Source organism: Nicotiana tomentosiformis, chromosome 7 (genome assembly GCF_000390325.3).
Source record: "Nicotiana tomentosiformis chromosome 7, ASM39032v3, whole genome shotgun sequence".
Taxonomy (NCBI): domain Eukaryota; kingdom Viridiplantae; phylum Streptophyta; class Magnoliopsida; order Solanales; family Solanaceae; genus Nicotiana; species Nicotiana tomentosiformis.
In genome coordinates, this window is record NC_090818.1 from 24,409,054 (window position 1) to 24,464,634 (window position 55,581).

The 55,581-nt window shown below is 38.3% G+C and overlaps 3 protein-coding genes across 10 annotated transcripts; 1 reads left to right on the forward strand and 2 right to left on the reverse strand.

The window, feature by feature from the left end:
* Positions 1 to 31,768: 31,768 nt before the first annotated feature.
* On the forward strand, positions 31,769 to 37,871 carry LOC104087451 (two pore calcium channel protein 1A-like). Of its 6 annotated transcripts, none has more exons than XR_011409590.1 (8): positions 31,769 to 32,330; positions 32,563 to 33,683; positions 33,924 to 34,014; positions 35,037 to 35,130; positions 36,398 to 36,479; positions 37,095 to 37,126; positions 37,213 to 37,315; positions 37,417 to 37,871. XR_011409590.1 is itself a non-coding variant. In XM_070181398.1 (8 exons), exons 2-5 carry the CDS (start codon positions 32,067 to 32,069, stop codon positions 36,436 to 36,438), a joined length of 357 nt encoding a protein of 118 aa, XP_070037499.1. In that variant the 5' UTR covers positions 31,769 to 31,983; positions 32,056 to 32,066; the 3' UTR covers positions 36,439 to 36,479; positions 37,095 to 37,126; positions 37,213 to 37,315; positions 37,417 to 37,871. The 6 variants fall into 6 exon arrangements, 4 of the variants coding, with proteins under 4 accessions (XP_070037499.1, XP_070037496.1, XP_070037497.1 ...); XR_011409589.1 differs by having other exon boundaries at positions 31,769 to 32,119; positions 33,106 to 33,683; XM_070181398.1 differs by lacking the exon at positions 33,924 to 34,014 and having other exon boundaries at positions 31,769 to 31,983; positions 32,056 to 32,119; positions 33,106 to 33,274.
* Positions 37,872 to 38,063: 192 nt separating this feature from the next.
* Positions 38,064 to 43,293, reverse strand: LOC104087450 (putative ubiquitin-conjugating enzyme E2 38). 3 transcript variants are annotated; one of them, XM_009591920.4, is made up of 7 exons: positions 43,068 to 43,293; positions 41,746 to 42,327; positions 41,577 to 41,640; positions 40,898 to 41,037; positions 40,444 to 40,755; positions 40,044 to 40,095; positions 38,423 to 38,588 (listed from the first exon to the last, which is right to left on the reverse strand). In XM_009591920.4, the coding sequence occupies exons 1-6, from the start codon at positions 43,125 to 43,127 to the stop codon at positions 40,075 to 40,077; spliced, it is 1,179 nt and encodes a 392-aa protein (XP_009590215.1). In that variant the 5' UTR covers positions 43,128 to 43,293; the 3' UTR covers positions 38,423 to 38,588; positions 40,044 to 40,074. The 3 variants fall into 3 exon arrangements, with proteins under 3 accessions (XP_009590213.1, XP_009590214.1, XP_009590215.1); XM_009591918.4 differs by lacking the exon at positions 40,044 to 40,095 and having other exon boundaries at positions 38,064 to 38,588; XM_009591919.4 differs by lacking the exon at positions 40,044 to 40,095 and having other exon boundaries at positions 38,064 to 38,588; positions 41,746 to 42,343.
* Positions 43,294 to 51,589: 8,296 nt separating this feature from the next.
* Positions 51,590 to 54,143, reverse strand: LOC138895362 (uncharacterized). Its single transcript, XM_070180044.1, has 6 exons — positions 54,049 to 54,143; positions 53,348 to 53,391; positions 52,532 to 53,172; positions 52,239 to 52,430; positions 51,993 to 52,172; positions 51,590 to 51,919 (listed from the first exon to the last, which is right to left on the reverse strand). The coding sequence occupies exons 1-6, from the start codon at positions 54,141 to 54,143 to the stop codon at positions 51,590 to 51,592; spliced, it is 1,482 nt and encodes a 493-aa protein (XP_070036145.1).
* Between the last annotated feature and the right edge of the window lie 1,438 nt (positions 54,144 to 55,581).

Genomic DNA, 55,581 nt, shown 5'->3' on the forward strand with positions numbered 1-55,581 from the left:
TGCCTAAGGGGTAATTCCCCCTCTCGAGGTTAGACAAGATACTTACCTCGTTTCACAACCAATTTCAAGATTCCAATAAACCTTTACCTCGCAAATTCGTGTCCAAAACCTCCAAATCTAGTCACAAACAATTCAATATACTCAACACGAATCGTAGAAATTAATTCCATATGAAAATACTAATTTTCCAACAAAATCCGAAATTTAACTCAAATATCGCCTGTGGGAATCACGTCTCGGAATTTGACGAAGCTCACAAAATCCGACAACCCATTCAATTACGAGTTCACCCATACCAATTTTATCAAATTCCGATATCGGATTGACCTTCAAATCTTCATTTTACATTTTTGGAAGATTTTACAAAAATCTGATTTTTCTTCCATAAATTCACGGATTCATGATATAAATGAGTATGGAATTATGAAATATAATTAATATAGGATAAGGAACACTTACCCCAATGTTTACCCATAAAAATCGCCCAAACCGAGCTCCCAACTCTATTTTTGTAAAAAATAGTAGAAAACCCCCGTTTATAGGGCCTCAGCTATTTCGGGCGCCACAGGTAGCATGGGGCACTACCTGTCGCACAATTTACAGTACCTTTAACATCCCAGTGCCAGGGCTAGCACCTCACGCTACCCTGGGCGCTCACGGCGACGGAAAATTGTTCCTAACACGGAAATGGGGATAACTTTCTCATACGATGTTCAAATTCGACGATTCTTTTTGCTATGGCTCAAAAATTTCAATACGGATCTAATGCTTTAATCAAAACTGAATTTGGAGCTCATTTTCTTAATGTGATACCACGTATTCTTGAAGAATCGATGTCGAAATATAGCAAATTAAGTCCGATTGACCTCAAATTTTGTACGCAAGTTATAATACATCATATAAAACTATTCAAGACTTCAAATAGTAGAAAGGAGAGTTATAACTCAAATCGACAAGTTGGATCGTTACAATAGGTGAGGTGACGAGTGTCTATACGTCATCAAATTAATTGTTTGCATAATTATTTAAAAATTATAAATTGTTCTAAGGCACGAATTAATTATTTTAATAATTATTTCTTTCTTATTCTTTGATAAATATAAATTCTTGAATTCCTGCAATAATTGTTGCATTCTATTTGATTTATGTGTATTAATTGCTACTTGACATTTAGCATATTAAATATTAAACTCCCTATTTTCTCCATGATTTTCATAATAAATTGATATTTGTCATTGTTTCATAATTAAATCATAATTATTGTATGTTTGTTGTCTTATAATTTTATATTAATTATTGCATTTATTGGGGCAATTTCTTCTATAAGAATTGGTAAATGAATATATTGGAGGAGCGGGTTGCACGCCGTAACATAATTGATTGAAATGAATATATTGGAGAATCGAGTTGCACGCCGCAACAGACTTGATTTAAAGTCCATATTTGTGGATCGGGTGCACGCCGTAACAGACTTGCTTAAAAGTCGATATATATATTGTTGGATCGGGTTACACGCCACAACAGACTTGATTAAAATAAATATATTTGAGGAGCGGGTTACACGCCGCAACAGAAATTGATTGAAATAATAATTGGATTATGACTGCTGAGTTGGCTTCAATTATTATAAATGAGTTACCTGATTTATTTCTATTATTGTTGTTGTTACTAATATTGCATACAAGTTAATATAAGTGACCCGCCTTAGCCTCGTCACTATTTCGTCGAGGTTAGGCTCAGCACTTACCAGTACATGGGGTCGGTTGTATTGATACTACACTCTGCACTTTTTGTGCAGATTTCGGAGTTGGTCCTACTGGCGTACCATAGATTTTCTCGGATTTCAGCTACCAGAAGAGACTTGTGGTATAACTGCACGGCGTCCACAGTTCTGAAGTCCCCGTCTACTTTACTTTAATTGTGTGTTTATTTTCAGACAGCTTTATTTTATTCAGACCTTTATTTGTATTATTCTAGAAGTGCGTGCACTTGTGACTCCAATTTCTGGGATGGTACTTAGACACCGTTATTTTTATGGACTATTTACTACATTTCAGACTTTACTTCCGCATTGTTTCTTTTTTATTAATTAATTTAAAAATTGTTTTCAAATGAATAATATTATTCTAACATTGGCTTGCCTAGCAAATGAAATGTTAGGCGCCATCACTGTCCGAAGGTGGGAATTTCGGGTTGTGTCAATTTGAGTCACTATTATCTATATATATCCTACCCATCCCTAAGCCTACATTACAACCTTGCAAAAGTTCTACACAATCTCAACTCAAAGACTCCTATATTAGTAGAGAACCACATGATAGTCAAGCTTATGGCAATTTTCAGTAGCTTGAGGTACTTCTTTGTTGAGAGTAAGCGAATACTTTTTTATATATGCCCTTTTTTGTTCTTATATCTATATATTATGTGATATATGGGCATTTTTCTTTATTTGGTGAAACACATTCGGGATTAGAAAATACTGTGATTTCAGTTCTCAAAAGGTGAACATGAGTACGGTTAAAAGTTGTTTGAACGCGTGGATTGGTCTTAGTTAATTCTTCTCTGTCAAAACTTCTCATGATTTCACTTAAAGTGTTTAGCTACCATGTTTATTTGAATAGTTTTTGTTTTGCTCGAGGACAAGCAAACATTGAAGTGAGAGAATTTTATAAGAGAAAAATATCATGCATAAGTTGAGATGGAATCTAATTTGTAGTACTAATATTTTTTCTTTCTTTGCAGAAAATAATTAAACTAATAAGAAAAAGGAACAATGAGAAGAAAAGGTTCAGTTTTCAAATTTGCAAAGAAGAACTATAATGCTAAAAAGTTAAAAGTAAAGTGGCGTATGCAACTTGACAAATGATGAAAGTATTTATGCACATGAAAAAATTCAAGCAAATGACCCACTTGCCTATTTAGAGGATTACATTTCAACAAACTTTATAACTACAAGAACATGCAAGTTGCCAACTTGGGAAAATATATGTGAGAAATCAGTGTATATAATATACTTTTCCATCTATAAATAGCGCTACATTAAGCTTCTCACTAGAACAGAAAATTGTGAGGAGGGCTACTTCTTTTCCTTGCTTCTTTCCGTACTTTCTTTTCTTCTTTTAGCTATTACATTATCTTCATTTCTAGTTCCGAATAAATTATAATATTGAAAATTACTCTAGCACCTATTTTTAATTAAATAGGGGAATTATTCTCTTGAATATTTCTTTCTATTTTCTTATTTAATGGGCAAGAATATTTTCGTTGTCACTACTAACTCCATTATGGAGTAACTTTTCTTGTGTTGGGAGAATGACAGATCTTAATATTTCTATATAATAGTAAATATTATCCCTCAATTTCACATGTTTGAGCTGAAGTTTTTTCCATTTAAATTTTATCTGCTTTATAGTTAGGTGTTATTTGATTTGTTAACATATATCTATTTCGTACTACATATTAACTTGTTACAAATTCTGTAATCGAAAGAGGCGGAAGAGTAATATAGTTAATTTTGGTATTGAAAGATGTTAACTTTTATTTAGTGACATCTAACTCTTATATGTTAAAATTGATTTTACACTTATTTGTAATCGAAAGAGGCGAATATTGTAGTAATTAATTATAACAAGTAGGGTAATCGAAAGGGATTTACTAAAAAGAGCAAGTTTTAGTTTAAGCATATATTTCTGGCTCTTTAATATTACTATTTTGACAATTAATTTGTATAAACAAGAGTATTGCAATTAATTGTTCTAACTTAAGTAATAATATATAAATATAATCGTGAGAGATATTTATACATTTGTGAAAAATAAAAATTGAAGGATAATTTTATCTATTATATAATAGAAATATTAAGTGAAGTTATGATCCCAACACCATTTTATTATATTTGTGAAAAACAAAATATTTTCTATTGCTCTATTCATGCATTTTCACTTAGTTAATTCACAACTCAACTCTTCCTGGTTTTCTCACATAGTGATTAAAATAAGAAACGTCTGTAGAATAGATCTCTGTGGATTCGACATCTTTCTATACTATAATTTGACAGAGTATGAGTTTAAATTTTATACCCGCAAGACACTAGTCAATTATAACCGAGATGAACCAATAGAAAAGGAAAAGAGTAGGTTAAAAATAAAAAAGAATTTCGTTGGGAATTGGTGTTGTGATTTATTGGTGGTATAAATTTATCTCATTTGTTACTTGTTGTTAAATAGAATTTGTTACTTGCTGAACGCCACTATAAACCACGTTATACATGGCTGATAAGACAGCTATGCATAGCGCGGTATATAACCGCACTATATATGTATAGTACAGTTATATACCGTGCTATACATAGATAAATAAATAGTCCCCCTCCTTCTTCCCCACAGTCGAACCAGACGACCCCCTCCCCAAATTCAAAAATTTTAACCGACCCCTCCCCCCCCCACCCAAATTTCCTTCTAAAAACATTGTAGTACCCCACCCGTCACACAAAAAGATAAAATTATAAGTCCCACATCCTAGCCAATTGTAATGACCCGACTTTTCTTTTTGAGTAATCACTCTCCACTCTACTATTTGAAGTCTCGAATAGCTTCATATGATGTATTATGACTTGTATGCACAATTTGAGGTCAATCGGACTTGATTTGCTATATTGCGACATCGATTCTTCAAGAATACGTGGTATTCCATTAAACAAACGAGTTCCAAATTCAGTTTTGATTGAAGCATTAGATCCGTATTGAAATTTTGGAGCCATATCAAAAAGAATCGTCGAATTCGGACATAGTATGAGAGAGTTATGTCCATTTTCGTATCAGAAAGAATTTTCCATCGCCACGAGCGCCCAGGGTAGCGTGGGGCACTAGCCCTGGCGCTGGAAATTTTTGGGTACTGGAAACTGCGCCACAGGAAGCGCCCCACGCTACCTGTGACGCTCGAAAACACCAGAGGCTCTATAAACGGGTTTTTTGACCATTTTTGACAAAAAGAGTTGGGGAGCTCGGTTTGGGCGATATTTGGGCGATTTTTAGGGGTAAACATTGGGGTGAGTGTTCCTTATCCTATATTGATTATATTTCATGATTCCATACTCATTTACATCATGAATCCGTGAATTTATGGAAGAAAAAATCAAATTTTTTTAAAATCTTCCAAAAATATAAAATAAAGATTTGAAGGTCAATCTGTTATCGAAATTTGATAAAATTGGTATGGGTGAACTCGTAATTGAATGGGTTGTTGGATTTTGTGAGTTTCGTCGGATTCCGAGACGTGGACCCCATGGGCGATTTTTGAGTTAAATTTCGGATTTTGTTGGAAATTTGTATTTTCATATGGAATTAATTCCTACGATTCGTGTTAAGTATATTGAATTGTTTGTGACTAGATTTGGAGCTTTTGGACACGAATTCGCGAGGCAAAGGTTTATTAGAATCTTGAATTTGGTTGTGAAACGAGGTAAGTATCTTGCCTAACCTCGATTGGGGGAATTACCCCTTAGGCATTGAGTATTATGTGGAAATTATGTAATTGATAACCATGTACGCGAGGTGACGATTACGTACTTGGTTTATATGTGCAAATTATATCTGTTGAAATTCGTAGACGCCCCTAAGTATTAAGTTGGAAAATTGTTGTAACTTATTAAACCCCTTATTGTCATGCCCCGTTCCTTGCTTGCCGAGGTTATTTTTATATGATAATTTGGTATTGAATTAAAAAGGTCGTGAATCATATTGAGGCAAAGTGCCAAATTATGAAATATTATTCGGTTGCGTTGTTCACTCCCGAATATTTTGTTAAGATGGTGTGCACATTATGATCGAGTCGTGGCTCCTTATTGTGGAAAAATAATAAATTGTAAGATTTGAGCACTTGATGTGTAATTTGTGATATGTTATAAGATTTGAGCACTTGATGTGCAATTTTTGATATGTTGTACAATTTGAGCACTTGATGTGCAATTTGTGATATGTTATAAGATTTGAGCACTTGATGTGAAATTTGTGATATGATGTGATATGTGAGCACTTGAAGTACAGTTGTTGAAATCATATTTACTTTCGGACTACGGAACGGTATTTCGGGAGATCCCCCTGGCTGCATATTTACTTTGGAACTACGGATCGGTATTCCGGGAGATCCCCCTGTCTTGCATATTTACTTTGGGACTACGGAACGGTATTCCGGGAGACCCCCCTCCCCTACATATTTACTTTGGGACTACGGAACGATATTCCGGGAGATCCCCCTATCTTGCATATTTACTTTGGAACTACGGAACGGTATTCAGGGAGATCCCCCCTGCCCTACATATTTACTTTGGGACTACGGAACGGTATTCCGGGAGATCTCCCTGTCTTGCATATTTACTTTTGGGACTACGAGGCGGTACCTCGGGAGATCCCCCTGTCTTGCATATTTTTCTATAGATTCACTTGCCTTTGGTTGTTCTATTTTTCCGTGATATGTAAATTCTTGTGTTCTTTCGTGATGTATTATTTTATTTTATTATGTGTTCTGCTATTCCTTGTTGTATTGTGTTGGCTTTGGCTCTTTGTACAAGACTTTGCAGATTTGTGTTTATAGTCTTTACTAGTTTTCGAGAGTTGAGTGGTTTCGAATAAAAGAAATTACTATTATGTTTTAACTTAATAAATTTTACATCCAAATTAGTAGTCACCGGATGCTTCATTTTAATTGAAATATCATTTTCTTCACCCAAACGAGTTCAAAAATGAACTCATTTCTTTGATGATTTCTTACTTGATTTAAAAATTTGAAACTCACTTTAGTGGAAATAAATTGATCATGTGGATCTTATATACATTAAGGATATTGGCATGTGAATTGTCTGTGCATTTGTGATATGAAATGAGGGCATGAGATACCGAAAAAATATAATGATTTAATTATGGGCACGAAGTGCCATGAAAATATAAAAATGGGCTGAGACCCGTATTTTTATGATTATGAAATGAGGTGTCACATGGTGACCTTTTAATTGAAGAATTATATTCAAAATTTTTATTTTGAAGGATTTTTATTTAGAAAGTATTATATGAAAGAATTATATTTGAAAGATATTTATTTGAGGAAAATTATATTTGAAGGAGAGTTATTTGGTAGAATTATATGTGAATGATATTTATTTGAATAATTTGATTTAATTGGATGTACTTATATTTATTATTTGTTGAGCGATATTAAATGGTATTTTGTTGTCTTGTTGTGCATATCCCTGGTTGTTTTATGATATCCTTATTGTTATCTGTTTCCTACTATCTTGTATATTATATTGCACATGCTATTAGACTAGTGAGTGTCTTGACTGTACCTCCCTACTCCACTGAGGTTAGTCTTGATACTTACTGGGTACCGACCGTGGTGTGCTCATACTACACTTCTGCACAATCTTTGTGCACAGTCAGGTAAATGTGGAGTCGGTTGATCATTAGCTAGTTGTGCGGACTGTTGTTGTGGAGACTCAAGGTAAACCTGTTGCTGCGTTCGCAGGATTCGGAGTCACCGTCTAATTTGTATTCACACTGTTTACTTTATTTCAAACAGCTATATTTAGAAAGCTGTAACAAACTCTGTAGAGCTTATGACTTGTACTACCGGTTTTGGGATTGTAAGTATTGTATAGAGATTTCTACTTTGCATTTGTCAGTCTTGAATTAATATTGTTATTATTTCAGTAAATGTTAGGCTTACCTAGTCCCTAAGACTAGGTGACATATCACGATACCCAACGGAGGGAAAATTGGGTCGTGACAAGTTGGTATCAAAGCTCTAGGTTCATAGGTTCTGCGAGTCATAAGCGAGTTTAGTAGAGTCTTACGGATCGGTACGGAGACGTCTGTACTTATCTTCGAGAGGCTACAAAACTGTTAGTAAATTTCCATTTCTTTCATTCCTATCGTGCGGAATTTGTTGAATTTGTAATTTGAGCCTTTGTATCTCTACTCTCTCACTGATGGTGAGGACACGTGCCACTAGGACAGCTGAGCAGACACCCATGCATACTGCTAGGGCCGCAAGAGGTAGAGGACGAGGTAGAGGCTGAAGAAGGGCATGTGTCGCGACTAGAGCACCTGTCAGAACAGCAGTTTAGGAGCCGCCAGTAGCTCCAATTGGGGGATAGGTACTAGAAGCAATTGTTGTTACCCCCGCACTTCAGGAGACTTTAGCACAGTTCCTGAGTATGTTTGGTACATTAACTCAGGCGGGATTGATCTTTGTTGTATCAAATATTTTGCAAATTGGGGGAGTAGCTCAGACTCCTACCACGACTCCAGAGGAGCAGATTCACATTGGTCAGGTTCCAGGTGTAGTACCGGAACAACCTGTTATTCCGGTTCAGCCTGAGGTCAAGCCAGGGGCATCAGAAGAAGAACAAAAGAGAATTGAAAGGTTTAAGAGGTATAATCCACCTACTTTTAGTGGCACAGCTACAAAGGATGCCCAAGGATTTCGAGAAAATTATCACTGTATTCTCCGCACCATGGGTATTGTGGAAATGAACGGAGTTGCCTTTACTACATTTCAACTATCAGGCGCAGCGTATCTGTGGTGGCAAATATATGAAGAAGGTAGACTAGCCGATGCAACACCACCAACTTGGGCTCAATTTTCAGAAATGTTCTTAAACGAATTTGTTCCCCAGACTCTCCGAGATGCATGGCGTACAGATTTTGAACGGTTGCGTCGGGGCACTATGGCAGTGTCAGAATATGCTCTCAGGTTCAGTGAGTTAGCCCGTCATGAACCTATCTTGGTTCCTACAGTCAGAGAAAGCGTCCGCAAATTCATTGAGGGGCTCGATTATGATATTAAAATATGCATGGCTCGGGAGTTGGAAACTGATACTCCATTTCAATAAGTAGTGGAGATTGCAAGGAAGATTAAGGGTGTTTTAGGCGAGTAAAGGGAGTCTAAGGAAACAAAAAGGTCTCGAAGATCTAGAGGGTTTAATGAATTTTACTCTTTAGCTAGGACCCATTATAGCAGAGGCTCGAACAGTCGGCTAGCTCAGTCCGCACATCAGATTACTTGGGGTGCTCCAGTAAAATCTTATAGTGCACCACCGATACGAGATTATTACAGTGGTTATTCCAGTTATACGGCACAGACTCAGTACGAGCAGTCGTGACCTCAGAGGGGCTGTTATGAGTGTGGTGACACTAGGCACATTATGAGAGATTGTCCCAGACTCAAGAAGGGTGGATTTTATCAAAACACTCGGACTATAGGACCAGTGCAACTACTACCCCACGTGCACAACTAGTTAGGGGTGGAGGAAAGACGGGTAGAGGGAGCCTAAGAGGTGGAGGCCCGACCCGTTGATATAATCACTATGATTTGGCTGAGGCCGATACACCATATGGTGTCGTTACAAGTATGATCCTGATTTGTTATAAAAGGATAATTCTCCTTAATTTGATTCGGTTCTAAATATTGAGGTGAGTCCTCCTATTATGCTCCGCTTATGGGTGAGCATCATAATTTTGTAAACCACTTATATATTGATCCCTGTTGGGAGGTTTGATGATGTTAGCCTGTGTCTATCATTTTATTTTTGGGCATCATTGAGGACTATAAGTCCAAAAGTAAATTTTATTACTCACTACAGTGGTTTTTGATGTGATTTTAGGATATTTGATTACAATTTTATGAATTTTATGCCTTATTGGAATGAGGGGTTCATTATATGTTGTCAAAATTGTTTACAAATTTATTGAAAAGAAGAAAGAAAAGAAATTGAATATTTCAGTTGGCACGTGTGCAAAATACTTGTGATTCGGAGTTGAGGACGAGATCCTTGCATTTTTATATGATGTGAAATATTTAAACCAGGCTACAAGCCGCGGTGGAAGTTATATAAGGATGAGGTCCTTGTGATGAAATATTTATGAATTTAAATTCTCCCTTTGTGAAGCTAAATTTGTACAATGGTACTAATAGGGAGTTATGCCTGATAGGCTTATGGGATAATTCTTTTATGTGTTTCTGGGCCATAATTGTGTTGTAATTATTGAGCTTTAGCCTATGAGGTGAGTGCCCAAGTGATGTTAAATGTGACTCGTTAAGTCGAGTAAATAGTTATGAGGTCTTCATGCCTCACATTCTTTTGTCAGTATTGTAAAAATTCGAAACGAGGTGTTGGTTAATATGAGATTAATTAATGCTGCTGGAATTAATTATGAACAACTTTTAAGACCAGAGATGTGGTGATGAGCATACATATGATATGCTTCATGTCCTGATATCATTATATTAATGCAATGCTTGTAATGATGAGATTAGTGTTATGGATATATACCTTGTGGTGTTTTGTTGGTTTGTGGAGGTATTGTTAGGAGTTGTTTTGGTGTTACTCTGGCAGGTGGATAGGCCCAATTACAGGGGAGACTCTGCCGAAATTTCTGAAAAATTTGGGAGTTAGTAACATTTGGGGGAGTGAGATTTGCAAAAGAAGGGATAAGTTATGTTATGTGTTTAAGGGCGAATGATCCTAAGTGGGGGAGAATGTAACACCCCGAAAAAATTTCGAAGTACCTTAAGCGCTATAAATAAAGTTGATGTGTGCATAGGCACGAGTTGCTATATCCAGTTGAGACTAATACCGTGCGTTGATGTGAAAATCGGACTTTTGAAAATGTTTGGAGTGTAAGAAATTTAGTCTTAAAGTTTACAAATATGAATAAAAGGAATAATCTCAATTGATACGGTGTTGACGGGCTTATGTCGAATAGGGTGATGTGGGACCACCCACGGGTATGTGCGCGGTAAGATGGAATAGTGATTTGATCGTTTGGAAAACAACTCTGGGCACGTTCGAGGAAAAACATATGTTTAAGTGGGGGAGAATGTAACGACCCGACTTGTCGTTTTGAGTAATTACTCTCCTCTCTACTATTTGAAGTCTCGAATAGCTTCATATGATGTATTATGACTTGTATGCAAAATTTGAGGTCAATCAGACTTGATTTGCTATATTGCGACATCGATTCTTCAAGATTACATGGTATCCCATTAAGCAAACGAGTTCCAAATTCAGTTTTAATTGAAGCATTAGATTCGTATTGAAATTTTGGAGCCATAGCAAAAAGAATCGTCGAATTCGGACATCGTATGAGAGAGTTATGCCCATTTTCATATCGAAAAAGATTTCCCATCGTCGCGAGCTCCCAGGGTAGCGTAGGGCACTATCCCTGGCGCTGGAAATTTTTGGGTACTGGAAACTGTGCCACAGGCAGCGCCCCACGCTACCTGTGATGCTCGAAAATACCAGAGGCTCTATAAACGGGTTTTTTGACCAATTTTGACAAAAATAGAGTTGGGGAGCTCGGTTTGGGCGATATTTGGGCGATTTTCATGGGTAAACATTGGGGTAAGTGTTCCTTATCCTATATTGATTATATTTCATGATTCCATACTCATTTACATCATGAATCCGTGAATTTATGGAAGAAAAAATTAGAATTTTTTAAAATCTTCCAAAAATATAAAATGAAGATTTAAAGGTCAATCCGATATTGGAATCTGATAAAATTGGTATAAGTGAACTCGTAATTGAATGAGTTGTCGGATTTTGTAAGTTTCGTTGGATTCCGAGACATGGGCCCCATGGGCGATTTTTGAGTTAAATTTCGAATTTTGTTGGAAATTTTGTATTTTCATATGGAATTAATTCCTACGATTTGTGTTGAGTATATTGAATTGTTTGTGACTAGATTTGGAGCTTTCGGACACGAATTAGCGAGGAAAAGGTTTATTAGAATCTTGAATTTGGTTGTGAAACGAGGTAAGTATCTTGCCTAACCTTGAGTGGAGGAATTACCCCTTAGGCATTGAGTATTATGTGAAAATTGTGTAATTGATAACCATGTACGTGAGGTGAAGAGTACGTACTTGATTTATATGTACAAATTATATTGGTTGAAATTCGTAGACGCCCTTAAGTATTAAGTTGGAAAATTGTTGTAACTTATTAAATCCCTTATTGTCATGCCCCGTTCTTTGCTTGCCGATGTTGTTTTTATATGATAATTTGGTATTGAATTATAAAGGTCGTGAATCATATTGAGGCAAGGTGCCAAATTATAAAATATTATTCGGTTGAGTTGTTCACTCCCGAATATTTTATTAAGATGTTGTGCACATTATGATCGAGTCGTGACTCCTTATTGTGGAAAAATAATATGTTATAAGATTTGAGCACTTGATGTGCAATTTGTGATATGTTGTAAGATTTGAGCACTTGATGTGCAATTTGTGATATGTTATAAAATTTGAGCACTTGATGTGCAATTTGTGATATGCTGTAAGATTTGAGCACTTAATGTGCAATTTGTGATATGATGTGATATGTGAGCACTTGATGTGCAGTTGTTGAAATCATATTTACTTTGGGACTACGGAACGGTATTCCGGGAGATCCCCTGGCCCTGCATATTTACTTTGGAACTACGGAACGGTATTTCGAGAGATCCCCCTGTCTTGCATATTTACTTTGACTACGGAACGGTATTCCGGGAGATCCCCCTGCCCTGCACCATGTCTTGCATATTTACTTTGGGACTACGGAACGGTATTCCGGGAGATCCCCCCTGCCTTGCATATTTACTTTGGGACTACGGAATGGTATTCCGGGAGATCCCCCTATCTTGCATATTTACTTTTGGGACTACGAGGCGGTACCTCGGGAGATCTCCCTGTCTTGCATATTTTTCTATAGATGCACTTGCCTTTGGTTATTCTGTTTTTCCGCGATATGTAAATTCTTGTGTTCTTCCGTGATGTATTATTTGATTTTATTATGTGTTCTGCTATTTCTTATTGTATTGTGTTGGCTTTGGCTCTTTGTACAAGACTTTGCAGATTTGTGTTTATGGTCTTTACTGGTTTTCGAGAGTTGAGTGGTTTCGAATAAAAGAAATTACTATTATATTTTAATATAATAAATTTTACATCCAAATTAGTAGTCATCGGATACTTCATTTTAATTGAAATGTCATTTTCTTCACCCAAACGAGTTCAAAAATGAACTCATTTCTTTGATGATTTCTTACTTGATTTAAATATTTTAAACTCACTTTAGTGGAAATAAATTGATCATGTGGATCTTATATACATTAAGGATATTGGCATGTGAATTGTCTGTGCATTTGTGATATGAAATGAGGGCACGAGGTACCGAAAAAATATGTTGATTTAATTATGGGCACGAAGTGCCATGGAAATATAAAAATGGGCTAAGACCCGTATTTTTATGATTATGAAATGAGGTGTCACATGGTGACCTGTTAATTGAAGAATTATATTCAAAAAGTTTGTTTGGAAGGATTTTTATATAGAAAGTATTATATGAAAGAATTATATTTGAAAGATATTTATTTGAGGGAAATTATATTTGAAGGATAGTTATTTGGTAGAATTATATGTGAATGATATTTATTTGAATAATTTGATTTAATTGGGTGTACTTGTATTTACGTAACGACCCGACTTGTTGTTTTAAGAATTTACGCCCCGTTCAATGACTTAAGGTTTCGGGAAGCTTCGCAATATGTATTATGACCTGCAGGTGTGGTCGAGTTTGATTTGCTAAAGATTTGGAATTTAATTAAACGAACAATCCTTAATTTGAAGCTAAAATGGAAAGAGTTGACCAGACAGTTGACTTTTGAAAAAACGACTCCGGAATAAAATTTTGATGATGTCTATAGCTCTGTATGGTGATTTTGGACTTAGGAGCGTGTCGGAAAAATTATTTGGAAGTCTGTAGTGGAATTAAGCTTGAAATGCCGAAAGTTAAATTTTTGGGAAGTTTGACCGGGGGGTTGACTTTTTGATATCGGGGTCGAAATATTATTCTGAAAATTTGAATAGCTTCGTTATTTCATTTATGACTTGTGTGCAAAATTTGAAATCATTCCGGATTGATTTGATATGTTTCGGCACAAGATATAGAATTTGAAAGTGCAAAGTTCATAGATTTTGATTTGAGGTGCGATTCGTCGTTTTGATGTTGTTTGATATGATTTGAGGCCTCGAGTAGGTCCATGTTATGTTATGGAACTTGTTGGTATGTTTGGACTGGGTCCCGAGGGCCTCGGGTGAGTTTCGGATGCTTAACGGATCGAATTTGGATTTGGAGGAGGAACTGAAGCAGCTAGGTTGCTGGTGTGATCGCACCTGTGCGAAAAAGGGCCACAGGTGCGAGCTCGCGGATGCGATAAATGAGTCGCGGAAGCGGAAAATTCATGGGCTGGCCAGGCACAACGGGTGCGAAAAATGTGTCGCGGATGCGAAGGCCGCGGGTGCGAAAAATTGGCCGCGGATGCGAAGGCCGCAGGCGCGAAAAATATACCGCAGGTGCGAAGAAATCACCGCGGATGCGAAAACCCCTGGGCAATACAAAAACAGAGGGGTTCCGAGCTTTTGCCATTGTTGGGCATTTCAAGCTCGGGTTGGGCGAGTTTTGAGCAAGGTTTTCACGGGAAAACTTGAGGTAAGTCCCTTGTGATCATTTCTACTCCATAATATTGCATTATCATTGAATATTCCGATTAGATTATATGTTTTTTAGGTGTAAATCGGGGGTTTGAACTTAGGGATTTGAAAACGAAAAATTAAGATATGGAGGTCGAGTTGTTATTGGAATTCGATAAAATTGGTATGGTTGAACTCGTATCGGAATGGGTGTTCGGATTTCATGAAAATTTTGTCGGGTTCCGAGGGGCAGGCCCCGCGTTGACTTTTGTTGACTTTTTGGAATAAAATTTTATGTCGACGCATTATTATCCGAAATTATTTCCGATGAATTTTAATGAAGTTATACAATTAATTTGGATAGATTTGAGCTGTCCGGAGGTCAATTCAAGCAAGAAGGCTATTTTGGAATATCGGCCTAACTTCAATAAGGTAAGTGTCTTGCTTAACCTTGAGTGGGGGAATTACCCCTTAGGCATTGAGTCTTATGTGCCATTTGAGAAATGTGAAAATCCATGCACGCGAGGTGACGAGTACGTACTCGGGATTATACGTGCAAAAATTCGTTGAATTAAAGTCTTAGGCATTTTTATGTAGTAAATTGTGAAATTATGAAAAATTATTAAATCATCTGTTTGTCATGCCTAAATCCTTATTGTTGAATTTATTTTTATATGATAATTTGATCTGATTGTTACTTGAAATATTTATGAAATTTTGTGAGTATTGTTGGTTTAATATTTCTTGGAATGGCAAACAGATGATTTAATAATTTTTCACAAACAGATGCCTTCGCATACGCATATGCCTTCTCTGATAATTTGATGATTTCTTCGCATACGCGGCCAATTTTTCGCACCCGCGGCAAATTTTTCGCACCCGCGGTGCCTGGCCAGCCCAGGAATTTTCCGCTTCCGCGACTCATTTATCGCATCCGCGAGCTCGCACATGCGGCCCTTTTTCGCGCAGGTGCGATCACACCAGCAACCCAGCTGCTTCAGCTCCTCCTCCAAATCCTAATTCGATCCGTTAAGCATCCGAAACTCACCCGAGGTCTTCGGGACCCCGTCCGAACATACCAACAAATTTCATAACATAACACAGACCTACTCGAGGCCTCAAATCATATCAAACAATATCAAAACGACGAATCGCACCTCAAATCAAAATCTATGAACTTTGAACTTTTAAATTCTATATCTTGTGCCGAAACATATCAAATTAATCCGGAATGACTTTAAATTTTGCACACAAGTCATAAATGACATAACGAAGCTATTCAAATTTTCAGAATAATATTTCAACCTCGATATAAAAAAGAACCCCCCGGTCAAACTTCCCAAAAATTCAACTTTCGGCATTTCAAGCTTAATTCCACTACAGACCTCCAAATAATTTTTCCGACACGCTCCTAAGTCCAAAATCACCATATGGAGCTATTGACATCATCAAAATTTTATTCCGGAGTCGTTTTCTCAAAAGTCAACTCTCCGGTCAACTCTTTCCATTTAAGCTTCAAATTAAGGATTGTTCGTTTAATTAAATTCCAAATCTTTAGTAAATCAAACTCGACCACACCCGCCGGTCATAATACATATTGTGAAGCTGCCCGAGACCTTAATTCATTGAACGGGGCGTAAATTCTTAAAATGACAAGTCGGGTCGTTACATTCTCCACCTCTTAAACAAACATTCGTCCTCGAACGTGCTAAGAATCTTTCTGAGGACTTTAAATTACTGAGTATATTCTTGCACACATACTTGTGGGTGATTCTACATTCCTGCAATTAAACACGGGTCTGACAACACCATCTTAATTGAAATTATTTCTTTTCTCCATTCTTATAAGCTTTAGAGCAAAAATCCCTAACTCTCCATTCATTTCCAAAATACCTGATTTTCACTTCGACGCACGGTATTAGTCTCAAGTGGCTATAGCAACTCATGCGTATGCACACATCAGCTTTTCTGGGGTATTTCATTCTTCCCCGCTTAGGATCATTCGCCATCAAATACACAACATAACTTATCTCTTCTTTCGCATATCTCAATCCCCCAAATTTTTCTAACTCCCAAATTTTTTTTTTATTTTTTTTATTTTTTTTTTTTTCAGAAAATTTTGGCAGAGTCTCCCCTGTAATTGGGCCTATCCACCTTGCAGAGTAACACCCAAACAACTCCTAACAACATATCCACAACCCAACAAAATACCATAGGGTATATATCAATAACATTAATCTTGGCATCACAAGCACTGCATTACCATAATGATATCAGAACATGAAGCACATCATATGTATGCTCATCACCACATCTCTGGTCTTAAAAGTTGTTCATAATTAATTCCAGCATCATCAATTAATCTCATATTAACCACCACCTCATTTTGAATTTTCACAACACTGACAACGGAATGTAAGGCATGAAGACCTCATGATTACGTACTCGGATTAATGAGCCACATTTAACGCCACATGGGCACTCACCTCATAGGCTAAAACTCAATATTTACAACACGAAAATGGCTGAATATGAACAGAAAATATACAAGCATTATCAAATAAGCCTAACTGGTATGACTCCCTATTAATATTATTGCACAAATTAAATTTCATAAGAGAGAATTTTAAACTCATAAATATTTCACCACAAGGACCTCGTCTTTATATAACTTCCATCGCGGCTTGCAGCCCGGTTTAAATATTTCACATCATGTATAAATGTGAGGATCTTATCCTCAAATCCGAATCACAATTATGTTGCACATTGTGCCAAGTGAAATTTTCAATTTTCTTTATTTCTTCCTTTCAATACATTTCATAAACAATTTTCACAACATATAATGAACCCTCATACCAGTAGGGTGTATAATTCATAAAAATTGGAATCAATTATTCTGAAACACATTAAACCCACTGTAATGAATAACAAAGATTATTTTTGGACTTATAGCCCTCAATGGTGTACAGAAATAAAATAACAGACATGGACTCACATCTTTAAATCTCCCAACAGGGATAAACATATAAGTGAGTCACAAATTTACGAAGCTCACCGTAAGTGGGGCATAAAGGAGGACTCGCCTAATTATTCAGAACTAAATCAAATTAAGGAAAATATCCTTTTATAATAAAAATCAGGATCGTACCTGCAATGACACCATCTGGTGTATTGGCCCCAGCCAAATCATAGTGATTATATAGTGGGTCGGGTCTCCCCCTCTTAGGCGCCCACTACCCGCATGTCCTCCACCTCTAGCTGATTGTGCACGTGGAGTATCAACTGGAATAAAGCTTGTAGCTGGAGTGTTCTGATAAAATCCACCCTTCTTGAGTCTGGACAATCTCTCATAATGTGCCTAGTGTCACCACACTCATAACAGCCCCTCTGAGGTCACGGCTGCTAGTACTGAGTCTGTGTCAGATAACTGGAATAACCACTGTAAGAATCTCGTGTCGGTGGTGCACTATAAATTGGAACACCCCAAGTAATTTGATGTGCGGATTGAGCTGACCGACTGCTCGAGCCTCCGCTATAATGGGTTCTAGCTAAAGAGTAAAACCCATTGAACCCTCTAGAACTTCGAGACCTTTTGGCCTCCTTAGACTTCCTTTCCTCGCCTAAAACACCCTCAATCTTCCTTGCAATCTCCACTACTAGTTGAAATGGAGTATCAGTTTGCAATTCTCGAGCCATGCATATTTTAATATCATAAATGAGCCCATCAATGAATCTGCGGACCCGCTCTCTGATTGTAGGAACCAAGATCGGTGCATGACGGGCTAACTCACTGAACCTGATAGCATATTCTGATACTATCATAGTGCCCTGACTCAACCGTTCAAACTCTGTGCGCCACGTATCTCTGAGAGTCTGGGGAACAAACTCTTTCAAGAACATTTCCGAAAATTGAGCCCAAGTTGGTGGTTTTGCATCAGATGGTCTACCTTCTTCATAGATTTGCCACCACCGATACGCTGCGCCTGACAGTTGAAATGTAGTAAAGGCAACTCCATTTACCTCCACAATACCCATGGTACGGAGAATACGGTGACAATTTTCTAGAAATTCTTGGGCATCCTCTGTAGTTGTGCCACTGAAAGTAGGTGGACTATACCTCATAAACCTTTCAATTCTCTTTTGTTCTTATTCTGATGCCTCGGGCCTGACCTCAGGCCGAACCGGAATAACAGGTTGTACCGGTATTGCACCCGGAACCTGACCAACGTGAACCTGCTGCTCTGGAATTATGGTAGGAGTCTGATCTACTCCCCCAATCTGCGAAATATTTGGTGCAACAGAGATCAATCCCGCCTGAGTTAATGTACCAAACATACTCAGGAACTGTGCTAAGGTCTCCTGAAGTCCGGGGCTAACAACAGGTGCTTCTGGTACCTGTCCCCCAACTGGAGCTACTAGTGGCTCCTCAACTGTTGTTCTGACAGGTGCTCTAGTTGCAGCACGTGCCCTTCCTCGACCTCTACCTCAGCCCCGGCCTCGTGCAGCCCTAACAGTATGTGCGGATACCTGCTCAGCTAACCCAGTAGCACGTGTCCTCACCATCTGTGAGAGAATGGAGATATAAAGGTTCAAATTCCAAATTCAACAAATTCTGCACGACAAGAATGAAAGAAATGGAAATTTCCTAACAATTATGTAGCCTCTCAAAGATAAGTACAAACTTCTCCGTACCGATCCACAAGACTATACTAGACTCGTTCGTGACTCGTAGAACCTATGAACCTAGAGCTATGAAACCAACTTGACACGACCCAAAATCCCACCACAGGAGTCGTGATGGCACCTAGTCTCTAAGACTAGGTAAGCCGATTTCCATTGCATTTTTTTAAGCCATTTTTTTTAATTAAATAAATAGTCAAAACTAACAGCGGAAATAATTACAATATACAACTTCCCAAGACTGGTAGTACTGAGTCACGAACTCTAATTGAAGACATAGAATGATCATGAGGACCGAATATACAATACTGTTTGATTACAAATTAACAGTACAATGAAATGAAAAGACTCCAAGGGACTGCGACAACCAAGCAGCTCTACCTTGAATCCTTACGATCCCTCTTTAACTCTGCTCAAGTCCGTTATCTTCAATACCTGGCTCTGCACAAAAATGTGCAGAAGTGTAGAGTGAGCACACCACAGCGGTGCCCAGTAAGTATCAAGACTAACCTCAATAGAGTAGAGACGAGGTACAGTCAAGACACTCACTAGTCTAATAACCTGTGCAATATAATATACAAAATAATAGGAAACAAATAATCATAAAGGCAGGATAAAACAACCAGTGATATGCACAACAGACAACAAGAATACCATTAATATCACTCAACAATTAATAAACACAATTACACCCAATTAAATCAAGCCCTTCAAATAAATGTCTTTCACATAGTTCTTCCAGATAACTCTCTTTCAAATATAATTTTTCTCAAATAATTATTTTTTAAATATAATTCTTTCAATAAATCTTTTCAAATACAATTTCCTCAAATAAATATCTTTCAAAATACAATTCTTTTATATAATACTTTCTAAGTAAAATCCTTCCAAATAAATATTTTGAATATAATTCTTTCAATTAAAAAGTCACCATGTGACACCTCATTTCAAAATCATCAAAATACGGGTCTCAGCCCATTTTCATATTTTTCGTAAATACGGGTCTCAGCCCATTTTCATATTTCAACGGCACCTCATGCCCATAATTAAATTATCATATCTGCCCGGCAACTCGTGTCCTCATTTCATATCACAACTGCACGGACAATTCACGTGCCAAATATCATTATCATTTCATCACACCATCTCGTGCCGACGTTTTATATCACAACCGCACGGACAATTCACGTGCTAATATCCCTATTTCATATAATAATTCACGGCACCTCGTGCCCACATTTCATTTTATAAACTGCCTAGCAATAGCCACAGACTCCCAATTTCAATATAAATCAGATTATTATCAATTTATTAACAACAAGACAAGTTGCACAAGGTATAAAAATAAACACAAGAAAATCACAACATCACATGAAAATTGTCAACACCACAACCCCACATCATCACATATCGTCCCTGACAATAGCCACCCTTATCGCTCTTATTGCCACCCTAATCGCTCCTATAGCCACCCTTATCGCTCCGCCCAGACAATACCAATAGCCACATTTATCGCTCCTATTGCCACCCTTATCGCTCCTATAGCCACCCTTATCGCTCCGCCCAGATAACATTCCAACAAACACAATAATGAAATGCCACTCTTATAACCACATAATATCAACGGTGAAATGCCACCCTTATCTCTCCAAAATAACAACTCACACAACACAACAATTTATACGGAAAATTATCACAGCAGCATAATAAAATTAATTCATATCACAATTTGCCCAATGGCCACAACCAAATTCCAAAGATATGACAAAAATAATTAATTTCACAACAAATAGCCCAAGGCTCCACACAGTGTATATAACACCCAAAAATAATCAATGGAGATAGAAATTACTCAACATAAAGCAAATTCTTCATTAAATTCAAATTTTCAATAATTATATAAACACTTTTTCCAGATAACTCTCTTTCAAATATAATTTTTCTCAAATAATTATTTTTCAAATATAATTCTTTCAATAAATCTTTTCAAATACAATTTCCTCAAATAAATATCTTTCAAAATACAATTCTTTTATTTAATACTTTCTAAGTAAAATCCTTCCAAATAAATATTTTGAATATAATTCTTTCAATTAAAAAGTCACCATGTGACACCTCATTTCAAAATCATCAAAATACGGGTCTCAGCCCATTTTTATATTTTTCGTAAATACGGGTCTCAACCCATTTTCATATTTCAACGGCACCTCGTGCCCATAATTAAATTATCATATCCGCCCGGCAACTCGTGTCCTCATTTCATATCACAACTGCACGGACAATTCACGTGCCAAATATCATTATCATTTTATCATAGCACCTCGTGCCGACGTTTTATATCACAACCGCACGGACAATTCACGTGCCAATATCCCCATTTCATATCACAATTCACGGCACCTCGTGCCTACATTTCATTTTATAAACCGCCTAGCAATAGCCACCCTTATCGCTCCTATTGCCACCCTTATCGCTCCTATAGCCACCCTTATCGCTCCGCCCAGACAATACCAATAGCCACCCTTATCGCTCATATAGCCACTCTTATTGCTCCGCCCAGACAATATTCCAACAAACACAACAGTGAAATGCCACCCTTATAACCACATAATATCAACGGTGAAATGCCACCCTTATCTCCCCAAAATAACAACTCACACAACACAATAATTTATACGGAAAATTATCACAACAACATAATAAAATCAATTCATATCACAATTTGCCCAATGGCCACAACCAAATTCCAAAGATATGACAAAAATAATTAATTTCACAACAAATAGTCCAAGGCTCCACACAATATATATAACACCCAAAAACAATCAATGGAGATAGAAATTACTCAACATAAAGCAAAGTCTTCATTAACTTCAAATTTTCAATAATTATATAAACACTTCTTCGAGATAACTCTCTTTCAAATATAATTTTTCTCAAATAATTATTTTTCAAATATAATTCTTTCAATAAATCTTTTCAAATACAATTTCCTCAAATAAATATCTTTCAAAATACAATTCTTTTATATAATACTTTCTAAGTAAAATCCTTCCAAATAAATATTTTGAATATAATTCTTTCAATTAAAAAGTCACCATGTGACACCGCATTTCAAAATCATCAAAATACGGGTCTCAGCCCATTTTCATATTTTTCGTAAATACGGGTCTCAACCCATTTTCATATTTCAACGGCACCTCGTGCCCATAATTAAATTATCATATCCGCCCGGCAACTCGTGTCCTCATTTCATATCACAAATGCACGGACAATTCACGTGCCAAATATCATTATCATTTCATCATAGCACCTTATGCCGACATTTTATATCACAACCGCACAGACAATTCACGTGCCAATATCCCCATTTCATATCACAATTCACGGCACCTCGTGCCCACATTTCATTTTATAAACCGCCTGGCAATAGCCACCCTTATCGCTCCTATTGCCACCCTTATCGCTCCTATAGCCAACCTTATCGCTCCGCCCAGACAATACCATAAGCCACCCTTATCGCTCCTATAGCCACCCTTATCGCTCCGCCCAGACAATATTCTAACAAACACAACAGTGAAATGCCACCCTTATAACCACATAATATCAACGGTGAAATGCCACCCTTATCTCCACAAAATAACAACTCACACAGCATAACAATTTACACGGGAAATTATCACAACAACATAATAAAATCAATTCATATCACAATTTTCCCAATGGCCACAACCAAATTCCAAAGATATGACAAAAATAATTAATTTCACAACAAATAGCCCAAGGCTCCACACAATGTATATAACACCCAAAAACAATCAATAGAGATAGAAATTACTAAACATAAAGCAAAGTCTTCATTAAATTCAAATTTCTAATAATTATATAAACACCTCTTCTTAAGCTCATTTAATTAATTATTTGCAGAGGAAAAATTATATTGGAATTAATTTCCAAGAACTATTAAACCAACAATACTCACAAAATTTCATATATATTTCAAGTAACAATCACATCAAATTATCATATAAAAACAAATTCAACAATAAGGATTTAAGCATGGCAAACAGATGATTTAATAATTTTCCACAATTTCCCAATTTACTACACAAAAATACCTAAGACTTTAATTCAATGAATTTTTGCACGTATAATCCCGAGTGCGTGCTCGTTACCTCGCGTACACGGCTTTTCACATTTCACAAATGGCACATAAGACTCAATGCCTAAGAGGTAATTTCCCCACTAGAGATTAAGCAAGACACGTACCTTATTGAAGTAAGTGCGATATTCAAAAATAGCCTTCTTGCTTGAATTGACTTCCGAACAGCTCAAATCAATCCAAATTAATTGTATAACTTCATTAAAATTCATCGGAAATAATTCTGGATAATAATGCGTCGACATAAAATTTTATTAAAAGTCAACAAACGTCAATGCGGGGCTCGTCCCTCGGAACCCGACAAAATTTTCATGAAATTCGAACACCCATTCCGATACGAGTTCAACCATACCAATTTTATCGAATTCCAATAAAAACTCGACCTCCAAATCTTAATTTTTCGTTTTCAAATCCCTAAGTTCAAACCCCCGATTTACACCTCAAAAACATGTAATCTAATCGGACTATTCGTTGATAATGCAATATTATAGAGTAGAAATGATCACAAGGGACTTACCTCAAGTTTTCCCGTGAAAACCTTGCTCAAAAGTCGCCCAACCCGAGCTTGAAATGCCCAACAATGGCAAAAGCTCGAAACCCCTCTGTTTTTGTATTGCTCAGGGGGTTTTGCATCCGCGGTGATTTCTTAGCACCTGCGGTATATTTTTCGCACCCGTGGCCTTCGCATCCGCGGCCAATTTTTCGCACCCACGACCTTCGCATCCGCGGCCACTTTTTCGCATCCGGGGCCAATTTTTCGCATCCGCGACAAATTTTTCGTACCCACGGTGCCTGGCCAGCCCATGAATTTTCCGCTTCCGCGACTCGTTTATCGCATCCGCGCTCGCACCTGCAGCCCTTTTTCGCGCAGGTGCGATCACACCAACAACCCAGCTGCTTCAGTTCCTCCTCCAAATCCAAATTCGATCCGTTAAGTATCCGAAACTCACCCGAGGCCCTCGGTACCCCGTCCGAACATACCAACAAGTTTCATAACATAACCCAGACCTACTCGAGGCCTCAAATCATATCAAACAATATCAAAACGACGAATCGCACCTCAAATCAAAATCTATGAACTTTGAACTTTCAAATTCTATATCTTGTGCCGAAACATATCAAATCAATCCGGAATGACTTCAAATTTTGCACACAAGTCATAAATGACATAACGAAGCTATTCAAATTTTCAGAATAATATTTCAACCCCGATATAAAAAAGTCAACCCCCCGGTCAAACTTCCCAAAAATTCAACTTTCGACATTTCAAGCTTAATTTCACTACAGACCTCCAAATAATTTTTTCGACACGCTCCTAAGTCCAAAATCACCATACGGAGCTATTGACATCATCAAAATTTTATTCCGGAGTCGTTTTCTCAAAAGTCAACTCTCCGGTCAACTCTTTCCATTTAAGCTTCAAATTAAGGATTGTTCGTTTAATTAAATTCCAAATCTTTAGTAAATCAAACTCGACCACACCCGCATGTCATAATACATATTGCAAAGTTGCCCAAGATCTTAAGTCATTGAACGGTGCGTAAATTCTTAAAACGATAAGTCGGGTCGTTACAATTTATTATTTGTTGAGCGATATTAAATGGTATTTTGTTGTCTTGCTGTGCATATCCCTGGTTATTTTATGATGTCCTTATTGTTATTTGTTTCCTACTATATTGTATATTATATTGCACAGGCTATTAGACTAGTGAGTCTCTTGACTGTACCTCGTCTCTACTCCACTGAGGTTAGTCTTGATACTTACTGGGTACCGACCGTGGTGTGCTCATACTACACTTCTGCATATTTTTTGTGCACAGTTAGGTAAATGTGGAGTCGGCTGATCATTAGCTAGTTGTGCGGATTATTGCTGTGGAGACTTAAGGTAAACCTGTTGCTGCGTTCGCAGGCTTCAGAGTCACCTTCTAATTTGTATTCACACTGTTTAATTTATTTCAAACGATTATATTTAGAAAACTGTAATAAACTCTGTAGAGCTTATGACTTGTACTGCCGGTTTTGGGATTGTAAGTATTGTATAGATATTTCTACTTCGCATTTGTCAGTCTTGAATTAATATTGTTATTATTTCAGTAAATGTTAGGCTTACCTAGTCCCTAAGACTAGGTGCTATCACGATACCCAACGGAGGAAAAATTGGGTTGTGACACCAAGCCTTCTATTGTTGTGGTTTCCTTGTTTCGTGCTCAAATTTTCAATTCATCGACTTTCCGAAAAACATAAATCGAGGTATTCCAATTTAGTTTATGTTGAAACTCGTATAATAATGCATATTAGTTGTTTTGAATGTGTTTCCATATTGTTTTGTATATTTTTGCTATTAAACTCGTATGTTATTTTTATCCGGACTAAGATATTAGTGTTTTGTGTTTGTTTTGTGATTAAAATGTATTTGTTATTTTTATCTAGTTTAGATTATTTATTTGCTTAAAGACTAGTGCCATTTTAGCATAGTAAAATGTAGAGCCTTTTAGCGTAGAATCCATGTAGTTTAAGTATCTTTTATATTGATAGATCAAACACAAACTCTGTCCAATTAAATATGATAAAAATTAATTATTTAATTTACAAAACAAACATACAAAATTATGAAAATATTAAAATTGACACACATAAGAATTCAGGATAGCTTGGTGCTATTGGGCCTCACATATCGAGCCTGGAAACCATAGGTATATACTTTGTCCAATTAAATATGATAAAAATTAATTATTTAATTTACAAAACAAACATACAAAATTATGAAAATATTTAAATTGACACACACAAGAATGCAGGATAGTTTGGTGCTACTGGGCCTCAAATATCAAGCCTGGAACCCATATGTATATACTCTGTGTAAATAAATATGATAAAAATTAATTATTTAATTTACAAAACAAACATACAAAATTATGAAAATATTAAAATTGACGCACATAAGAATTCAAGATAGCTTGGTGCTACTGGGCTTCAAATATCGAGCCTGGAACTCATAGGTATATACTCTGTCCAATTAAAAATGATAAAAATTAATTATTTAATTTACAAAACAAATATACAAAATTACGAAAATAATAAAATTTACACATACAAGAACTCAAGATCGCTTGGTCCTACTGGGCATCAAATATGGAGCCTGGAACCCATAGGTATATACTCTGTCCAATTAAATATTGTATAATTATAAAAAATAATTATTTAATTTACAGATCAAACATACAATTAATGTTGTTTAATTTACAGTAGACGACATGGACGTACCGCCTATGCATCCCGGACCTGTCTCCGATGAGCTATTAGTGTTACAGGGCGATCATAGGTCCGCCTACGTATGTGAGGGAGAGTTACTGGCCCAGACTCTCCGCGCCAGGAGAGTGGACGACATGTGGGATTTTATGAAGGACAGAGATCTCTATCCTCGTGTAGTCCAGCGCCTGCGGGATACGTGCTTCTATAGGATTTTGGAGATCGGGCGGCTGCAGCTCGACTGGTCTTTGATCACAGCCCTGATAGAGCGGTGGCGACCGAAGACGCACACTTTCCACCTGCCCATTAGCGAGGCCACCATCACGCTGCATGACGTGGAGTTTTTATATGGAATGCCTGTTGATAGACTGCCCGTTGCACTGCCTCAGGCCATGAGAGAGATGACGCGTGGGCAGTATTTGGACATGCTGCAGCAGTTTACTGGTTTCATGCCACAGGATGAGACTGCACACTCAGGGGCCAGTCGCATGAGTTTGACAGCTATTCGACATCATTTGGAGATATTGCACCCCGACATCACCGGGGAGACAGATGATCTGCATATTCAGCGGTATACAAGGTTGTTGTTGCTCCTTCTGTTTGGGGGGGGGGGGGTCTTGTTCCCAAATACTTCAAGGAACCTAGTCAGCTTGCGATTTCTTCATCATCTTCAGCTGCTAGATGATTTACCCCAGTACAGCTAGGGTGTTGCTGTTCTCGCCTACTTGTACAAGCATCTGTGCCGGGTAAGCATGGGCACCCAGCATGATGTATGTGGATTTTTGTTGCTTCTACAAGTGACAATATATTCGAATACTCTGTTCATTCCTTCCAATTCTATCTAGTCAAAAAATTTCTTAAACTTTACGTCAACTTTGTATGTTAGGTTTGGGCCTAGGAGCGGTTCCTGCAGTTGCATCCACCTCTACCACCATTACCTCCGGATGTACCACCTCCATTTCTCCCTCTAGCTAGGAGGTGGGTTCTCCGGCGTGGATATGTACAGGATTACGAGGCTCGTCATAATCTCCCCCTTTGCAGGGATGTCTTGGATATGCTGAAGGGCGCACAGGTAAATGTGTACCTAAACTTACTTGGTATAGCTTCACATGTGTTGCGCATACTCACGTTTTCTATTGTTAATTGATAGTTCATCTGGACGCCATACATCGACGACTTGATAGGTGGCCTGGCCGATTATTGCTCGGCCGGCCAACTGATTTGGAGCACTTTCGTCCTGCTCATATGCCTCGATATTGCGGAGCATCATGACACGGAGCGGGCACTTTGCCAGTTTGGCCGTCTGCAGTATATAGGGGGCCTACATGGGAGGCCACACATTATCAGCGGGATAATCGTTCCAGGGCGGACGACACATATGTAGTATGGCTGCACAGGTCCATACTTGGGACGGCCGAGCAGACCTAATCCCCCCCCCCCCTTTCACAGATCCAGACGGAGACTATTCAGCTCTATATGCCCTGGTACTGTCGCGTTACCCGACTTTTTGTCGGGAATCCCATTCATCAAGCTGGCGGTCGGTACGTTCCATACGCCGGGCGGCACGAGGCCCTGGTATGTTTTCTGTTATTATTAATTATATAACTGTAACTTAGTGTTCTGTAGTTTATATTTTATACGTTGTGCAGGCTATTGGCCTACATATAGTCTACCAGATGGGACTGCAGATGCAACAACATGCCAGCAAGGGAGCGACCGCTTTGCACGATTACAGATGGCAAGTTGTAGAGGTGGCTGCCCGGACACTGCAACGAGCTCGAGAGGATCAGCACTTGGGACACGACCCTGCTTATGTGGCACTAGAGCAGTACCAGCGAGGTATGGGTGTCGCACGAGGGAGGGGTACCCCACGAGGCAGGGGTTCCCCTCGAGGTATGGGTGCCCCACGAGGCAGGGTTGCCGCACGGGGTCGTGGTGGGCGGCGAGGAGGTGGTCCCCAGCAAGGGGGCGTTAAGGCCCTATTGATGATGTTGATGCTGATCTGTCGGGTGACCTACATGAGCCGGACGAGTATCCCACTAGCATGCCGTCATACAGCCTTGGGATGCAGCTCACTCCAGGGACTTCGCATGTGACCCCGTCAGATCCGTTATTGATCACGGGCACGGACCTTACCGGAGAGGATTGGGAAGCATACTTCCCAGGGTCATCGACCGCTGCTGAGGATCGGCCGACCCGAGATTTGGATAGTGGGCGCCGGCTGAGTTATAGCTCATCATCACATGCGCATGTATGTTTTTATTAGTATTAAATTTAAATTTGATTTTTCTTTTCTCATTTATTTTCCATAACTTTATTAATTTTCTTATTAAGGCTTCATCCCCGCCCGTCACGGAGGCCCATTTGTGCGATGCTGACACGGTTGCGACGGATGATTATATTCAGGAGCCCGACGAGACCATAGTAAGATAATTTAAATTGTTGTGACTTAATATATACTTTCCTATACTGAGCTGACTTATTCTTCTGTAGGTTTCTACTGGACCGACGACCTCTTCTACCGATCTTGCCAGCACCACTGATGATCATGCTGCAGCGCATCCTGCTATAAAGAGGTGTCGTGATGAGGATGATCCTGATAGTGTAGCCGGGCGGGATGGGATGCGCCTCAGGCCAGCGGCTGCATTGAAGCACACAGGCTGTGGGACACATTGATTATTTATTTATTTATTTGTATTTTATGTAAATAATAACAATAATTTTTTATGTTTACATAATATGCGCATTATGTTTTTATTTTCCCGTTCCTTCTTTATTTTAATACTACAACACAAACACAAAACATAACAACTTAACATAATTTAAATTCAGTACAACTAATGAAAATACATGACACAGGAAACATAAAGATAAAATAGTACACTCAACACATACATGTCATTGTTTAGTCACTGCCGCCCATTATTCTCTGCTCCAATCACTTAAATTTCTCTTCCATCTTATTTTTTTTCTAATTCTGCCTCTTTCAGTTTCTCCTTCAACTCCGCAATTTCTCGTTTATATTCTTTTTCATATTCACACTGTTTTAAGGTCAAATCATGAAGATACTACAAAGATCATTTGTAGCATTCCTTCTTACAGGGTTCATCAATCCATACCTCAAAATTGCAAAAAGGTTCATCGGGAACCCTATAAAACTTGTTCACACACATCCAGTAGCGGCGTCCAACTTCACCATCATCCCAACAGTCATTCATCAAACATTGTTTGCCGCACTGGCACCTTGGTACATAAAGGCGTTCATACATTTGCTATTGGTTATTGTTAAGCGCAGAAAATAACTAGAATGCGCCTGTTATTTATAGGCAAGACAACACACATAACGTAGTATTTAACCGCGCTATGTATATTCACATAACGTAATATTTAACCGCGACATGCTTTGCGTGTTAAAGATGATTACGGATACAAAAAAACTTTTTCTCAGACGGGTAGCTTTTCAGTTCGACAAGACAATACACATAACGTAGTATTTAACCGTGATATATATATTGACATAATATAGTATTTAATTGCGCTATGTGTATTCACACATTTATCAGAAATCTACCTTTAACTCAACTATTTTTGAACTATATTTATCAACTATATTTATCAAATATATTCACATATTTTTCCGTTTTTTAATCCAATACTATTTTTGATTACATGAACGGGAGGGAGAAATGCATTACTTTACTCAACTGGAAAATGTTAAATATCAATAAGATTTAACAACAATGGAAACATAATTTTATTTGATACATCTTGCAACATAAACAAAACAGCTACTTATTACAACATAAACTCATTGATAGTTGGGCACATTAGAAGAACACCCACCACGAGCTTGATTACCACCGCCACCCAAATCAACCGAAGGACATTTTCGACGGTCGTGTCCTGTTTGCGAGCATATACCACATTTGCGCATAAACGGTATCGCTAACATCCATTTGGTTCTATATACGCATTCTCTTCTGCACCTGTATTCGACGCAAATAGTTCTTGTTACACACTATTTTAAATGGTTCCAGCGGCCAATAATGCTCAACACCCACTGGCTGCAACTGCCCACTATAGGTGTTTAAGTAAGAAGCAATACTATATTGTTTATCAACGTAGTTGGTTGGCCCTAAACCTGTATGTTGAAAGCACCTGATGGCATGTGAGCACGCCATGTGGTAGATGGACCATTTTCCACAAGAGCATAACCTTCTAGATTCATTTATGGTATGTACATTATTCCCCTGGTTTTGATGGATAGCGGTGCGAATTTCAAAAATATTTCTATCGTGATCATACTGCAAAAATGAATGCCAATGTGCTCGCCGCCTGCATTTCTCAAATCTCTTCATCGGCAGTGGCATAAATTCAACACCCCTTTCCATCAATGATGTTGCAGTTGCAGCCCTTTCAACAAACCTCTCCGCCATCTGCTTGAACGATATACGCACCATGGCAGTGACATGCAATCCTCTTGCCGACTTCAATAACCCGTTGAAAAACTGAAAAAAAAAGATTCAACAAAATATGTTTTGTTTTTTTAAAACTATCCACTACTTTAGGAAAGTCTTTTTTTTCAGTTTTTACAAAAAAAAATGCTTTAAAAATTTGAAAAAACTGAAAAATATATATTTTGCAAACTCCTTTTTTTTCCTCAGTTTTTACAACAACAACTAAAAAAACCAGTTTTTACAAAATATATGCTTTAAAAAAATTGAAAAAATTGTTTTTTTTTTTGTAAAAACTGGAGAAAAAAAAGACTTTCCTAAAGCAGTGGATTACAGGTGCATTAATTTTTTAAAAAATAAAAATATTTTACAAAATTAATTTTTTCAGTTTTTACAAAAAATATACTTTTAAAAAATTAGAAAATATTTTTTTAAAGCATTTTTTTTCAATTTTTATAAAAAAAAATTGCTTTAGAACAAAAGATGCTAAGTTTAGCCTTGGGTAAAAATTGGGTCTGGTGATAGGTTTTTCAAAACGGATCGGGTAAAAAAAATGGGTCATTTTCATCCGATGCTGCCACGTGTCACTCCATCCAAAATAAGGATATTTTTATTTCAAAGTACGACGGGACAGGTACAGATATACAATAGTATAACGATTGGTATTCTTAAACCATTTTCAAAATTACAGGGTTATATTTGACCCTTTGCCCTAGTTTTTATGGTCAAATAAATATCGTAAAATTATTTGAATCAATTCAACAGCACTGCTGTTTGTCAAGTTCTTATCATAAATTGGTAACTTCTTACTTATGTGAACATAGTACAACAACCAACCAGTGTATTCGCACAAGTGTGGGAGGAGGTAGTATGGCGGAGTATGGCGGAGAGGGATTGTTTCCTATAAACGCTCAGCTAAAGACTTATGTGAACATAGTAAGATTGCTAAATCATTTCTCGGAAGTTACTGATGTTAACTCAGTTTATGGATGATTGCAATTTTCACAGGTATTGAAGAAATGGCTACTTTGGTATGCCCTCATGGTCTGAATTTCATGTCCAACGGAAATTGGTAAAGGCCTTGATAGCTCATTTTGCAGTGACTGAAATTTATGCTCTATGCTGTGCTTGAGTAATTCAATTATTTTCAAGAGTATGTTACCATAGACAAGTAAAAGATTTTAAGGCGGTGAAATAGAATCTTGTGTTTTTTTTCTTTCTATTTGCTCCCTTTTGAATACTAGTCTTGAGGCGAAGAGTTAATAACAATTACGAACTAGAAGGTAGAGATTGATGACAAGAGTAGGTTGCTCTAGTGGTGAGCACCCTCCACTTCCAATCAAGAGTTTGTGAGTTCGAGTGACCCCAAGAGCAAGGTGGGGAGTTCTTGGAGGGAGGGAGCCGAGGGTCTATCGGAAACAGCCTCTCTACCCCAGGATAGGGGTAAAGTCTGCGTACACACTACCTTCCCCAGATTCCACTAGTGAGATTATAATGGGTTCTTGTTGTTGTAAGGTAGAGATTGATGACAAAATTCCCAATTTACCTTCTGTGGCTTGTATCTCCTTTGCTTATAGTGATAGTGAACCTGTGTTGGTTATATAATATTATCTACTTAATATAATCACCAGAAAGATGAAGTGTGGGCTGATCATGTACACTATATTGCTCCACAAGAATGGTAATTTAGCTTATGTCTTATCAAGGAAGATTGAAATATAAAATCTAGTTCAAGAGTATGGCATATTAGTTGGAAGCGAAATAAAAAGTTACATCTTCTGTCCTAATATAATGTACATTCAACATTTTCATGTGACTGCCTGAGATTCTATAATTGTTCAAGACTAGGGTTTCTAACATCGTCAATTTCTTAGAGTATTCTATTTTTACCTAGAATATGTGTAACCATAAAAGTATGAAAAAATGTACTGTTGAGTACTTCATGTGGTTAGGAGCAGGGTTGGACGATGTAGTCGCGGTCTTTTTCTTTCTGATGCTTCATAATTTAGCGCCCGTCTTAGGGATACATTAATTGCTTCTGTTTGCTGGTGCTTACAGGATTCGCTATCTTCTTATCGCAAGAATGTTACGTTTCATAAGACTCTTGATGCACATTGAGCGATTTCGTGCTTTTGTTACCACATTTTTGACCCTCATACATTGTCTGCTGCCATACTTGGGGACCATATTCTGTATCTTATGCATATACTGCTCTCTTGGTTTACAGGTATATTTGATTCTTTGCTGCTATCTTTATTAATCACTCCATCTTGGATTTTATTTCTCTCCTCTTCTGCTTGTTATTACACGTAAAAGCTTTCTAAACTTTTGTCTTGAAGCAGTGGTGAACCCTGTATGTTGTTTTGATCTTCGTAAACGTTATCCTCAAAAAATTGATCTATTTCTCTGTTACCACTGCCTTTGGTTGCAGAGCATAGTCATCATGGCATCATAGAAGAAACTCCTGTGTCTTTTCCTCATCAATTTTTAATTGATATTGCACTATTGTGTGTCTAACATTTTTCTAGCCCTCTCTGCGCTTTACCCTTAGTTCTGTTTTACCTTGTGCAATTCTTTGGGGGGATTGTCAACACTGGAAACCCCAAGTTACACCAGACTGATCTTGTTGGTTATGAGTATCCTTTTGTTAATTGTGAAATTCCTTGCAGAGTATTCTACAAGTCACTTTTCTTGACAAACAACGAGGAGACAATGTTTTTCTCGTGTCATAATTATCTTCTTGTCTATTTTATCATTTGAAAATAAAACAATCTATTTTATCATATAATACCGAGATCCTATTTGATTTTCAATATCCTTTATAGTGTTTCTACTTGAAAGTCGATTGGTCGACTTTGTTTTCTTGACAATCCAAGCTATTTGCTTTTTAACTTCAATGACTATCCAAATGGCATGGTGACACTTTTCAATTTATTGGTGATGGGAATCTGGTCACCGTTGATGCAGGTATCCTGATCTGGTTTCCTCAATTATCATTATAACTGCTTAGAAGAACTATTTGCACATAAAGGCCATCTTTTGTAATGCAAATTCAGTTGTTGATGGAAAACTTTAATGAACCAGCACTTTCAAATAGGTCTGAAAAATATGGTTTTGACCTTGGAGCCTAGCCAAGTCCTGAAGTTACTGCATTCTAATTTTGTTACTTTTCTCAGTGCTCCGATAAAATAGTGTAGAGTGTAAAACGATTATCTTTGGAAGCAAAAATTTACTTGGAGCATTGAGATGTTATATATATATATATATATAATAGTTAATGTATAGAGGTTAATTATACATAGGACTTATTTGTGTAAATGTTCTCTATGTACATAGTGCTTACTTTGTAAATGTTCTCTGATGTATAAACACAAAGAATGTGTAGGCAGACTACACGTTATTTTGACTCCCAATTCCTAGTCTTTCACCAGATGAAATCTTGTCTGTCTTGTAAATCAATGAAAATGGGAATTTACAGACAAAAAATGTACAGACGATATGTGTACACTTGTAAAAGGATGAATATTTACAGGGAGATATACAACGTCACGCATCATTTGGATTAGGGTGTCCAAAAGGCATATATATAATGGCCCTAGACTACTGCACCCATTACCTTATGTTTTTGGTTTGCTGCTCAAAATCTTTTAACATGGTATCTGACCCAATGTTTGGCAACCTGTAGTGACACGTGTAAGTCTGTTTTGAACTCTACAACTATGTCACACATGCGGAAGGGTGATGGAAATGAGCAATATATACATTGGCTATATAAGGATTTCCAAATGTTTTATAATGATCTTATACATCAACCAGTAATGCCTCATGCATTTTGCTTTAATGTGCTAATAGAAAGATATTTGAGATGACTAATTCCTGTTTTTACGGTTCTGACCTAGCTGCTTTTCTAACTTGATGAATTTTAATTAGCTTATATCTTACTACCATGTGTGGTCCGAGTAGCTGATAATATGCTTCTAACATTTCAGAGCTACAAGGATGAAGGAACTGACAGGGACTTCCTGGACTTATGTCTACTTCTTCAGCTTCTATCTTATTGCCGTTTTGTGGCTATTAAATTTGGTAAGTATCCATGTGTACTCTTTGCAAATTGGTCTCTAGACCTCCACTGAAGATCCATAGGCATAGATGAAAACCAGATAATGTTGGAGTCAACTTCTCATGTAGAAATAAGTACTCATACGTTCATTGTATCAGATAACATAACCACAGGGGGATTGTGTCCGTGTGGGTAAAAATGAGGGTATATTTTCCATTTGCTACTAACTTATAGATCTCTAGGTACTTGTAGGTGTATTACATTGAAAACCAGTTGTATAACCCTCCCCTTCTCCTAATGCACAAACCTAACTTAATATTTACTCTTGCTTCATGTTCAAGAAGTGATATCACATTTGTGTGCTTTTAAAGTTAAAAGTTCCCTTCTAAGAACTAATTATCTTCACGAGTTGACTTATTCCATGTCCTAAAATGATGTTTTCCTTTACCCACCAATATGATGCTTTAGTTCTTTAGAGTATTGAACCATGTAATCAGATATCATTTATATATGTTACCCACCTGTATAAGACATCTGACATCATGTTTATTCCAATTCCTATTCAAGCTAACCACCATGCTTTCTTGCTGGTAGTTTCTAGATCTTTATATATCCTTATCGTATATGGTCGATTTAAAATTTTCACTAATGGGAAAATGCTCGACAAAGTGGTAACATATTTTTTGATACACATAGGAATTAAAAATTTGTAGAGTTGACCTTAAGGACTGGGAGATTTTATTTCCCACCCTACCCATGTTTGCATTATTAGCCTTTTTACACTTTCCATCTCAGCAACCATTCTCTGGTGGTCATTGATCAATCAAAAAACAATCTATTTTATAACCCAGCGCTTGGAAATAATAGAATGACCTGAATGATGAGGCATCTGCTTGCAAAGTTGCTAGATTTGTTCTAAATGGCTAGTCAAAATGGTCACTTAGTTAATGATGTATAAATAATGATATCAAAAAGAAGAAATGAATGAACGTAAAGGTGTAATAAAAAAATTTATTTGGTAGTAATACTGGTATATATGTGTATATGACTATATTCCTTACCAAGGCAAGGTAGCTTAAATGTTCTATTCCTGTTGAATAATTACAGAAGTTGACATTGCATCTTTTTTATTTTCTTAGAAAACTAGCTCTCTTTTTTTGTGACAATTGATCTTATAATTTACTTTCCCTTTGTGTTCTGACACTTTCTTTTTCTAGGTACTTATTCTGTGTATAGCCCTATAGCATGTGTCAATGCTTAAGCTGTACTAACACTTTACTACTCTTTCAGATTGTAGTATTTGTCTTTGGAAGCTTTTCAAACAGAAATGAATCTAGAGGCTTCAACAAGAATTGTGGATGGTGAGGACAAGGTTAGTTAAATTGTTATTACTAGCTATTCCTTTGGCCAGGAACATCTCGACAGACTCTAGCGTGTTTTTTGGATTTCTCGGCTCATCATAGAAATACAAATTGCACTCGTGAAAATTGTAAGTCGAAGTTTAGAAAGAGATTATTCCCTCATGATTTACTAGGTAGGTCACTCTTAACAAGAGAAACAGAAACTTTAGTCAGATCGTGATTAAAAGATAACTGCTAAATTTAGTAGCACACGGAAATGACACCAAAGAGTATCTAGGACAAACTCAAACTTTCAGCCATATTTAGCTTGTGTAACCTAAACCTTGATTCTCTAATGTTATTCCTTCACTCATTACAGAGCATACTAGACTTTTTCTTTTCTTTGTATTTTCATCTTTAGTCACCACATAAAACTGTTTCAGACTTTAATGTCTTTTTACTAGCCTACCTTGTGGTTAGCTCCTTCATTCATGAATCAATCCTGTTCTAGACCAGCCAATTTGTACTAACTTGGAGATTTGCATCTCTTGTATTATAACACTATGTTGTCTTTGCCAAATGATAATTGTTTATAGACTTCATTGCTGAAGTAGCCTTATGACCTGAATTCTGTTTTTCTAATCCAGGAAGAAAGAAGAGTGCAGCGACGTCCTGTTGGGTATGTGTGATAGAAAGATGTTAAACTAAGAGAAATTTTCAATGATTTAACCTATTTTCTGATTGGGAACTACTTTCATTGCACAGTGCTAAGACTCGGAGACACAAATTAGATGATCTTCACCGTCGCATGTCTTGGTCTGAACGAACACAGCGCTCCAATTCATAAGTTTGTCCATTTTCCAGGCTGGTAACTTGTTTAAGAAATATGAAATGGAAAAAGAAATTCTTGCATGTTCTGAGACAATCTATTCACTCATAACAATTTAGTATCTTGCTCTTAATTTTCAGCTTTATGCAATACTGGGAGCTTCAGAAGCTGAGTAATTTTGGACCTGGTGGTGGATAAAAATCACTGTCAAGCGATCTATTTGTGTAAAGTTGTGAATTGTGGAGTTTCATCCGAGCAAATTGCAGCATTTTCACTTCTCCATGCAAATATGTAGCGGTTTGTTGAGGGCTGTTATTATTATAAATACCGTGCATTGCTAGCTGCAGTTTTGTGCTGTGTATATCAAACGTTCGAGTTGAAATATGATGAATTTCAGCACTTTTGCTCATCTCCTGGTTATGATTGTTAACCCTGGTGGTAAAAGCAATATTTGGATAATAAAGTCTAATCTTCGAGAGCAATATTGGCAAGGCATTCGAATCCTTTATAGCTGCTTAAAAGAATCCTGTCAACGTCTGAGGTTGTGCAAGAAAAATGAGTATTTAATCTTCTCTCAAGTTCATCATTCCATTAACATACGCCCCATGGGAAATCTCAGTCATTGAATTGGTCATGAAGTTCATTATATATTCTTTATATTAATGTATGAACTTTGAGTTGTATCCTACATTGCAAAACTGAAATATATAGCATGTCTGTAATACCTACCACTACCATTGCCTCCACCAGAAACGGCAAGAGATGCTGCCTAACATTTCTCAAGCCATTCGAAAAGAAATAGAGAGTTATGCTCTCTGATATATTACCATACTTATCTGGTGATAGATTTTATGATATAATCCAGGGAATGGAAGGATATATACCACTAGAATATACTTCAGTGCTAAAGTATCCAGTTTTATCTACATTCAAAATTAGAGTTTCTATGTACAGGAATATGTGTGAATGGCACCAAAAGCTGGGTAAAAGAGGTGCTCAAAGAGTCGAAAACGGACCATTCAGCTAAAACATCTTGTGATTTTCATAGGATCTGATGGGTAATCCTGTAGGCTTAGACACGAAACCGGTCACAATCCTTCGCACCATTCTTAGTGAAAAGGGATATAAGACCATTCATCATTCTGGATACTGATTCCCTGAATATCGGTGAGCTCCTGTCTTCAGTTGCATTACCCTGGACTTTTCCCTTGACCACAGAACCAACTGGAGCTCCTTCTACATATGCCTTGCATGCTGAGAGAATGTCTACAGCATAGCAACGGAAGTGACCAATGACAAGGTCTTCAAAATGCTGCACGAAATAAAAGAATAAGAGCAAGCCAGATTATATTGATATACCATAAGGAAGAATGCTAACCCACAAATAACCTCAAGAAAAAGATGTATACTTAGAATTGTTTTGAATGCTACCTCACAAGTAACCTTAAGAAAGATACAACAACAACAACAACCCAGTAAAATCCCACTAATGGGGTCTGGGGAGGGTAGTGTATACGCAGGCCTTACCCCTACCCCGAAGGAGTAGAGAGGTTGTTTCCGAAAGACCCTCGGCTCAAAAAAAAACAAAAGGACAAAAGGACAAAAAGGAGACAATATTAGTATCCCAACAATAATCATATGATAAATAAAAATACCATGAAATCCAGAAGAAGGATGCAAAGCAAAAAGAGACAATATTAGTAAATATTAGTATCACCACAACAATCATAAGAACAACAAGAACACCATGAAATCTAGAAGAAAGATGCAAAGAAAAAGCGATAGCTTAGGGCACGCACGCACCGAAAAGCGAAATAGTAAGCCACAACATTGTCACTAGCTATCTTAGACAAAAACCTTACATGGCTAGTCCCACAATGGTACGAAGTAAGGCACGACTCAAGTACCTCTTAACCTACAACCCTAATACTCGACTTCCACATCTTCCTATCTTAAGAAGATGTGTACTTAAAATTCACTTCCCAAGAACAAAGATAAGTACTTAGCAATGTTAACATGTACATACACCGCTCTTTAAGAATAAAACAAAGCTCCATTTTTCATTTACCCTACCCTCCAAAAGTCGACCCCTTTCTATCCCAGGTGCACAAACATGTTCTACACTACAGATGCATCTACATCTATATCGAAAGTGTTGAGTCATAGACAAAAGCATACTTTACTAGACAACCAAAATAATACAACCTCATGTTTGAATAACATAATCCCTCCTCCTATTTTAGCTGTTTTCACTTTGCAATTATGGAAGCTAAATATAACTAAACAAGAAAGTCTGCTCAGATAATCTCTCCTCCACCCTCTCCCCACCTCCCCCCCAAAAAGAAACAATCTTCCTCTATCTCATTCTGAGTTGCATGGTAAGAAGAAATTCATTCTTGCACGAATGTATATACCCACTACAAAACCAGTTGAAAAAACTACTGTACTGATTAAAAGTTTTGGCTGTCCGTTAAAATATGCAAGTGATATCTGTTCGAATACACATGAATAAGAGTAGAATAAGTTTTGTTTTCAACTTCAAAGCTATTCCCGTGGAAAATAGACAATTGGGTAGTCAAAAGAAATTATGCCACCACATCCAACCTCGTTCCAAACCAGATAATATCTGAACTCAGTTCCCAAAGCTGAGGAACCTGAGCAGAAAAAGTTTCAACTTTCAAATCCATTTGAAAAATCACTTGTATTAAGATGCCAACCACAGAGCTAACTCAAGACAAACGAAAATATATGTTAAACTCATACATACCGGACACTGTGAACCTGATCTTCCCTTCTTTCTAAATCACTCTCCTGATAGTCTATGCAAAAAGCCAATATGCAATTAGACAAAATTCAAAACACCACTAAGATGAAAACTGATTTCAAGGATGAACTAGGTTCTACATTTAACCAATCCCCATTTTCCCAGATAAACCTATGTTACCAGTATTGCAGTTAGATCAAACATAACACCATTTAAATGAAAAGGGCAGCATTAATTTAAATACTAACTGCATTGGTCATTAATAAGTAGGTGAAATCCTAGCAGAGCCAGAAAATTGAAAGGTAAAAGACATTATTTGCCTACACAGGTACTCCAACCGGATGTTACTTTTGACTTAACTGAAGGAAGAAGAACTATGACAAACAACGATCCATGATCATACCTTTGGGGGCCTCCTCAATGTATATGTCATTGTTTTCAAAGATAGAACAAAAACATCTTCATTGTAAGCTTTAGATCTCCTCTCTCCGTCAGGTCCAGGATATGAGGCTTCATATCCAGGCTCATTAAAGAAAGGCCTTGAATTCAAAATTAGAGCTTGTATCGAAACCAGGACTTGCAGCATAGTCGATGTCTTGGGCAGCCACCTTTCATTACCTTTACCGGTCCAAGTGTTCAGAAGACTGAGACAGACTTTTCCACAATCATACAAGTTCGGGTTCAGTCTCAAACCACCAGAATAGTAGTAAACCATCTAATGAAAGGGAAAATAAGTAAATAAAAAATAAGTTAAAAAATAAATATCTCAACATTTTTTACAAGGTAAATTAGAAATAAATATCTTAGCATTTTCATGCTACAAAATCAAGAGAAAACGTGAACACACAAATTCATACCGGTGGCACATCGGGATAGTTTTGTGGGAACAGGACATCAAAGACAAAGAGACCATCATGATATGGAGTGCCTTCTGGTCCAATGATGACAGCCCTAAGGAGATCCATCCTTGATTCGTAGACCCTTACATATATTGTATCTGAATACGAGAGAGTGAAATGAGTTCAACATAAACCCTCAAATGGATTAGATAGAATTACAGCAATCTACCAATGACAGGACATCCCACAAAGTCAATTCACAAAAAAACTCTCTTTTCCAGATAAAACTGACAGTGCAGCATGCCACAAAGGGGATAGAGTCATAAATTTAGCAGCAGATAAGGAAGTTGAGAAAGGGAAATGGCAGTGGAAAAAGCAAAGGATAGCTTTGTATATTATTTACTTATGATAATCAATGTCCCAAAATATAAATTGCGAAGGATGTCCATTAGGAATCACACATGTCTTTTCAGGAATTACACATCACACGAGCCAATTGATGCATTTCCCATCATGTGGTTTCACATCACATAAAGGATTTAAGTTTAAGAATGTCAGAAAGACAGCGAAATACCACTTTCAGAAGACTTCTTCAGCAGGAAACCAAAATAGAGACATTTACCAACAAAAATTTTAAAACATTACAAAAACAACAGACGCAAATGTATGTGTCACTAAATAGCAGCAACTGACTCACCGGGTAAATCATTTTCCAATATCTTCCACTCATCCTGAACTTTCTTACTCCAGGCCTTAGGTGGCTGTTAAAAAGGTAACAGCAGAGGTTAGCATAGTCTCATAAAACGATCAACTAAAATGCCATAAGATGACCTGCAAAGCAAAAAAAAAATTCCCTTACAAGTTACCTGTTGCCCCTGGAAGCCCAAGCTACTGTAATGATGATCTGAGAAGTCATCTACCACATCAAAATGCTTAAAACTCTGATATTTTTTCATGGCTTCTTCTTCAGTTGCCTCTTCCTTTCCATGAGAACTTGACTCTACAGACACTAGAGAACTGCTTGAAGCAGGGACCTGAGATAAGTTACTACTCCTTCCGTTCTCCGGAAGTGTGGGTTTCACTGTCCCAACGCCTACTAGATGACTAGAAGAGCTAACTTGGGAAGGCGCTTTTGAACTGGGAGCAGGTTCATTCAACCAAGAAACTGTGGCCTCTACACCAGCGGGCAAATCAACATTATCAAATTGTGCCTGCATGCTCAAGTAATCACACTCATCATCGTCATCATTGTCATAAAACATATAGTCATTATCATCATCATCGTTATCATAGTTTGACACATCATCGCCATCATCCATGCCATCATCTCCATTATTCTGATCTTCATGAAACGAGAGGTCTGAATTGGAACTGTTGTTATTGCCAGAGTCAAGAGATACGGATGTGGACCCAGCTACTGTTTGTGAATTATCCTTAGTCATAACCTCCTGTAAGTGAAACAACCTAAATAGATGAGCAAAGGGAAAGAGCAGATTCAATTTTCAAATAATAAACTGATATAGGCATGCTGGAAATTACAGTACTGTATGCTACTCTAGTACAGTAAAATTATGAAACTAGAACCAACCGCTGCACGTACAGTTTCAAGATTCCTTCTTTTTTCTTTTTGAATCCCCAAGACCCCCACCCCTTTGCTCTATCGGTGAATCAATTCCCAACAACGACAACATCAACATACCCAGTATATTTGGAGTCTCGGGAGGGTAATGTGTACAGAGATCTTACCTCTACCTTGTGGACCGTGGATGTAGAGAGGTTGTTTTCGGTGAATCAAATTCCCAACAATATTAAAAATTCTTTAAAAGGATTCTCAAATTTATTCAAAAGTTATCTCATTCTACAATGGCTAATTCAACAGCCCCACAATTAAGATTCTTCAGATACCATACTTTAACACTCACAAAACATATCTAACCGCATGATACAAGTAACCTTAGACCAAAAAAAAGTTAACAATGCAACGCATAACAAAGCTCGAAGCCTTAAGGGCAACAACTGATCAATCATACACAAAAACATAACAGAATATTATGATCCACCAATCAATAACAACCCAACCAAAAATCCAATTCTAAAGCGATCAAGCCCAAAGCAAACCAAACCCAATTTAAGAAAAATCACTCAAAGAAGTAAACAAAAACGAAAATTCTTAAGGAATTCGAATTACCTTATTGTGTTTCAGTTTGTCAGAATCTTGAGAAGAAAGTTGTTCGATTTCAACGTCCATTGCATACAACAATTTCAATTTTCCACCAAAAGTCACTGATCTCAAAACCCTAACACACTTTTTATTCGTATCAACTACAATTAGTGGAATGTAGAGAGGTTTTAGAGAGGGCGATATCTTTGTTGCCTTGTCAAAGTACGTTTTTTATTATCGTACGTTGGAAGAAAACACGCTTTGTATACTATACTTATATACTCCACAATTGGTTTGATTTGTATACACGTGTTGGTCTCTGTATATATTCGCCAATAAGAGGTTGTATGCACCGAGGTTCAATGGTCCTCTCTGCACTAGATTATCCTCGATAGTTGACCTGTTGACTGAACAAAATTATAGAATATTACGGAGATACCTTCGGTGTTTTTAAGATATCTCCAACAAATTTGTTTTGCTTTTATGGTTGAATGATATGAAATAAAAGTTTGTATCATTTACTAATTATTATTATGTGATACATCTCATATAAAATGTTATGCACTTTGTTGTTTGATGTATCAATTTATGTTCGACTGCAGGGGCGTATGCGTTAAGAACGGATTCAATTGAATCCATAACTTTTGACGCGTAATAAAAATTTATTAAAATTATAAAATTAATATATATGAATCGATAACTTTAAAAATATAATGAGTTCGATGCTAAAAACTTTATAGTTGAACCCATAGAATTTAAATTCTAGATTCGTCTCTGTTCGAGTGTAAATAGATAATTTCTGGATTTAGGTAAACCTTTTTTCTTGACAAATTAATCTCCAAATTTGTATATTAATCGTTTGATTACCATTAAAAGAATTTAAATTTGAAATGTCACGTTATCTTGAAATCTGGTTATTGTATACGGTAAAAACTGGTTAGTCCTCCGTACGAACTGGTTTAAATGGTAATATATCGGATCGGAGAAGCGTCTTCGTAGTTTCAGGTTGAGGTCCGAAGTCAGGTCACCAAGCTTCGAGCCCGAAGAACCGATCAATGTCGAGCTCGATGTTAATATCAAGCTTGAATCCAAGTCGAACTATAATGCAAAGTAAAGTAGCAAAGTAAAGATTATCAAGCTTATGATTCAGAGACCGACCAACACTGACCCTGAATCAATACAGGGATCCGAGTCAGAATCGAGCTCGAGTAAAGATCGAGAACTTGAGTCAAGACCGAAAACTCGAGTCAATATCGAGCTCACAAACAAGAGCCGTTGCAATCCCACCAGATGAGATAATCCTGGCAGGAATTATGGAAAAGTTGATTTGTCATGGGTCTCCCACTATGTATTTTTAATTATATCTAAAAGTAGGATCCTCCACTATAAAGAGGATGACTACATTTTTGTAAAGGACAGCTTTTTTGCTTACATTGTAACTCAAGCACCATATACTCCTATATTGAAGAATTATTCTTTTAAACTTCATAAATTGATTCATCTTGCTTAGTCCCAAAAGTCACCTTCTTTCCAACCTCGTTTATTTTGCATCCTTTGCAATCTGTATTTGATATTTCTATTTATCATTACGATTTGTATTAAGCTATACCACGTAACCTTAGAACTACGTACAAATTCAACTCTATCCGTTTTTTGAGTAAACAGTTTGGCGCCTACCGTGGGGCTAAGGATAACAGTGGTTATTTGATACGAATCTGCAAAAAATACACCGTTTTGCGCTTGTTTCCAAAAGTATCTTGGATTTCGGATTAGCAACGACTAACTATCAATCAAATGGCCTTACCTATCGACAACAAAGCTGGTTTTCAAGATGAGAACAACAACTTGACACCCAGTACCGACATACCACTTGTCAAGGCCGTTGGAGCTCGAATCGAAGTGCCGATAGACATCAATTCGCATGTGGCCATTGAGACGAACCTACATTCTGAACCTGAAAATAGCATTCATGGTGGCACTCGGTCTGCAACTCGAGATACCCACAAAGTTGAGGAAAACGGCGTCAACTTGCGTATGATTTTCGAAATGTTGCAAGCTCAACAGGCAGCAATAGCTAAGTTGCAGAGTCAAACCCAGATACCGAGTAAACCGGAGCCCAGTCAACCCCGAGAAATCGCCTATACAACGGCACCAGTTATAGTGAAATCAAATGAGCAGGAGTTGGGGACTAATCCCGAAATTGCGAAGATGTTCGAAGAACTGACCAAACGAATAGAATCGGGAGAAAGGAGGACCGAAGTAAACGACAAAAAGGTAGAGACATACAACTCCAGGGTTGATCAGATCCCCGGGGCACCACCAATATTGAAGGGCTTAGATTCCAAAAAAACATACAAAAGCCTTTCCCCCCAAGCGCGGCTCCTAAACCGATCCAAAGGAAGATCTGCATGCCCGAGATTCCTAAATATAACGGAACTACCGACCCCAACAAACATGTCACCTCATACACATGTACCATCAAAGAGAATGATCTATATGATGATGAGATCGAAACCATATTATTGAAGAAATTCGGTGAAACCCTGTCAAAGGGAGCAATGATATGGTATCATAATTTGCCATCTAATTCTATCGATTCTTTTGTAATGCTTGCGGATTCCTTCGTAAAAGCACACGCCGGGGCCATAAAAGTCGAGACCAGGAAGTCGGATTTGGTTAAGGTAAGTCAAAAGGATAACGAGATGCTAAGGGAATTCGTGTCTCGTTTTCAAATGGAAAGAATGGATCTACCCCAAGTCACAGATGATTGGGTTGTTCAAGCTTTCACTCAAGGTTTGAACGAACGAAGTTCGACAGCTTCACGACGGTTGAAGCATAACTTCATCGAGTACCCAGCTATCACTTGGTCCGACGTGCACAATCGGTACCAATAAAAAATTAGGGTCGAAGATGATCAGTTGGGGTCTGAACCCGCTGCTCGAAGGGATATAAATCGAGAACAAGGTCCGATCAGGGATCGATACCGACCGTATAACAGAAACCACAGAATCAATGAATCGAGATGTAACCCCGGACAAAGCAACAAAAGAAGTGATCGAGGTCAAGAGTCTCGGGGGCTGATGAACAGAAGTGGGTTCGACAGCCCTCCGGATCTAAGGAAGCGCCTAGGTTATCGAAGTATAACTTCAGCATTGATGCATCCGCCATCGTATCGGTTATCGGACGCATCAAAGACACTAAATGGCCTCGACCCATGCAGACCGATCCTACCCAGAAAAATCCCAATCAAATGTGCGAATATCATGGCACACATGGCCATAAAACGGAAGATTGCAGGCAACTAAGAGAGGAGGTAGCGTGGTTATTCAATAAAGGGCACCTTCGAGAATTTTTAAGCGACAGGGCAAAGAACCATTTCAAAAACAAGGATTTCGGCAAGCAAAATGAACAAGAAGAACCACAACACGTCACTCACATGATCATTGGCGGCGTTGATACCCCTCAAGAGCTAGTGTTTAAATGCACTAAGACATCGATTGTGAGAGAAAAGCGATCTCGAACTCAGGATTACGCACCTATATGAACTTTGTCCTTCAATGATGAAGATGCAGAAGGGGTCATACAACCTGATAACGATGCACTGGTAATATCCGTACTTATGAATAAAACTAAAGTTAAGTGCGTGTTAATTGATCCAGGTAGCTCGGCCAACATCATTAGATTGAAGGTCGTAGAACAGCTCGATCTACAGGACCAGGTCGTACCCGCAACCCTAATTCTAAACGGATTCAATATGGCATGTGAAACTACCAAAGGCGAGATAATTCTACCGATAATCGTGGTCGGGACCATCCATAAAATGAAGTTCCACGTAATCAAAATGCGACATGAGGTACAACGCCCTTTTTGGAAGGACATGGATCCACAACCTGAGAGTTGTACCTTCGACCCTACACCAGGTTCTTAAATTCCCAACATCGAGGGGAGTCAAAACAGTGTACGGAGAATAATCGGCCGCAAGAGAAATGTTTGTCGTCGAGGAAGCAAATCTGATATCCTCGCCTTCACCAGTAAAGGGATCAGGCTGAAAAAAGGGAACAAAATGCCAAATAGCAATCACAGACATCAGCTTTAACCCAACCAGAAAATCAGAAGATCGATGAAGATGATGATCAAAGGATCCATCGATCCTTCGTGCTTCCCGATGATTCCGACACTACCCAATCAACGATTGAAGAGTTGGAGCAAGTCATACTAATCGAGCATTTGCCCGAACGAAAGGTATACATGGGGACGAGATAAACCCCCGAACTTAGGAAAAGGCTTATTCAATTTCTTATCGATAACATGGATTATTTTGCTTGGTCTCATTTAGATATAACAGGGATCCCACCGGATATAACGACGCATCGGCTAAGCCTGGACCCTAGGTTCCAACCGATAAAGCAAAAGAGAAGTCCCCAATTTGAGGTAAACACGTATTCATAAAGGACGAGGTAACTAAACTTCTCAGAATAGGGTCCATTCGGGAGGTGAAATATCCCGAATGGTTAGCTAATGTAGTTGTAGTCCCTAAAAAAGGAACAAACTTAGAATGTGTGTAGATTATAAGGATTTAAACAGGGCATGCCCCAAAGATTCTTTTCCACTGCCTAACATCGATCGCATGATCGATACCATGGCCGACCATGAGATCCTTACTTTTCTCGATGCCTATTCCGGGTATAATCAAATCCAAATGAACCCGGAAGACCAGGAAAAGACTTCATTTGTCACCAAGTACGGAACATACTGTTATAATATGATGCCCTTCGGGCTAAAAAATACAGGAGCTACCTACCAATGCCTAATAAATAAAATGTTCGAGGAACAAATAGGAAAATCAATGGAAGTTTATATTGATGATATGCTAGTTAAGTCCCTGCGCGCAGAGGACCATTTGGCTCATTTGCACGAAACATTCGAAATTTTAAGGAAACACAACATGAAGCTCAACCCCGAGAAATGTGCTTTCGGTGTCGGTTCGGGCAAGTTCCTCGGCTTCATGGTATCAAATCATGGGATCGAGATTAACCCCGACAAAATCAAATCCATCGAAGACATCGCCATCGTGGACAGAGTAAAAGCCGTACAGAGGCTAACGGGACGGATTGCTGCCTTAGGCCGATTCATTTCAAGGTCGTCAGATCGAAGTCACAAATTTTTCTCTCTACTCAAAAAGAAGAACGATTTCTCTTGGACCACGAAATGCCAACAGGCATTAGAGGAATTAAAACGATATCTATCGAGCCCACCACTACTTCATACTCCAAAAACAGACAAAAAACTTTGCTTATACTTGGCAGTATCGGAAATTGTGGTAAGTGGTGTCCTAGTTCGAGGAGAGCAAGGTACGTAATTTTCTGTTTATTATGTAAGTCGAACCTTAGGAGAAGCAGAAACTAGATATCCACACTTGGAAAAATTGGCACTTGCACTGATAAGCACCTCTAAAAAGTTAAGACTGTACTTTCAATGTCACTCCATATGTGTATTGACCACTTACCCACTCCATAATATTTTGCATAAGCCCGAACTATCAGGCCGATTGGCTAAATGGGCCGTCGAACTCAGTGGGTACGATATCGAGTATCAACCTCGTACGGCCATCAAGTCTCAAATTTTAGCGGACTTCGTGGCCGATTTCACGCCGACCCTCGTATCCGAAGTTGAAAAAGAACTCTTATTGAAATCGGGTACGTCATCGGGGTATGGACCCTTTTAACAGACGGGGCTTTGAATGTGAAGGGGTCCGGGCTAGGCATCGTTTTAAAGCCACCCACAGGTAACACTATTAGGCAATCTATCAAAACAACTAGGTTGACTAACAACGAGCCCGAGTATGAGGATATGATTGCTGGTCTCGAGCTAGCTAAAAGATTGGGAGCAGAATCATTGAAGCCAAGTGTGACTCTTTGCTGGTGGTAAATCAAGTAAACAAAACCTTTGAAGTTCGAGAAGATAGAATGCAAAGGTATTTGGACAAACTGCAGGTCACTTTGTACCATTTCAAAGAATAGACTTTACAACGTGTTCCATGAGAACAAAACAGTGAGGCCGATGTACTTGCAAATTTGGGAACATCGGTCGAGGAAGGCGAGATAAGCTCGGTGACTGTCATTCAACTATCGAGATCCGTGATCGAAGAAGGTCATGCCGAGATAAATTCTACAAGTTTAACCTGGGATTGGAGGAATAAGTATATTGAATACTTAAAGAATGGAAAGCTCCCATCGGACCCTAAAAATTTGAGGGCCCTACGAACCAAAGCTGCTCGATTCACATTAACTATAGATGGAATATTATACCGAAGGATATTCGATGGACCATTGGCAGTATGCTTAGGTCTAGGAGACACCGACTACGTCCTACGTGAGGTGCACGAGGGCACTTGTGGAAATCACTCTGGTGCCGATTCATTAGTCCGAAAAATAATCAGGATAGGGTATTGTTGGATCGATATGGACAAAGATGCAAAGGAGTTTGTTCGAAAATGTGACAAATGTCAAAGCTTTGCACCAATGATCCATCAGCCCGGAGATCAACTTTCAGTCCTATCCCCATGCCATTCATGAAATGGGGAATGGATATCGTCGGCCCTCTGCCATCGGCCCCAGGTAAAGCTAAGTTCATTTTATTTATGACTGACTATTTCTCTAAATGGGTTGAAGCACAGGCGTTCGTGAAAGTAAGAGAGAAAGAGGTTATAGACTTTATTTGGGATCATATCATATGTTGATTCGGGATACCCGTCGAAATAGTGTGTGACAATGGGAAACAGTTTGTCGGTAGCAAAGTGACGAAATTCCTCGAAAACCACAAAATAAAAAGGATATTATTAACACCGTATCACCCCAATGGGAATGGACAGGCCGAATCAACGAACAAAACTATCATTCAAAACCTAAAGAAAAGGTTGAACGATGCTAAGGGGAAATGGAGAGAAATCATACCCGGAGTTCTTTGGGCATATCGAACAACATCAAAATCTAGTACGGGGGCAACCCCGTTCTCCTTAGTATATGGCTTCGAAGCCTTGATTCCGGTCGAAGTCGGGGAACCCAGTGCCAGGTTTCGATATACAACTAAAGAGTCAAATAATGAGGCTATGAACACTAGCCTCGAATTATCGGATGAAAAATGAGAAGCTGCTCTCGTCCAATTGGCCGCCCAGAAGCAGCGAATCGAAAGATACTATAATAGAAGAACCAAGCTTCGCCATTTTAAACTCGGGGACTTAGTGCTAAGGAAAGTCACCCTCAGTACCCGAAATCCAAATGAAGGAAAACTAGGACCGAACTGGGAAGGACCGTATCAGGTTCTCGAAAATGTCGGAAAAGGATCATACAAGCTCGGTATTATAAACGGCAAACAACTATCAAGCAATTGGAATGTGTCGCACCTAAAACAATACTACTGCTAAGGTATGACCCTCCCATATTCGTTTACATTTCGAAACTAACCCCTGCAGGAGTTCGATCAGGAGCTAGGATGGATCCTTCAATACGAAGCCCTAGGTCTGAAAGCACGCGTTGCACTCTTTTTTCCTTAGACCGGTTTTATCCCAAATGGGTTTTTCGGCAAGGTTTTTAATGAGGCAACCATTGATCGTGCTAACTTAGAAATAATTTGATAGTATCCGAGGCCTCTTTGCAATCGACCTCGAATAGTGGGGGCATTAGTCCCTCAAATATATCAAGTTCGGTGCAAGAAAGTTACTTCATAATAACAGGGTTCCGATAGAAAAAATTGTAAGAGCTAAATGGTCAAAACGAACCATGCTCGTGTAGTTGGCCCGAGCCTTGACACAAAACATGGACACATGTATAATGACTTGCAAAGAAAAATTTCTTATTTACCGATATCTTATATCCAAGAAAGATTCCCCTATATCGAGATTTATTATGCAAATAGGCTTAAGGTAAATCAACGAGTTCGAGCAACACCCACTCAACTATAAAGCGCAAGGGCTACACCAACTTGAGTTCGAGCAACCATTCTCACTCGCGGACTATTTACTAAGCTTACAGGCTACATTACTTCTAGTTAGAAATCACTCACTCAACTATTAAGCCTACGGACTACATTACTTCGAGTTCGAAATCACTCACTCGACTATTAAGCCTTCGGGCTACATTACTTCGAGTTTGAAATCACCCACTCAACTATTAAGCCTATGATCTACATTACTTCGAGTTCGAAACCACTCACTCGACTATTAAGCCTACATGCTACGTTACTTCGAGTTCGAAATCACTCACTCGACTACTAAGCCTACGGGCTACAATACTTCGAGTTCGAAATCACCAAGCCTACTTTCTATGTTACTTCGAGTTCGAAAACACTCACTCAGATATAAAGGCTGTGAATTCCGAATTCAATCAAATTGCCTAAAGCCTTATGAAAACATTCATAAGGCATGAATAAAACAAAACCTTCACAAGACAGAAAATAAAATAGAGGCAAGACGGTAGAAGAAAAGATATTTGTATATATTTACGGGATTGTTTACATGAATGTTTGCAACATCCGAAATAGAAACTAAAGGACTAAGTTTCTTGGTTATCCCCGGGGGCGGTCTCTTCTCCATCGGGATCCTCTCTGCTGTCGGACCCGTTCTTGCTCCCATCATCGTCATCATCGGAAACCAAGGCTTCAGCATTGGCTTCGAGCTTCTTAGCCCTTTTTATCTCTTCAGTGAGGTCGAAACCTCGAGCGTGGATCTCCTCGAGGGTATCCCTCCGAGATCGGCACTTAACAAGCTCAGCAACCAAATGTGCTCGAGTGTTGGTGGTCTCGGCTGCCTCTCTTGCTTGTACCTGAGCAGCTTCAGCATCAGCCCAATAAACGGCCACGAATGCATCTGCATCGGCCTTTGCCTTTTCGGTGTCAGATTCGGCCTTAGCAAAGTTGAGAGGCCAACCGAGCCTCGAGCTCCTCTATTCTTCTTACTTGAACCGAGCTTTTCTCCTTTATACTTTGAAGCTGGTTTTCGGTCGATGATAATTGGGCTCGAGCAGCCTCTTTCTCTGCAGCAAAGCAGTCCATACCTTCTTTGCACTTCAAGTACTCCACTTTTATCACATCAACCTCCTCACGGAGTTTCCCGATCATCTCAATTTTCTGCTGCAGCTGTGAGACCGAAAAATTAGTCATCATTCCAGTATCGAGCCCATAGGCTTTTAAAAGTATCATTACCTGCTCAGTTAGATCGGTCTGATCTTGATGAGCCTTGGCCAACTCAGCTTGGAGGTCTTTGATTTCCTCTCCCCTTTGCCCTAAGATGAGTTTAATGGAGTTCCTCTCCTTCGTGACCCGTTGAAGATCGGTCTCGAACCGATGCATCTCAACTTGAGACCGAGAACATACTTCTCGATGAACCGCCACGGCCTGGAAGAAGGAAGAAAAGAAGTTAGGAAAGAATAACAAAACATGAAAAATAATATCAACAAAGGGAGTTAAGAGCTTATCCGATTTAGAGCTAGATGCACTTCATAGAGAAGACTTGACATATCACTAGGGCCAGCAACATCCTCGACCCCAGTAAACAGATCACAGAAAGGGTCCTCCCCTTCATGAGACCGGCTCATCTCGAGGGCCCCCAAAGTTTGGGCTTCTCGAATAGCCCCTTCGGAAAAAGCAGGAAGAGTGGGCGAATCTCCGATTACTATTGCCCCGGGCGACTCGCTTGGGGCGTTCTCCTCAGTTCGGAGAACTTCAGGACTAGTCCCTTCCGATGTACCCACCATTTGTTGACTTCGGTAGGAAGCATCCTGAACCTCTAATGATTCGGGGACTTTGCCTGAACCTTCTTCCGACATCTCCTTAGTTCGGGGCAGAAACTTATGAATCACCGTCGATTCAGCTGCCTTTGGGGAATCAATGCTTTTCTTCATTCGGGCCGCTAGCACGGACCCGTTATTTTCTTCTTCTTCTTCGCCGTCTTTATCCCTTAGATGCAGAACTGATTCTACGGTCAAAGGAATGGTATTCTTCTTCGGCTTACAAGCCGTCCTCTTCTTCGATTTTGGATCTTCAGGAGCGGAGGCCCTTTTCCTCTTATTATCCTTCACCGGCTTTGGAACGGACGCCGAAGCCTCTTCCTCGATGGACGAGGGCCTCAAAACTGCATCTTTGCCCACATTTACATACGGGAAAAATTATTGAAGTATATGGAAAGCATCTTGTTCGAACTACCAAAAAATACGAGAAAGGGGCTTACCCTGATTTTTGGCCTCCTATCGGCCTTTTGACAAATCATGCCATGAGCGCCCGGCGTATGTGGAGGTCGAAGCCAGAGCTCGTACCCAGTTCTTGAGATCGAGAACTACGCCGGGCATCCAGGAAACCGCTGCATCACAAAAAGGGGAATATCAGTAAGAGAAGAAATGAAAGGGCAAAATAAAAGGAAATAACATCAGAATTACACTTATGCTTCATGTTCCACTCCTCGGGAAAAGGCATCTTTTTAGTCGAAATCAGGTCCGAAGTCCTTACGTGAATGAACCTGCCCATCCAACCTCGATCCATGTCCTCGTCTATGCTCGAGAACAAAGCCTTAGTAGCCTGACGCTGAAGTTTTATTAACCCTCCTCGAAAAAGGCGAGGACAATACAATCGGATGAGATGATCGAGGGTGAACGGCATCCCCTCGATTTTGTTCACAAAGTATCGGATCAAAATAACGATCCGCCAAAAAGAAGGATGGACCTGGCCTAGGGTTATTTGGTATTGACGACAGAAGTCAATAATAACAGAGTCGTGGGGACCTAACGTAAAAGGGTAAGTATACACACTTAAAAACTCTTTCACGTAAGTGGTGATATCTTCATCAGAAGAAGAGATTATTATTTCTTTTTTCTCCCAATTGCAATCTTTCTTTAGCTATTTGAGGTGCCTCTCGGTTATCGAACACATGTACATCGATACTGGCTCACATCGGCCGGGGACCGACGAGCCTTTATCGACCTTAAAATCAGAGGTAAGAACACACGTCCCAGGAACGCACTCCTCAGGTCGTGGTTCTACCAGTGTTTCGTCGGCGACAGACTGTGAAGATGAAGCTTTCTCTTTCTGAAGAATGGTTTGTGATGTTTTCACCATTTTCGAATTTGAAGGTCGAGAATAGAATAAAGTAACAAAGATTTGGTAGTTTTGAAGAAGGATTTTTGCAGAGAGGAATCACATATTTGCAAATAAACTTAGAGGGTACGAAAAAGAACTTGGAAAATTTGGAAGATTGAAGATGTAAAAGTGATAATGGTAAAAGGAAGGGCTACTTATAGATTAAAGTAATGGCGGTTCAATATCAGCGGTGGCCGACCACCGTCTGACATGCATTAAATGCCTTGAAAAACTAAACCGACGGGACAACTATCACGTGCGTCATGATCGAGCCCAATGTGAACGTCAACTTATATCTGTACGATCCATTGTGAAATCATATCGTTTCTCGCTACATCCTTCTCGAGAAACGAGGGGACTATCTGTATACGGTAAAAACCGATTAGTCCTTCGTAGAAACTGGTTTAAATAGTAATACATCGGATCGGAGAAACGTCTTCGTAGTTTCAGGTTGAGGTCCGAAGTCAGGTCACTAAGCTTCGAGCCCGAAGGACCGATCAATGTCGAGCTCGATGTTATTATCAAGCTCGAATCTAAGTCGAACTATGATGCAAAGTAAAGTAGCAAAGTAAAGATTATCGAGCTTATGATTCAGAGACCGACCAACACTGACCCCGAATCAATACAGGGATCCGAGTTAGAATCGAGCTCGAGTCAAGATCGAGAGCTCGAGTCAAGACCTAAAACTCGAGTCAATATCGAGCTCATAGACAAGAGCCGTTGCAATCCCGCTAGAGGAGAGAATCCTGGCAGGAATTATAAAAAATTAATTTGTCATTGGTCTCCCACTATGTATTTTTAATTATATTTAAAAGTAGGATCCTCCACTATAAATAGGATGACTACATTTCTGTAAAGGATAACTTTTTTGCTTACATTGTAACTCAAGCACCATATACTCCTATATTGAAGAATTATTCTTTTAAGGTTCATAAATTGATTCATCTTGCTTAGTCCCAAAAGTCATCTTCTTTCCAACCTCGTTTATTTTGCATTATTTGCAATCTGTATTTGATATTTCTATTTATCCTTACGATTTGTATTAAGCTATACCACGTAACCTTAGAACTACGTACAAATTCAACTCTATCCATTTTTCGGGTAAACAATTATAATCATGTGTCACTACAATGTACACCTTGTTTAAGTTGATGCTTAACAAAAAATATCAGTCAAACCTCGTTAATTTGTTTTTTCATATATAATTAGATGAGGAAATATATTATAGACTCATTTTGTTTGATCACTGCCTGAAGCATTACATGTTAGGGAAGAATCTAGTGTATATCTTATGAATTCATTCAAATCTAGTAGCTTTAGTTCACATCATGTACATATGTTAAAAATTCCATCAAACACGTACAAATATAAATCAAATGAAATATGATAGAATCACAAACTCAAAGCTCCATATTCA

Bases quoted from the DNA above. Each gene is read 5' to 3' on its own strand.
- LOC104087451 (XM_070181395.1), top strand. From the start codon at position 32,037: ATGATTGCAATTTTCACAGGTATTGAAGAAATGGCTACTTTGGTATGC. The intron at 32,120-33,105 runs GTAAAGGCCTTG...TGGTGCTTACAG, and splicing joins TTCATGTCCAACGGAAATTG to GATTCGCTATCTTCTTATCG. The intron at 35,131-36,397 runs GTAAGTATCCAT...CTACTCTTTCAG, and splicing joins TTTTGTGGCTATTAAATTTG to ATTGTAGTATTTGTCTTTGG.
- LOC104087450 (XM_009591918.4), bottom strand. From the start codon at position 43,127: ATGGACGTTGAAATCGAACAACTTTCTTCTCAAGATTCTGACAAACTG. The intron at 41,038-41,576 runs GTGAGTCAGTTG...TCTCGTATTCAG, and splicing joins ATTGGAAAATGATTTACCCG to ATACAATATATGTAAGGGTC. The intron at 38,589-40,443 runs GTATGATCATGG...TATTTCGTGCAG, and splicing joins CATTGAGGAGGCCCCCAAAG to CATTTTGAAGACCTTGTCAT.
- LOC138895362 (XM_070180044.1), bottom strand. From the start codon at position 54,143: ATGGTGAAAACATCACAAACCATTCTTCAGAAAGAGAAAGCTTCATCT. The intron at 53,173-53,347 runs GTACGAGCTCTG...ATGTGGGCAAAG, and splicing joins TTCTCGATCTCAAGAACTGG to ATGCAGTTTTGAGGCCCTCG. The intron at 52,431-52,531 runs GTGCATCTAGCT...TCCTTCTTCCAG, and splicing joins TGTCAAGTCTTCTCTATGAA to GCCGTGGCGGTTCATCGAGA.